Below are 60,948 nucleotides of genomic sequence, written 5' to 3' on the forward strand. Positions count from 1 at the left end.
AAGGAGATCAAGAAGATACAAATTGGGAAGGAAGAAGTGAAGTTATCACTATTTGCAGATGATATGATAGTATACCTGAGTGACCCCAAAAATTCTACCAGGGAACTCCTACAGCTGATAAACACCTTCAGCAAAGTGGCTGGATACAAAATTAACTCAAAAAAATCAGTAGCCCTCCTGTATACAAAAGAGAAAAGGGCTGAGAAAGAAATTAGGGAAACAACACCCTTCACAATAACCACAAATGACATAAAGTACCTTGGTGTAATCCTAACAAAGCAAGTCAAAGACTTGTATGAAAAAAATTACAAGTCTCTGAAGAAAGAATTCGAAGAAGATATGAGAAGATGGAAAGATCTCCCATGCTCATGTGTTGTAGGTGACTATTAATATTTACTATTGATTTATCTTCTGGTAGTGCTGCTGTTAATCCTCAGCAGCTGTATAACCAAATCACCACACAGAGACTGGGTTTTTAGTTAACTTAGAACACAATGCTGGGCAATATTTACTCCCTCCTAAACCTCCAAACCCTCAGTTTCCTAACATTTAGATTTCCCAGATTATACTTGCTTTTTGTGAAATCTTAGGTCTGGTTCATGCTCCACGTCCTCCAAGATCTCTCCTCCAGCTCTGCTCTCCTTGCTGTCCCCTCTCCCCTTCTCCTCCCACTCATCTCCTGCCTTCTGGCTCCTCCCCTCTTTCCTGTCCTCTGGCTCCTCCCTGCTCAACATCATGTCTAGTTGCTTTTATTTTGTTCCTGTTTACACAAGAGTTGAGACAGGATGCTTAGAATGAGTATCACAATGCAATATCCAGATTGAAACCAGAGAGTTGGGAGTGGGCTGGGGGAGAAATCAGTATTTGAATGAACAAGGGTAAGGTGTATACATTAAAAAAAAATTATACCAACACTCATGGCTTGGCAGGATTAACATAGTAAAAATGGCCATCTTACCAAAAGCAATCTACAGATTCAATGCATTCCCATCAAATTACCAACACAATTCTTTACAGACCTGGAAAGAAAAATTTCTCAATTTCATATGGAATAACAAGAAGCCCAGAATTGCTAAAACGATCCTCTACAATAAAAGATCTTCTGGAGGTATCTCCATCCCTGATCTCAAACTGTACTACAGAGCAACAGTAATAAAAACTACATGGTACAGGCATAGAAACAGAATGGTGGACCAATGGAACTGAACAGAAGACCCAGAAATAAATCCACACACTTATGGACACCTGATCTTTGACAAAGATGCCAAAACCATACAATGGAAAAAAGATAGCATCTTCAACAAATGGTGCTGGTCTAACTCGATATCTACATGTAGAAAATGCAAATAAATCCATGCTTATCACCCTGCACAAAATTAAAGTCCAAGTGGATCAAAGACCTCAACATAAAATCAGACACATTAAATCGGTTAGAAGAAAAAGAGGGGAAGACCCTAGAACTCATTGGTACAGGAGACAACTTCCTGAACAGAACACCAATAGCACAGACTCTAAGAGCAACAATCAATAAATGGGACTTATGAAACTGAAAAGCTTCTGTAAAGCAAAGGACACCATCCTCAAAACAAAATGACTGCCTACAGATTGGGAAAGAATCTTCACTAACCCTTTATCTGACAGAGGGCTAATATCCAGTATATATAAAGAACTAAAGAAGTTGAAAGGCAGCAAAGCAAGTAATCCAATTAAAAAATGGGGAACAGAGCTAAACAGAGAATTCTCGAGAGAGGAATATCAAGTGACAGAGAAACACTTAAAGAAATGCTCAACCTCATTAGCCATCAGGGAAATGAAAATCAAAATGACCCTGAGATTTCACCTCATACCCATCAGAATGGCCAAGATCAAAAACTCAAGTGACAACACATGCTGGAGAGGTTGTGGAGAAAGGGGAACCCTCCTCCACTGCTGGTGGGAATGTAAACTGGTACAACCACTCTGGAAATCAATCTGGCACTTTCTCAGACAAATAGGAATAGTGTTTCCTCAAGATCTAGCTCTACCACTCTTAGGCATTTATCCAAAAGAGGCTCAAGTACACAATAAGGACATTTGCTCAACCATGTTTGTAGCAGCTTTATTTGTAATAGCCAGAAGCTGGAAACAACCCAGATGCCCCTCAACTGAAGAATGGATACAGAAATTGTGGTACATCTACACAATGGAATATTACTCAGCAATGAAAACCAAGGAAATCATGAAATTTGCAAGTAAATGGTGGGAACTGGAAAGGATCATCCTGAGTGAGCTATCCCAGAAGCAGAAAGACACACACGCACTCATATAGACATATAATATAGGATAAACCTACTAAAATCTGTACATCTAAAGAAACTAATCAAGAGGAAGGGCCCTGACTAAAATGCTCAATCCCCATCCTGAAAGGAAAAGAGGATGGACACCAGAAGAAGAAAACAGGAAACAAGTTAGGAACCTGCCACAGAGGGCCTTTGAAAGGCTCTGCCCTGCAGACTATCAAAGCAGATGCTGACACTTATGGCCAACTGTTGGACAGAGTGCATGGAATCTAATGAAAGAAGAGGGAAATAGTAAAATCTGGAGAGGACAGGAGGTCCACAAGGAGAGCAACAGAACCAGAAAATTTGAACACAGGGGTCTTTCCAGAGACTCATACTCTAACCAAGTACCAGGCATGGAGATTACCTAGAACCCTTGCACAGATGTAGCCCAAGTGGGTTCCATAGTAATGGGAAGAGGGACTGCCTCTGACATAATCTTATTGGCCTGCTCTTTGAACACCTACCCCTTAGGGGGAAGCAGTCTTGCCAGGCCACAGAGGAAGACAATGCAGCCACTCCTGATGTGATCTGATAGACTAAGATCAGAAGGAATGAGAGGGGGACCTCCCCTATCAGTGGACTTGGGGAAGGGCATGCGTGAAGAAAGGGGAGAGAAGGTGAGATTATGAGGGGAGGAGGGAGGGATTTATGGGGGGATACAAAGTGAATAAAGTGTAATTAATAAAAAAAAACTAAAAAAAAAAAAAAAAAAAAAAAAAGAGTTGGTGGGTGGCAGCAACTTCTGTCCGGGTGGAAAATGTACAGCCATGACTGGTCGCTATGTGTTCAGCCAACTGTTTATTGCTGTTACAGAGAAAGCGGGAATGAGCCTGTACCTTACAGGAAAGCGGGCTGAGAAGGGGAGGAGACAGGGCAGGAATGAGACAGGGGTTGGACCCTAGGCAGATTGTTAAAATCTGTTAAAAGTTACTGTTGGTGTTAAATTCTGAGCTCCTGAGCCATTCTTATTTGGAGCACTCCTTTTGATGTTCATTTTGAACAAATAAACCAAGACCTTGGGAGATGAGACATTTTTATTTTCTAGCATCTTTTGCATGGCCCATTACTGACTTGGCTGTCCAGTAAGGGCGAAAACAAGCAGCCTACAAGGAAGACCAGAACGCTAGAGGGCACTATCTGACATGCCTGCCAGGCCTCTCCCCACCTCTAACTGCCGACCATCCAATAAGCCAAAGTTCCCAATTACCAGCCCTTGAAGACCTTCTCCTTGTCTAGCTGACTGATGGAAAAGGAACCCTGCCTACAGATAACAGAAAATGCTTGCTAGGTTCTCAGGCTCAAAGGAAGAGTTTTAGCAAAAGCTCTTTCAGATTTGCTTTTGGACCATAGCTATTACATCAAAATGCATTGATAAAAGTAAGTCTTCTATCAACTTAAAAAAAAAAAACAGGTTTATAAAAATGATAAGGTTTAAAACTATGTTTATATAAATATTAAAACTGCACCTCCATGTGTTTGTATATAGGAACTTCTCTTGCTGGCAGCCAACATCAAAATAACACACTTGATTTTAAAAGTACTGAATTGTTTGCATTGATAAAATTTGGTTTTGACTCTTATACTTTGTGACTTCATTCCTTATTTTGATATTGCAAAAACAGGCTTATTTTAAAGCTTATCAGGTATTTTAGACAAGGACCTTGGGCATTCTAACGGGGAACTTGGAACAGTTTCTCAATGCTTTGGGGGAGGACTTTGATATTCATTTTGTTATTTTTACCAAATGAAACCAAGCTATAGTATTTGAGCCAGTTATGAAAATTGCATATTAAAAATATATTATGTCAGTTTTGATAAAATAATGAAAAGGGTTCTGATGAAAACTTTTATATGATCTGAAAATCAAGAAAATATCTGGTTAAATTAAAAAACATGGGGCTGGGAAAAGCCTAACAACCTGAAGGTATACAAAATGTTATAAAGGGTATAAAATATGTTGCTCTTCATTCAAAAGGCTGTCTTTTCAATGCAAAATGTTTTCTTATGCTCTTTAGCCCAGGTTTATACAGGGTTATATTCAAGTCATTGTTAATTATTATGAAAATATATATGCCTGGTTGCCAGCTCCTGTGTAAATGATTTAATGCTGTTTATTTTTGGCTGATAGGTTTGAAATGGCCAGAACTGTCCATCTCTGCTAAGGTTGCCAGCTGTGTTTAGTTCTCTGTTTATGCTAATGAAACTTTTGTTCTTTTTGAATGCAGCTAGTTATAAAAATAGATTTTATCTGGTCTTTTGTTTATGTTTTTAAAGTTAAGCCTAGGATGGGTAATTATAAATTTGGCCTATATAGATCTACTTGAGATAAATATGGGTTTAAAACATTTATTTAAGGAATATGCCAGAATTAGAGATTATGACATTCTATTTCATAAAATGCAATTTAAAATAGATAATTAAAAGAGAGATGAAGAATAATTCAGATATGCCGGCCCTCAAGGGTGTCAGAGATATGATGAATATGGCATTTTAACATGTGTAAGTTTATTATGACAGAGAGTCCCAAAATCCTGGCAGTAGCTCCCCAAAGTTTCCAAGAAGATTTGGGCACAATGCGACTCTAGATTATGGTATGCTAACCACGAGGTAAGGCTGCCCCAACTGGCCCACTGCTAGGGTCCAGCCTAAATTGTGGACAAAACTGTGGACACCTAGAGAGTCATGTTGCTAAGGGTGAGGTGAAGACGTTCTGAAAGGGTTAGACTAACTTTGTAACCTGTATGTCTTCTAAAGACTATAGTTTTGAGTTTTAGGTTCAGGTTAAGCTAAAGCCTCTTAGTACCTTTCCAGAGAATGGAGAAATGTGACCCTATCTGTGAAGACAGATATAAAAAAAAAAAAAATGAGCAAACAATGACCTTCACTCAGCAAAAAGAAGGACCAGACCCTTGTCTTTGAGATAGTGTTTCTTAGCAACCAACCCAGACTTCTGAGTAGCTCCTGACCTCCAGCCAAAAGTCTGGAGCCCCTAATCTTCAAGGATGAGCTAACCACCCCCACCTTCAATTGCAGCTGCATCCACACTTGGCAGGACTGGCCAAGCTTGAGCACATAAGACTAACCAATTATCTTACTTTATAGCTTCCTCATCCAATCCTAAATTGCCAAAAACTGCAACTTCAAATTTCCCACAATTTTTCTTTTAAAATCCTAAAGGCCTTTGTCTTCTGGTGCCACTCCTTGCTGACCAGCAGGGGTGACCCCATTGTGCAATGGTTAACAAACCTCTTGCTTTTGCAATGAGTCGTGGTCTGGGGCAGTTTCTGGGAAGGGCACGAACTTGAACTCCTGAGCTGTGAGACCCCAGGTCTTACAGTTCTCTCATTTCTTTCTCCACAGAAACAGTCTCTCATCTTCTGTGCCTGGTCACTGGGCTGACCTCTTCATGATGCCATGAGACCACAGGAGCCAGGGACAGCTGCCTAGAGTGATGGACTGACTAGTTGCCAAGGTCATTTTGATTGGTACATGGATTGGTACATATTTATTTCTCAGGTCTCTGATTATATTGATGGCTAAGCTAACCTAATGGTAGCCTTGCAGCTAAAGAGCAGATAGTTAGATCCATTGTTAGTTTATTGGTTAATTTATTAGTTAGTTAAAATTACCAGGTCCTACGTCTTCTGTTTTAAAAAGGCAAGCAGGTTTGCCTTGCCTACAGGCTTCATGTTAATTATCTATGTCTTATGGTGAATGGCTGGATAAAAAGATAATGGAGTTTATAAGAGTCTGAGGATATATGAGTTTAGGTTTTAAGGATCTGGAGTATGTTATTTGGTCTGGGAAAATGTTTCAGGGTTGATAAATGCAAGAAAGATTGGAGGATATAAGTAGGTATTTTAAGGTATATGAATGTGAATTGTAATGATGCAGAAAAGTAATCTGAGGCATATTAAAAATGGGAGATATTTCAGATTTCTCTTCTCTTTCTGCTATTGTTGTGCTTATGTTGTTATAAGATTTCAGGAATCCAGAGTTTTGACATTGACCAATAGAGTTCTGATAAGTTGATGAAACACTGCTTATTACCCAGTCACAAGCTTGAGATTTTAATTGCCTTTTGGTTGTCTTCTAGAGATAGATTTAAAAATGCATTTCATCATGTTAAAAACATAAACAATGTGTATGTTTGACCCAAAAGCCAGAGTTTTTACTATGATATTTTTAATAGCTGCCATTTCTGAGGTGGACTTTGATACAGGATTTAAAAATATTTTTAAATCTATTTCTTCTAGTTGCTTTATTAAGGAATGTCCAAGCATCCAGAGTTTAATACTAAAGCCATTAATATATTTCTGCCTAACTTTCCAATGTGACATGGAGAGGGAAACTAAAGGTAAATGCTGAATTTACAAGAAATGGCATGATGGCTGATTACCAACAGATGTACCCACATTCAGACCATGGACACACCTAAATTGTTGCTCATTCCATTGGAGGCAGTTTTACCTGCTATTTACAAAATGTTTTTAATATATTATTTTTCTGAGTCTTTTTATGTATTTCCTTTTGAAAACTAAAAATTTATATGAGTTTCAGGAAACCCAAAAGTCATAAGACCTGGATCTGGCATAGCTCAAATGGACCCCAGATGTGGTTTTCCCTGGTCTTGGGATTCCTCACTTTTTCCATTTATTAGACAAATTTTATTTTCTGTTTCTAGTTTAAACTTGTCTCAGCAGATTTTCACCTGGTTGAGACTGCAAGCTAAGATCTGAACTTGCTGGAAGCTGACATGATCTCTTACTGCCTCCTCGGATGGATTACCTAACAAGATGCTTCTGAGGACTGCCCCACTGCCCAGCCTTTGGCTGGCATTTCAGCCTTCCTAGCCCCTGATGCCAAAGGTCCTATTGTCAAAACTGAAGCAGTTTCAGAAGATGAGACCATCGGCCCAACATCCCAAGTACAGGCTAAAATGCTAAGTCAAAGGGGGCTCCCTGACATTAGCTTTATCCTGAGCACCTGCTTGGCTGGAGCAGAAACTAGTATTGCAATGCTGGATGTACAAAGCCAGAATTATAACAGCTCAAAGACAGAATCTTTTGCTTTTGGTCAGTTTTGGATCATGCTTGCTTAACAAGTTGTTAAAATATTAGGCAAAGAGTAGGGACTATACAGTTAATGGTAGTAAGAACCCAATACTGTCAGCTTGGAGATGACCTTGAACTGTAAGAGCCTAAGACTGACCTCTTCACTTACATGGAAAAAGGGAAATGAAGAGTTTAAGTTAGCTTGAGTATAGTTAGTCTGAGAATAACTCCATTTTAAATAAAGAGCCATCTTAACTGGGAGCTGAATTCAGGTACTAGGAAATATCACAAAATGTGCACCTGGCAGAAAACAAAGTTAACTCTCCGGGCAACAGCCTTCAGGAAAGAATACAGAATAAATGCTTCATAGAAAATAGAGACAATTTCCTTGGAAATAATCAATGGGAATCGGTTATAAATCGGTTGGTAAAATTATCCCCAATCTTTCAGATATGGTTTAGAAAAATAGTCATTGTGATTCCATGCCTTAGCTATTGTGATTGTGTGCCTCAGAAGAGGTCACCCGCCCTGCTAAACTTCACCCAATTCAGTAACGTCAAGGCTTGTGCCCCCCTGCTTGCTGCCATGGAAACCCCCTGTTCACAGACTTTCCCTTTAAAAATCCTGTTCACTCAGAGCTCGGGGTCCCAGTTCTCTACTGCTGTGTCAGTGAGAATTGGTTCCAAGTTCCATCATTCTCGTAATAAAGCTCTCTTACAATCGCACCAAGTCATATCCTGTCGTCTCTGAGGGTCCTGTGAACCTAGCATTACATTAACAGTCTTGTGAAGCCCAGAGACAGGTGTGGACTTTGCCAGCTGCAGATAGTTTAATTCTGAGGACTCTGAGAGGGTATAAATGCCAGATAGCCCAGGGAGAGGAAGAGGATATTCAAGGAGAGAGAAGAGAAGGCTTGGAGGAGATGGAGAGAGAGAGAGAGAGAGAGAGAACACATTTTGAGGAGATAGTTGGGGGGGCTAGAGGGGATGGATGCTGAGTAGGAGGCAGCAATGGCAGAAGCTGGGAAACTCCAAGAAAGAAGAGGTCTAGGCCTCCTTTCCCCTTTAACATTTCTATGAAGGTATGAAGGAAAGGAAGGGAAGGGGGAAATGATAGTATATTATAATCTTAAAAAATTAAAAATTTAAACAATAAAAAATTAAATTTTGTACAAAATTACTGGAAACAGAAAAAACAGTGTGTCATTATGACTGTCTTGAAAGCCCTAAACCATCTAGAAAAAAATGCATCAAGAAATAGGTGAGACCTATAAGTATATAAAATATTTGTAGTGATGATATATCTTCATGGTGGAGAGAAGAAACAACTCCACATTCATGTACATCATAGTATGTAATTAAATGCAGTGTGTTGTTAAAATAAACACAGAAAACTGGGCGTGGTGAGCATTGTAATCCCTGCACTTGGGAGGCTGTGACAGGACTGAGACTTCAGGGCCAGCCTCACCTCCACAGAGAAGGGGACATGCTGGGCAAGCGCTCGGCCACCAAGCTCAACTCCCAAGTCGCCTTTTCCTTTTCTTAAGTACTTGGCTTCTGCCAATCTGCAAGGTGCTCAGTTCTCGTTATGTTAAATCGTTAGGCTAAACCAGGAGTACCACGGAATCGTGTTCCTGGTATCTTTTGTGCCTCTCACTTTTTTTTCTGGAAAATTAAATCTTTTATGTTTCCCCTCTGCTGTCTAGACAACTGAAGTTGATTTATAATTAAAGAATTTGTTCTGGGTGGGGGCAAGATGGTTCAACTGGTTAAGATCCTTGCCACCAAGCCTGATGACCTGCATTGGATCCCAGGAACCCAAGGAGAAAACAGACTTCCTTAAGTTGTTCTCTGACCTACACACACACACACACCATGGCACACATGTGCTCCTGTGGAAAAGGCAATAAAAAGAACATTTTTTAACAAAACAAAGAATTTATCTTAGCAAGGCTCCATGGTGCATTCCCAGTACTCAGGGAGGCAGAGGTAGAGGCAGACAGATCTCTGTGAATATGAGGCCAGCCTGGTCTACAGAGTGAGTTCCGGGACAGCAAAGGCTACACAGAGAACTCCTGTTACAAACAACGACAACAAAAAGAATTTATGTTTGTGTTCTCCTCTCTACTTTTCTCCAGAACACTATAGACTTCATTTGATAAATAATGTCTTTTTATTTCAAAAAAAAAAGTCCCTATTGTCCATTCATATGTCCCTGTAGGCTTTCTGTTATTTTGTAGTTGTTAACAGGTTTTGCTAAGTAGCCCAAGCTAGCGTTGGATTTAAGTTGCTGTGACCCTCTGTCTCTACCTCCTGAGTCCTGGGATAACAGGCATGTGCCTATGACCAGCTCCTCCACCCTTGCTACAGACTACTCTTAGATGACAGCTTCCTAATTCCACTGACAATACCACCAACAATGACAACAACAAAGGCCTCCAGTTCTCTCTCTCTCCCCATCTCTCACCACTTATTTGACTGTTAGCTTTGTCCTTTCCTTTTGGGTTGATGTCAATATTGTGATCATCTAATGACTCATGAATGATGTTCACTGCCATCTAGGGACAACACTAAGAATGAGCAGAACCTTCAAAAGAGAGAAGAAAAACTTGAGTTTTTAAATTTGGCATCAGTTTTGTCAAAACTTCCTCTCTCTCCTATTGTACTGAGGAAACAAATGACTAAATGACTTTTGTTGAGGACCTTGATATAGGACAGGAGGTTAATTCTGAGCACACAGGAAGAGAACAGTTCAGAAGACATTTGTTAAACATTTTGATTACTGTGGATAGACAAGAGAAAAGGTCAGCACTGAGCCACATGGTATATCAAAGTACAACTTAATGTGAAATAGAGACTCAGGAGGATCCTGAGTGTGAGGCCAGCCTCAGCTTCACAATGAGATGCTGCCCCCCAAACAAAAGGAAGGAAGGAGGGAGGAAGGGAGGGAAGGAGAGAAGGAAGGAGAGAGGGAGGGAGAGAGGGAGGGAGGGAGGGAGGGAGGAAGAGAGGAAAGAAAGGAAGGAAGGAGGGAAGGAAGGAAGGAGGGAGAGAGGGAGGGAGGGAAGGAAGGAAGGAGGAAGGGAAGGAAAGAGGGAGAGAAGGAGGGAAGGAAGGAAATGAGGTGGAGAGAGAAAGTGAGGATTCATCACCTATGGTCAGCTGTTTGCAGAGAAGCTGAGGAGCCACTGAGTGGAAGACCCAAGGGAGAGCTTCTCCCTGGCTGAACAGTCATCTTTGTTGACTTTTGCTTGGTTGGTATCCATGAACAAGGGTGAGACAACATAGAGGTTAAGAGCACTTGCTGCTTGTGCAGAAGACCTGCCTCAGTTCCCAGCACACACAAGCAGTCACAGCCACCTGTAACGTTAGTCCCAGGGTTCTGATGCTCTCTGCTGGTCTCTGTGGATACCAGAATGCATATGGTGCACATAAACTCACACACAAACACACTGATCATTTATATATGTATTTAAAACAATGTGTGAGGTCCTGAGCATGCCTTGGTGTGAGCATGCATGTGCACACACGCAAGAGTGTAATTTAAAAAAAGTGTTTCTTAAGGTCTAGAGAGCTAATTCAGGGGTACAGTGCTTGCCTATGGGCCTGGACTACACACACAAACACACACACACAAACACACACACTTGGAGAGAGAGATAGAGAACGTGCTATCTTACATTTTTTTTTATAAATATGCTCATAAAATTGCTTATTTTGGCACATTTCTGTAATCCTGGCACTCAGGAAGCAGAGGCTGGTGGATCTCCAAGAGTTTGAGGCTAACCTGGTCAGCAAAACAATTTCAGGACAGTCAGGGTTACACAGAGAAACCCTGTAGCAAAACCAAAAAAGAGGGGAAAAAATCACTCATTTGAGATCTAGAAATAGCCCAACAGTCAGAGATAGCCAATCCGGCTTAAGCATCAGCCAAAGGAATGAGCACCTTGCTCATGTTTTGTTTTCTTGTTCTGTTCTCTGTTTGGACAAATCCACAAAGGATATTTTGGAACATACACAATGATATTTAAACCTCATTCTGCTGTTGGGACTATTCCAGTCCCTGATGTGATTTGAAGTTACAAAACCAAAGTCACAAAGTTAAGAAAGTTTCTGTACACCTGGAACAATGTCCCCATGATCCAATTATTCTAAAATCCGTCCAGAAAGACTTTCCTTCTACCTGAGTTTTTGAGAAGCCCTGAAGAAGAAGGGTCATCCTGATCCTGTTGCAATATGCCTGTAGCTTAGGAGAGCTCTCAGAACTTACTGTATTCAGGAGAATATGAAACCCACACATTGCAAAAGGAAAATCCTGTAGCTTTGGATCCTTGGCTGTTTGCAAGTTCAAGAGCTCAGTACTGTACAAAGGCAAGAAACCCCAAAGGTTCCTGGACCCGAGCACAGAAACTGCAAGCTCCTGCCACAGTCCAGGCCTGAAAGAGTGTATGTAGATCTGAGTGTGGTTCTGACCCTTGCCACCAAGCCCGACAATCTGGATGACCTGAGATCCCTGGATGCACATGGCAGAAGGAGAGAACTGATTCCTGCAAGTTGTCCTCTGGCCTCCATATGTGGTGCACATGTATAGAGGTACAAACACACACACACACACACACACACACACATACACACACACACCAAACAAATAAATAAATTAAAGTTTAAGAAGAATTTTAACATGTATATTGTTTAGGAGGAAAAAAATCACATCACATATGCCTTTCTCAGGGTAAGAACTAAGATGTTCCAGTGCATTATGGGGCTCCATCTTGTTCTGCCTGCTCACTCCTGTGCTACAGAAAAGCCTAGTTTCCTTCCTGGAGTTGATTTCCTTCTATTTCTTTGAGAGTGATGACTACCGACTTTTGTAGAAGTCATTTCCTTCTGGGCAGATTTCTGCGATTCCCCCTCCTCCTGTGAGCAAACATTAGGCAGACATTGTTGTGAAGGGGCTTACCCCAGTGTGATTAAAGCCTGTGGTGGTTGACCTTAAGATTATCCAGTTGAGTCTGCTCTAATCAGGTGAGAAATCATATTTACTGAATGGAAAGGATTCCACATGCCGAAGAGCAGCCACAAGGAACAGAGACTGATCCTAGGAACTGTCATCAAAGAAACTGTGGCCACAGACTGCCAACAAGAGAACCTGAGTTCCACTAACAATCTGGATGACCTTAGAGGAGGACTCCTCCTCTCCTCTCCTCTCCTCCCCTCCCCTCCCCTCCCTCCTCCCCTCCCCTCCCCCTCCCCTCCCCTCCCCTCCCCTCCCCTCCCCTCCCCTCCCCTCCCCTCCCCTCCCCTCCCCTCTCCTCTACACTCCTCTCCTCTCCTCTACACTCCTCTCCCCTCTCCTCTCCTCTCCCCTCTTCCTTCCTCTCTCTATCTCTTTCTTTTTTTCTTTCTTTCGAGGAAAGCTAGCATCTTTTTCTCATTTCTTTTCCTCTTTCTCTCTTTCTCTCTTTCTTTCTCTTTCTTTCTTTCTTTCTTTCTTTCTTTCTTTCTTTCTTTCTTTCTTTCTTCTTCTCCTTCTTGCTCCCAAACACTTAGCGAGACATTTACAAAACTATGAGATAACTGGGGATGTTGTACACTCTTCATGTAGTTTGTTAGGCAGCCAAGGAAGATTAATAACCTGCTCTTGACTTCCTTCTCTATTACCCACAGAACCATCAGTGTAAATGAATTATTTCATTGAAAAATGAAGTAATAACTGAAAACCCAGTTTGCTAAGTAAAGAAAAAGCTTGCTACTGTGTGATGAAAACTCCTCTGAAAATATAAATTCAGGGTTTTACCAGCCCAGTTTTGGTAAGCCAGGCAAGGCTGCAGTGTGACCAGGGACCAGGCACCAGGCATCTGCTTGGGAAGAGCAGAACAGGTGTGGTGGCTCTTCCCGTTTCTGCGCCCCCTCCCCCCCAGCTCTCTCTTCCAGCTCTCTGCACTCCTGAGAGCAGAGCACTGTAGAAGTGCTGCGGGAACCTTCAGCAAGTCCATCAGAAAGGCAGGGCAGGGGGGAGCTAGGTTAGTGCATGCTTAAGGTAACACTAGTGCAAGAAGACTGGGCCTGGCCACCTGGAGCACCGTGTCTTCCAGCTGATCTCCCTGGACAGCAGAGTCTGCAGAGAAGAGCCCATGGGGACCTGGCTCGGGAATCCCAGGGCTGGTTTGCCTGCCATGTGTGGAAGACAGTTGTCTGTTTTCAGTGTCCTGTGGACTCCTCCCACTGTGTTGTAGGCTAGACTCCCATATTTTAGCAGTTTCTTCCCGTCCTTTGGTTTATTCTTTCTTTTTGGTGGAACACATTCTTGAATAACTTCTTGAGAAAAGTATATTGAAGACCTTATATGCCTGATGATATTTAATTCATTCTTTATAAATGACTAACATTTTGGTGTACGAAGGCTGACAGGCCCCTCCTTGCTATGAAGCAGGCTGGAGACACAAGAACAGGCTTTGGTGATGCTCACGAAGCCTATGTCCCAACACTAAGGAGGCATTCCCTCTTCCTCGTCACTTTCTGTTCTGCTGTGGCCTTCATCTGGTTGGATGATGCCCACTCAAATCAGGGAGACAACCCTGTTACTCCATATTCATACTCAGATGTGGGTAATCTCATCCAAAAACAGATAAATCCAGACCAGCACCCATACTCTCTCAGTCACATGTAACCACTGCAGTGAGAGATGGGGTTCTAGGAATTTCTAGAGAAAATATTCCTTCTGATTCAGAAGGTACTGCTGGAACAAAGTGAGCAGCCGCCCTAGTCCTTGGTCTGTGTGTATGTCGTTGGTTTCATCCTTCAGAAGCACGGGTTCCCATTCCTCATCTTTGCCTGCTGTTCTTCAGCCGAGTCCTGGTTTCCCTTTAAACAGACACAGGTTTTGTTGGGGTGTGTGCCTAGTGTCATGGAGGGGCACGGTCTCTCCTCCATTTGCTACCTAATCCTCCTCATTTTAACAGCACCATTTTACCCTCTGGCTAATGGCACTTGGTGTAGCAAATTCTCTGTGTCATTAGCTTCATTGTTGCCCAGCATTCCAGGTTCTGCCTGGGGATTTGACTCTACCAGATCTAGGATGATTGACACTGTGCATCCTTTCCATGTGTCACTGCTGACATTTTACTTCGCCTTAGCCTCATGGATTGTATTGAGAGTGAGGAAAAAAAGGGATGGAAGAAAGGAGGGAAGGAGGAAGGGTGGGAAAGAGGAAGGGAAGGAGGAAGAAAGGAAGATTTTCACATAGATAAGAGGAACATGTAGATGCTTCAATCCTGATTACATGAAATTCTAATGATCTATATGATTTTCTTCTCATTTGTTTTGTTTCTGTTTGTTGCATATTTCCTCTTGCCAGAACATCAGTTCCACAGAAGTAGGGGTCATCACAGTGCTGAGACTCTTGGGTCTGGTTCTCAGCTCAGGCATTGTAATTGTAATGGTTGATATTGATTACCAATCTGACAGGATCTAGGACCTCCTGGGACACCACTCTCTGGGTACACTGTGAGGACCAGATCTGGTTACCTGAGGTGGGAAGACCCTGCTTAACTCAGTGCAGCATTGTCCCATGGCAGAGGGCACAGACTGAATAAAGGAGAGAAAGCGAACAGTACTATCATTGCTCTCTTCCTGCCTCCTTACTGCTGCCGCCATGGCATTTCCTCTGCGATGGACTGTCCCCTCAAACTGTGAGCCAAAACGAACCCTTCATTCCTTAACCTGTTTTTGTCAAGCATTTTGTCAAAGCAATGAGACAACTAACTAAGACAATGATGAAGAACCTCCTCACAGTTTTGTCTTGTTACCTCAGTGAAGAAGCCTTTCACAGCATCCATTGCTTTTTTCTTGCTTTTAGAGATCACACTTATCATGGAAATGAACATGCCTGGTTGAAGAGCAATAACCATCACTCATTTTTTTTTGCCTACCTAGTCACTGGACACTTTTAGTTTTGTTTACAGGTCAGTCAGCCCATATGGGCTCTCACTTGGGAACATTAGCAATACACGTTGAAAGCTTAGGGGCTATGAGGACCAGAACTATGTGCCAGATTACCTGAAGCATTCAAGAGACATAGTTATATGAGATGAGTAATGCTGCTGTTATTGTAACTTGACATATTATTTCATGGCACACAGTTTATAGGTAGGAACATTCTTCTAAAATAAGAAACATTACAGCATAGACCAGCGACATACTCGGTCATCATCAGTGTCAGGTACTGGGTACTCTGTGTGGTTGTATGTGCTGTGCTGTCTTGCTGATTTCTGATTTTTTTTATAGCACTAAGCATTTATTAATCACAAATATGTACTTCCAGAGGCTCTACTTTTCTTAGAAACAAGGTAGAAATATATGTCTTAAACCTGGCCTCTAACCTGGTCATTAATAAGGTTCAAGGCTGAAGTGGATGTGCAGCAAAAGCAAAAGAGGTGAATCTGGGCATGCAGAGACAAAGTACTGTCTTTTTCTAATTAGCAGAGTGTAAGATTCCTTTACTGATAGAAACAGCTTGCTCAATGCTGCTTTAGGCCAAACCTTTTTGCTTTTGAAATTTATAGTATTTCTTATGCTTTCAGAAAATGATAAAAGACACACAAATTCCTGACTCAGGCACCAGATAACCATCCAGTGTCAATCTATGATATAGCTCCTCACAGACCAGATGATGAGGCTGGTCTAGTGTTAGCCACTAACCTCCATTGCACAATCACCAAAGCCTGGGCTGCTGTTTTCCCTCTGCGCATCCCTGAGAGTTCTCAGGTCAGAACTCTATGACTGCTTATCTGCTGGAGGAGCAGCAGCAGCAGCACAGCTGTGGAAATCATCCACCACAGAGTAACATCACAACTGCTGTGGCATCATTGAAAAACAGGAGCTCCTCAGCCCCATTACATTCTTAAGGAACAGTGGTAATTCATGCAGCACATTATCGTGTGGCTCATAAATATATATATATTTAGTTTGAATACAGCATATATGCATATATAATTACAATATAGAATATATGAAAATATCATTTACTTGTAATTGGTAAATATAAGTCATAATTTATAAATGTTATATATATATATATAATTTTATCTGTAATTATGTCATTCTTTTTTTTTTTTTTTTTTTTTTAATTATGTCATTCTTTCCCTAGCTTTTTTTCTACCATGAAAAGCTTTGGCAACTTAAATAGAAGCCTAGCATATAGATTGTAATTTCTAAATTACCCTTCCTCTCTAAAGGAAACAAAGAGTTTTTAGGGAAAATGGTGGTTTCCAGTTGTGACTGCTGAGCCAGGAACACCTGAATAGGCCTGAGAGCAGGAAAGACATTGAAGAAGATATCACAGACCTTCACAGTTTCAGGAGCCATGTGCCTGTAACTACACTTAAGTGAAGACCCTTCATTCCTAGATCTAGTCAACAATGTATAGAAAACAGAGACACAGACAGCACAGAACTGTCGCCAATAAAGTGCAGACATGAGAAAGTTTAGTGTCCTTTAGTAAGCAACTGTCTTTTCAAACACTTAATAGAGGCATGGGGGCAGGAGAGATCAGAAGAGAGAAAAACAGGAGTGTGTAGGGAAAGGGATGGGTGGAGAAAAAAAAGAAAAAAACAGGGAAGTATAGATTGTCAATAATCATTACATGAAGCTTACTCTGCTCCTAGTTCAATTGAACAGAGGAAATAAAGCATCCATAACAGTTTTGGAGTAGAGTGTGATGGCACATAACTGTGATTCTAGCACTTTGAAGGCTGAGGCAGGAGGATCAGGAGTCCAAAGCCATCCTCTGCTACACAGAGAGATTGAGGCCAGCCTGGGTTACATGAGACTCACAAAAAAGGAGCAAGCAGATTTCTGTTAGGTCCTGTCCTGTCTAGAGGGAGTTCAACGAGTTCCTAAGGAGGGGCAAAAAAAATGAAGTGGTGACAAGGAGACACAAAAAATGAGAGCAAGTCTATAGTCTGATCTCGCTCTTGTTATTTGAAAAATTTCACACTTTATAGGGAGAAGGCAGGAAGAGAAAATGTGTCAGCAATATAGTTTACAAAATATAACAGGGTGATTAATGATGATGCAGAACATTACAAGAATGTTTACTAAAAGAGATACTACAAGAATGACAGCTAAGATATCTCAAAATGTCTAGCCTGACACACAGACGTCTCATAGGTTCCAGAAACGCAAATCTCTCACCTACAGCTTTGTTGCAGCTGTCTGTAACTTTCCACTAGCTGGCCTGGGCTCCAGGCATCTCCCTTTCTCAAATAATTCATGAGGCTAGGAGGTAGGTTATGAACATGAGGTCGTTTAAAGACAGTGGACATTAACCAGAGGGGGTAAGTAGATACCTGATCCTCCCAGAGCATTTTGCAGTCTTTTTGGGTGTCTTTTCAGGGAAGAGAGGAAGATCCCATCAACACCTGAGGGAATCCCAGCAGGTTGTGGTTAGGGGTAATCAGACACCAACCTCTATGCAATCAGATTTGCATATCAGGAAACTCAGAAGTGGACGATTTGATCCTTTCCCTGTGGTACCTTGTCCTACACCCCTGTTGTGCCCATGCCACATCAGGCAAGCATTTATCTGAGTTTTATGTTGTTCTCATGGGAGCCAAGTGCAATCAAGACCCATGTAATGGACTGTTACCAGTGTTCCTCAGGCTCAGCTAAGCCTCTGTCAGGCAAATCAAGTCTGTGATAATGAACTTGTATGGGTTTAGATGCCAGGGAGTCAGTTTGCTTTTTTACAAAGCTAGTAAGTCTTTTGATGGCCCAAGGGCCAAAAGATATGAGAAGAAGGAAGCCCCCATAGGTTCCAAGATTGAAGGGAGGAGAGTGGTGAGCCAGGGAGAGGTTGAAAACCAATTATGAAACCAACTTTCCTCTTGTTCTCTCTGTCTTTTTCTCCTATCTAAACCCTCTTTAACTTTAGCCATGCTGTCTTTCACAACCCCAGAATAGTCCATGTAAAAACAACATTCTTCCTTGAGGACAGCACATAGCAGTCATCTTGACTAGAGGGGTCTTCATTTATATCATTATCATTGTCAGGAGAAAACTCCTCATCCACTTGTCACACCAGGTATTCCAGTAGACATCAAGCTGCATCATTTTTCTGCAAAAAAACACAGACAACTCCTCATCCCCATATGAGTACAGGGTTGGGTCCATGCCATTGATTTGTTAAAAGATTCCTCCATTTTACTTTAGCAAAAGTTTTTTTTTTTGTTTCTGTGTGCCAAAATCTATCTGCTGCAGATTTACAGTGCTTATACAAATTTTAAAAATTTAGAACTAATTTTTTTAAAATTTAGGTGTCCAGGGAAGTGGCTCTCCTTTCTTTGGTTTTTGCAAGTAAATCATAATTGTTTGGTGGGCACGCACTAGCATGCCTTGTCCTTGAGGATTGTAAGGTATTCCAGTTATATGAGAATCTTGAAACTGTTGACAAAATCTTTTAAAAGATTTGCTAGTATACCTTGCTCATTGTCAGTTTTCAAATTGCTTAGGAACTCTTAAAACATTGAAAGCCTGCAGACAATGAGCAATAACATTTTTTGCAGCTTCTCCTGGTTGAGGAGTGGCAAAAATAAATCCAGAATAGGTATCAACACAAACACGTACATATTTTAATTTTCCAAATTCAGGAATATGAGTAATATCCATTTGCCAAGTGTGATTTGGATCCAATCCTTTAGGATTGACTCCCAAATGAGGAGCAGGCTGAAACTGAGGAGAAGTACTGCAAGCCTTGACTATAGTACAGGCCTGTTTTTTAGTCAACGCGTATTTAAGTCTCAAGGTTTCACTGTTAAGATGATGCATGTTATGGGCATCCTGCGCTCTTTTTAACTGTGAACAATAAACTTTAGTGGCTTTATCTGCCAACGCATTTTCTTTAGACAGGGGTCTTGGCAAATTAGAATGAACCCTTAAATGTCTTATAAAAAGGAAAAGTTTCTGTCTTGTATCAAGTTTTGAATTTGTAAAAATAAAATTCCCGCAGGAGAAAATATCTGAATTTGACCTGTAGTCTCTAACCTAGGCAAAGCTTGAGCTACATATGCACTATCTGTACAAATGTTCAAAGACTGCTTATTGAAACTTTGAAGCACAGCCAATACTGCAGATAACTCTGCTATTTGTGTAGATGTGCTAGTCACTTGAGAAGACATTGTTTTTCTTTCATAAGCACAGGCAGCAACACCAGATAATGAATCATCAGTAAATACCATTAAAGTATCAACACTTGGAATAACTTTTGTTTTAAATGGAAAAACTATAGCTTGCATCTATAAAAACTCAATTAATTTGTTTTCTTGTGGCTCAACAGGCTGGACTCTGTCATAATAAATTTACATATGTTAAAATGCCACATTTTTTAGATCTCTGACAAGTCTGAGAGCCAGAATATTTGAGTTACTCTTTGTCTACCTTTATCATCTGCTCTAAACTTTATCCTATAAAACGAGTGTTTTAATCTTTAATTTTGACATATATTTTAAATGTAGGTTTTAGAACCAAATTTTCAGTAGATCTATATAGACAAACTTTATGATTACCCATTTTAATATTAACCTTAAAAAACAACCTAAACAAAGAGATTAGGTAAAACTTAATCTTGTACTCAACTATAATCTTTGGCATAACTTTAAATCTGCTCTTTTTAAACTAAAATCAAAGCAAAAATTTTAATTAAACATAATTTGTAAAGGGGCTAGCAAATCTTGTTAATCCCATCATATTATATTTAAACTTAACAGCAAAAAAATTAAAGGACAAAAGTTTTATTTAGCATTAGAGAACTAAACTTAGCCTGCAGCCTTCAGCAAAAGTAGACTAATCTGGCCATACCAAATCTATAGGCCAGAAAGAAACAGCATTAAATCATTTATTTTAGGTACTGGCAGCCAGGCATATATTTTATATAATGGTTATCAATGATCTGAATATAACCCTGCATAACCCTGGGCTAACATGGAAATAGTCCTTTTTGTCCTGTAAAAGAGCATAAGAAAACATTTTGCATTCAAGAATTTCCAGCCTTTTTAAATGAAGAACAACATATTTTATAGATTTTTTACATGATATATTATAACTGCAGTTTTTGTTAATTGCCTTAAAAAGCATGACTTGATTTTATCTTGTAAAATTAATAAAATAAACACCAAGGTCTTTTGACCTCCCCCAAAGGGTTGAGAAACTGTTTTTAAGTTTTTTGTTAGACTGTCCAAGGATTATTATTTTAAAATACATGATAAATTTTAAAATGTTTTATAGAGTTTAACTCTGATTGTCCAGGACCAAACTTAGAGGTGTTGATTTAAACTGTCTCATGTCCAAAAATATTAATATAATCAGTCATATTTTAAAATATCTTCAATTTAAGTCCACACATAAACACATACACACATAGATTCCAGAAGGAGCAGAGCCCCCATGGCCCTCTTTTACACAGAATAATGTCCCAGAGACCCTCTTGCCTTTATGGACCCTTGCCCAGGAACTGGGGCGACCCCCAGACTCCCTGACCAGATTGGAAACTCTCCAAGTTTCCCAGACCTCTAGAGCAAACCTAAACCAGAAACCGAAACAGACAGACAGCAGACAAAAACAAAACACAGAGACAAAGACAAAAAAACAACCATGGTACCTGCTTTTTAAACATTTAAGTATATATATTTTTAAAACCTGTTTTTGTAATATTAAAACAAACCATTCTTTTTAGGAGTGAGTTTATAGAGCATAACCATGATTTCAAAAGTCAGGACTAGACTTAAAACTCAGAATTTATCAGTATACACAATTTGATCTTTGAAACCAGAAGTGGCTCCATTCCTCTGGCCCCTGTCAGAGAGCTAACACTGACTAAAGCCTGTGGGAGGATGTATGAGCAGAGGAAGGGGGCAGGATGATGCTGGTCAGCTCAGCAGCCAATTCTGAGGGTGTGAGTGCTCCCATGGACCCTAGTTTTGCGAAAGCCATCCAAGCCCAGCCCGGGGTAGGGGAGGGGGAAGGGAACATGTAGTGTCCTCGTTCCTCCTGCTCACAGAGCTATGAGATATGGCCCCACTCTTTTAAAAATGTGAGTGCCCTTGTATTTGGGGCATAGATGTTCAGAATTGTGATGTCTTTCTTCTTAGTGGTTTTATCTTTTGATGAGAATGAAGTGTCCCTCTCCATCTCTTTTGATTGCTTTTGGTTGAAAATCTATTTTATTAAATATTCAAATGGCTACTCCTGCTTGCTTCTTGGGTCCATTTGTTTGGATAAATGTCTTCCACCTCTTTACTCTCAGGTAATGTCTGCTCAACCATGTTCCTAACAGTTTTATTCATAATAGCCAGAATCTGGAAACAACCCAGATGTCCCTCAACGGAGGAATGGACACAGAAAATGTGATACATCTACACAGTAGAATACTACTCAGCAATTAACGACAAGAAAATCATGAAATTTGCAAGGGAATGGTGGTAACTAGGAAAGATTGTCTTGAGTGAGGTATCCCAGAAGCAGAAAGACACATAAGGTATATACTCACTTATAAGTAGATATTAGACCTATAATATAGGATAAACATATGAAAATCTGTATACCTAGAGAAGCTAAGCAAGGAGGAGGAACCTAGGTAGGATGATCAATACTCATTCAGAAAGGCAAACAGGAGACATCAGAAGAGGGAGAAAACAGGGAATAGGACAGGAGCCTACCAGAGTGGATCTCTGAAAAGGTACCAAAGCAGATGCTGAGACTCATAGCCAAACTTTGGGCAGAGTACAGGGAATCTTATGAAAGAAGGGGGAGATAGAAAGACCTGGAGGGGCCAGGAGCTCCACAAGGAGACCAACAGAATCAAAAAATTCTGGGCCCAGGGGTCTTTTCTGAGACTGATATGTAATCAAGGACCATTGATGGACATAACTTAGAATGCCTGCACAGTTGTAGCCCATGGCAGCTCAGTGTCCAAGTGAGTTCCTTAGTAAGGTGAACAGGGGCTGACTCTGATATGAACTCAGTGGCTGGCTCTTCGAACACCCCCCTATGAAGCAGGGGGGGGGGCAGCCTTACGAGGCCACAGAGGAAGAAAATGCATCCAGTCCTGATGAGAGCTGATAGGCTAGGGTCATATGGAAGGGGAGGAAGACCTCCCCCATTAGTGGACTAAGGGAGGAGCATGAGAGAAGAGGGAGGGACGGTGGGATTGGGAGGGGATGGGGGAGGGAGCTACAGCTGGGATACAAAGTGAATAAAGTATAATAAAAAATTTTTGAAGTTTTAACAAGTGGGGTATTCTTAGAGATATGAACGCTAGAAAATGGGTGACAGAGAAATCATTGCTGAGTTCTAGATGTGATAAATGTATAAATACATACATATTACATACACACACATATATATCATTACATAGAAAACATTTAGTGTGTCTGTCTGTGTGCGTGTGTGCATGTGTGTGTGTGTGCATGTGTGTGTGTGTGTGTGAGGATTTCTATTGCTGTAATGAAAAACCATGACCGAAATGCAAATTGGGAAGGAAAGGGTTTGTTCTGCTTTCACTTCCCTATCATTGTTCATCACTGAAAGAAGTCATGCCAGGAGTTCAAACAGAGTAGGAACCTGGAGGCAGGAACTGATGCCGAAGCCATGAAGGGGTGCTGCTTACTGCTTCCTTCTCGTGACTTGCTCAGCGAGCTTTCTTATAGAACCCAGGACACCAGCGCAGGGGTGGCACCACCCTGGGCTGGGTCTTCTGCCATCAACCACTAATTAAGAAATGCTGTCTTCCAGTGTTGGGGCTGGACCCTGGAGCCTCTCCCCAGCTAGTCAGGCAAGTGCTGTACCGACAAGCTGCAGCACTGGCCTCCTTTATCACCATGGCTATTTTGCTATTTTCAACTTTGTGTTGAGACTAGGTTTCTTGCTAGTATCCCAGGTTGGCCTTTTGTTGCCATCTTCTTGCCTCAGTATCCCAAATAGCTGTAATTTCTGGAATGGAAGAAGGGTTTGGCTCAGGGCTTGAGAAGGTACAGTCCACCATGGCTGGGAAAGTGAGGTAGGGGGAGGCATCCCCCAGCTGGGGCAACAGGAATATGAGGAAGATGGTTAGAGCATGTTAAGAATCAGAAAGAGACTGCTCTGGCTGAGCTCAGGGCAAGTTATAACCCTCTGACCCCAGCCATCAGCGACTTACTTCCTCCTGTTGGACTTTTCCTCCTGAAGTTTCCACACCTTTCCCAAACAGTGCCTGCATCTGGGGATCAAGAGCCCAAACACATGAACCTGTCAGGGAACATTTCACATTCGCTCTACAGCGGTTTTCTAAACTTGCTTTATTATCCTCGTCAGCCCTGCGCTGCAAGCATCAGAAACTTGGGGAGACACCATGGTTAGTTTCCAGGTCCCATATTTACAATGGGCACAATGCTGACATTTGTTTGTGCATTGTGGATAAAGTCTCTGTCACCTGTCTTTCACCAGCACCTACCAACCTCCCTGCTTCAGTGCTTACAAAATGTTGGATCACAGGGGCTGGAGAGATTGTCTCACTGGTTAGAAGACCTTGCTGCTCTTTGCAGAGGACCCGGAACCCAAGGCTTGTGGCTCACTACTGCCTATGACTCCAGCTCCACGAGGTCTGGCACCTTTTGCTGGGCAAGGGCAGGCAGGTGTTTGCACACACACCCAAACACAAAGCACATGCATACATATAAAAACAAACAAAAATGCAGTCACATGCATACATATACAGAAATAGAAAATAAAATAATTTTAAAATACTATTAGCCTATAAATAGGTTGGCATTTAATCGGGGTTGTTGCCATGCCCTGTTCAGACTGCCATGAAGGGTATGCATGGGCTTTGTGCCTAAAGGGAAAAGCAAAATCACACAGCAGGGAATCGAGATCACACTGGTTTGGCCCACTTAAACAACAGCACACCCCTGAGCCCCTGAAGCTGTGGGCACAATTTCAGACATCACAAGATGTGTCTTTCTTTTCCTGAAATAGAGTAGGAATCTGCTTAGAACGGTTAATTCCAGCTTGTGCAGGAGAAAATGAGATATGCCCCCTCTTTAGCCCCACGCCATTTCCATTCTTCAGGGCACACAACCTGCATTTGTTATGTTTCATTGTTTTAAGTGTGTTCCATTCTCCATTACATGTGAAATACCATTTTCAGATAGTCAGTTTTCATATTCAGAAACATGTCATTTATGAAATTCATGGATGAGTACAGCTAAGGAGCACAGAGCTATGGGAATATGTCTGTCCTCCAACCACACTAGGTGAAGCATTTCTTGAGTAACACCACCAGGTTCCTCAGAGAAGCCTTTACATCCTTGTTCCTCAGGCTGTAGATGATGGGGTTCAACATGGGGGTCACCACCCCATAGAAGAGGGAGATGAGCTTGTCTGCAAGGTCCTGCTTGTCCGCCCCCAGTGGGTCCTTGGACTTGGGCTTCCCATACATGAAGAGGATGGTGCCATAGAAGATGACCGCCACAGTGAGGTGGGCAGAGCATGTGGAGAAGGACTTCTTCCTGCCCTCAGCTGAGGGGATCCTCAAGATGGTCACAAGAATGAAGATGTAGGAGACAAAGATGAAGAGGACTGGGACTCCCAGATAGAATATATTTGTCACTGCCATGATGATGACATTGATGGAGATGTCAGCACAGGCCAGTTTCAGAACAGCAAGGATCTCACAGGCAAAGTGATTAATGACATTATCCCCACAGAAGGGAAGCTTCATTACAAGGGATATTTGAACCATAGAGACAGCAATTCCAGCTGCCCAGGAGCTGGCAGCCATGGGCACATAGGCAGCCTTGCTCATGACCACAGGGTATCTAAGGGGGTTGCAGATGGCCACATAACGATCAAACGCCATCATGCCCAGGAGCACACACTCTGTGGATCCCATGCTGTAGGAGAAGAACATCTGCACAGCACAGCCTGAGAAGGAGATGGTCTTCCTGGGAGTCAGGAGGCTGTCCAGAGTGAGGGGGATGGAGGAGGTTGTGTAGCAGATGTCCAGGAAGGAGAGGTTGCCCAGGAAGAAGTACATGGGTGTGTGCAGGTGGGGGTCGAGGATGGTCACCAGGATGAGGACCCCATTGCCCAGCAGGATCACCAGGTACATCAGCAGGATGAGCACAAAGAAGGTTTTCTCCAGCTTTGGGTGGGCAGAGAGGCCCAGGAGAATGAAGCCTGTCACGGGAGAGGTCTGGTTGTCACTTTCCATGCTGCATCTCCTCTCTCAGCTGAAGGAAGTCCTTAGCTCTAAGGCCAACATTCTGTGCTTTGCATAGGGCCAAGCATTAGGCCTGCAGCGCCACTTTGGTGGAGTGATTAAAAGGCCATTCTGAAAGCACACAGCAAGAAAAAGAGCAACATAAGGAATATCAAAACTGTGAGCTAAAGACAGCAAACTTGGGAATCCTTGCCTTAAAACTTTCATTCCTTCCTTCCTTCCTCCCTCACTTCCTTTCTTTCTTCATTCTTTCCTTCATTGCTTTCTTCCTCCCTTCCTTCCTTTCTCCCTCCCTCTTCTCCTTCCTTCCTTCCTCCCTCCCTGTCTCCTTCTCTTCCTTCCTTCCTCCCAAATTTCTTTCCTTCCTTATTTCTTTCCTTCCTTATTTCCTTCCTTTTTTATTTTCTTCCTTCCTTCCTTCCTTCCTTCCTTCCTTCCTTCCTTCCTTCCTTCCTTCCTTCCTTCCTTCCTGTCTTTGTGGTTTTTGGTTGTCTGTTTTGCTTTCCTTGGTAGTTCTCAGTATCACTCTGGCTTAAACTCATGGCACTCCTCCTACCTCATCCTCTTGAGGGCTGAGGTTACAGGTGTGAGCCATCACACTTGCTAAAGCCATTGTTTAGGTACAGAGCCTTCTCAGAGAGAAGACCCTCTGTTACTATGCACATGGTTCTCACAGCACCAGGCCCAGGGCCGTCTGCCATCCATTCACCTGCCCATCCATTCACCCTCCATTAATTTATCCAGTATGTCTCAATATCCAACCCCAAACATACTTGATCAGACTGTATGTAACAGTTTCTAAGGGGATCATAAGTGCACATGGCCTGGGCTTAGGGGGGCTCTCTGCCAGCAGAGAGCGAAAGCTGAGTGATTCAGCAGGGGCATTAATGGGAACAGGGCTCAGAGAAACAGTCCAGGAAGTACAAAGTTCTGCTGAGCCCTTAAGGAAGAGGAAAAGTTAGATTTAGGGAGATAAAATAAAGGGGGGTATTTTCCTACGTGACTTTATACTCTTGGAATTCTGACATTTCCCTAATAGTTTGAAAATCTTGTATTTCTTGAAGATAAACCAAAAGGTGACCCTGGAAATCCATAATGGCCCACAATTTCTTGGAATCTAGATACACACACACACACACACACACACACACACACACACATTTTAGACTGGTGTGTGTGTGTGTGTGTGTGTGTGTGTGTGTGTGTGTGTGTGTGTGTGATTCTGTTAGGTTTCCTTTCTTCTGGGTGGGCATCCGCACAGGCCTCCGTGGACACTCAGTGTGTCCCCCAGACTTCTACTGCAACACTGACTCTGCCTCCCAGGCATCTAGTCAGCCTTCTCTCCCATGGTAGATCTTCCCCGGACAAGCCCTGGCACACTGCCTTCCAGTTCTTTCTCAACTTCTTTTGGCTGTGGAAGAGCTCACTACGTTCTCAAACAGCCTGCTCTGTGTTTGCAGAGCTCTGGGACATCAGGAGATTCTCCATACGGCAGGAGCAGCATCCTTCCAGGGTTCTCTCACCCTTATGCCAGTGTCTATCTCCTCCTTAAACTGCCTGCGCTTGTGGAAGGTCGTGAATTTGGACCATCTCAGCTACAGGCCATTCTCTCAAGCTGGGTGAGCCCAGGAACTCAGACTAACAGACCTGATAAGTCTCTTGACATCCAAACTTCTCAGACCCAAGAGGGGTCCAGCCTTCCCCCACCCCCTGTTTTGGTGATGCATTTATTCCCTTCTCAAGCCTACCTCTGTGGACACTCAGGTCAGACCCTAGGAATGCCCATAGCTAATGAAAGGTTGGGATTGGCTTTTACAGGAATCCTTACTTACCTTAATCAGAAACCTACTGAGAAGAGGTACCTGCCCTAAGGAAGTTCCAGGCCAGAAATAGTAGCAGCAGCTTAAGGGGTCCAGGCTGAGCTGCCACCTCTGGTTTGAAGAAAAGCCTCAAAGTTCTCAAAGTTCATTCTTCCCACTTGGTCTCCGTTCTACTTCAGCGCTATCTCCGAATGAGCACCAGTACACAGGGACGTAGATTTGAAACCATCAGCATACCTGGGGCTCCTGCTGTCCCTCGTGTGATTAAAAGTTTAGAAGGGAAACAGTCGGGAAACTTCTTATTCCCTTGGGACAATGTCCCCAACATCCAATTACACTGATGCGCTCCAGGCACTGTCTCTCCCTCCCCCCACTGCTCCTGCTGGAAACTCCCACTCTTGTTGAGGGACTCAAGGTTGTCATGTCCATACCTTGCTTGAATTTCTGCGAACTGCAGTATGGCTAATGCCTTTGAGAAGAAGTTAGGAGCCAGTCTCCAGGCCAGTCCTGGCCTGGAGAGGAGTTAGGTTTCACTGTCTTGGTTAAGTGTAACCTTGAGAGGCAGCACACCAGAAGCAGTGTGCCAGTCTCAGATCCTAAGGAGAGGGCACTGGACCTTATGGCCCAACAGGAAGAGAGAAGCCATCTGGAGGCCTGTGTGCCTTTCTAATGGAGAGCAAGAGACACAGAGTAAGGGGCCCATGGGCCAGAGCCTCATTCATTGGAGTCTGGATCATTTCCAAGCAAGAGTCCCCTGAGAGGTTCTAATGGGTGGGTCTAGACCTAGCAGGGCACATATTCTATGCAGTCACATCCCTGTGTCATGTCTGCAAAGTCCATGCAGGATGTGGAGCCCAGGAGGTGAATCAAGCAGGCTGTCTGTCTGTGGGCCACAGTGAGGCTGTCCCTAGAAGACTGTGTTAAGGGAGATATCAAGAAGGCGGCAGAGGAGTAGAAATTACTTGAAGGTGGTCTAAGCTGTGCTTCTGGTAAGGAGGTCAGACCTATGCTGAGAACAGACACAGAGGAAGCACAAAATGATGTGTTTAGGTTCCTAGTTATTGCTAAGCAGTGTTGCACTGCATGACAAGGCAGGTTCTTCTGCCCTCCTCCTTGCTGACATCATTTTGAGTCACTGTGAATGAAGCCATTGGTGACTCTCACACACAAGTGTTTCGCATCCACTTCTTTCTTGGCCAAACATCTGAGGACCCGTGTGCTGGATCGCACCACAGAGATACACTTGGTTTTCCTAAGAAACCGGCAGATCCTTTACAAAGGTGACACACCCCTGAGGGTTCCCATTGCACCACAGTCTTGCCAACAGTTAGTGTGGTCAGTCTTTCACTTTTAGCTACCCCGGCAGGTGTAGTGGTAACTTGCCGAGGCTTTAATTTGCGTTTCTGGTCACTCATGTTCTTCCTTTGGAGAGTACCCACTCAGACCTTTATGTCCATCGTTCTCAGTTACATTGCTTAAAAAACATGTTGAGTTCTTTACGTGTTTTGCAACCTGACCTTCTTCAGATATGTGAGCTGTACACATCCTGTCAGCTCGTGGCTTACACATTTGTTTTGACCTCTGGGATTGCTGTGTCTGGGCTGGTCTGGAAGCCTTGATGCTCCTGCCTCAGCATCCCATCATGCCTGATGGGTACATTCATTTTCGTCATCGTGTCTTCTGCTGAACAGATGTTTTATATTTTGGTCAACTCTGTTGCTGTTTTTAGTCATTTCTTTTCATATATTCTCTTAGAAAAGTTTGCTCGTCCCTCTTCATGACGATATTTTCCTGTTTGAAAAGAACTTTGTAGCTTTAGCTATGGCTTAGATTTGTGATCCACAGTGAATTAACTTTCTGTATGATGTGAGTTAGGAAACTATGATTATTTCTCCATATGCAGGTCTAGGCATTTCGGCAACATTTATTTTTTTTCTTAGCATTTAAAGATGTTTTAAAATTAGTGTACAGGCCAGGTGTGATGGCTCCCATCCTTAATCCCAGCACTCGCGAGGCAGTGATAGAAGAATCTCTGCCAGCCTAGTCTACACAGTGAGACTCAAGCCAGCCAAGGTTACACAGTGAAGCCCTGTCTACCAACTACCATTAGATAATTACATATTATTAGATACCAATTATTAGACATGGTTATGCCATTCACAAACAAAATGTTATTGTAGATTCTGCTCCCCTTATCTTTTTCACTGCTCTGCTACCTCTGTCCCTGTAACCTTTTTGCCCCGTCGTCTCTAGTCCTCTCGCATGTCCCATGTGTCCTTTTGCTCAGCTTCAACCTTCCTCATCAGCTATTTTCACCGACTTTTTACTCTAGCAGTTTCAGAGTTCCAAGTCTTCTGTTACAGTCTTTGCTCTGTCCCAGGTTCATATTTGTACTGTGTAAGGAATAAGGGTTCAGTTCATTGTTCTGCCTGCAGATATCCACTTTTCTTAGCATCACTTGTTGAAGATGTTGTCTTTTGTTCCCAATGTGTATTTTTGAACCTTTGTAAAAAACAAACAAACAAACAAAGAAACAAGCAAGCAGGTGGCTATGTATGGCTGTGGCTGTGTGGGCTTACATATAAATTTTTGATTCCATTCCATTGATCTGTGTCTGTTTAGTACCAGTACTATGCTGCTTTTATTGTCATGGGTCTGTATCATTAGGTTTGATACTGTCTCCAGCAGTATTCTCTTTGCTCCGGATTGCTTTGGTGGGAGGGAGGGGTGTCCTTTTGTGCTTTCATATGAGTTTGTACTGGCTGGTTTTATGCCAACCTGACACAAGCTAGAGTCATCAGAGGGAAGGAAGCCTTAATAGAGAACATGCCTCTATAATATCAGGCTGTAGGCAAGCTTGCAGGGCATTTTCTTCATTAGAGATTCATGGGGAAAGGCCCAGCCTATTGTGGGTGGTGCCATCCCTGGGCTGGTGGTTCTGGGTTCTATTAGAAAGTAAGCTGATAAGGCTCCCCCCTCTCTCAGGGGGAGGTGATCAATAAGAGACAGTCCATGTTCCCCTTACTAGGGAACCCACTAGGAGACTTGACCTGCCATGGGCTACATCTGTGCAGGGGTTCTAGGTTACCTCCATGCATGGTCCTTGTTTGGCATATCAGTCTCAGAAAAGATCCCTGGGCCCAGACTTTTTGGCTCTGTTGTTCTCCTTGTGGAGCTCCTGTCCTGATGAGAACTGATAGGCTAGAGCAGATGGAAGGGGAGTAGGACCTCCCCTATCAGCATGGGAGGACATGAGGGAGGGAAGGTAGGATTGGGAGGGAATGACGGAGGGGGATTCAGCTGGGATACAAAGTGAATAAACTGTAATTAATATAAAAATAAAAAGAATGTAAGTTAAAAAACTTTGTTTTTCAGGGTAGAATTTTGCCTTTTGTTTTATGAGATTAAAATAAAATTGCACCTATCCCCATTCATTTTCTTCCAACCCTTTCTGCAATTTACTTGATACTCTGTTGAAACCAACGGTAAAACACAACAGTAAGATAATCTGAAAAAAAAGAAAAAGGAAAAAAGAAAGAAAGAGAGCAGCCCGAGCAAGCCACAGAGAGCAAGCCAGTCAGCAGCATCCTCCATGGCCTCTGCATTAGCTCCTGCCTCCAGGTTCCTGCCCTGCTTGAATTTCTACTCTTAGGGCTTTTGATAATAAACTGTTAACTGTGACTGAAAACAAAACAAAACAAACAAAAGAAAAACCTTTCTTTTCCTCTGCAAGTTGCTCTCATCATGGTGTTTCATCACAGCAATAGTAAATCACACTAAGACAGTTTCAAGAAAGATTTTTCTATTTCTAAAGTTATGTTAGATTTTTTATCTTTGTAAGCTTTATTATTTAAAAACTTGTAAGTCAAACATCACACAGCAAATTCATCAGACCCAAGATACATCCCAATGAACTCCTTATATAGTTAGAATAGCCATTCTGAAGCTGTGAGAGTAATGTCGGGTTTTACACTTTTGTTTGGAATTTGGACAGGGATTGCACTGGATCTGTCGACTGTGTTTGTTAATATGGTCATTTTAGCAAGGTGAATACTTCCAATCCACAGACATGGGCAGTCTTTGTGTCTTTTGGTGTCATCTTTCTAAGTGTCTCCTTCTGTCGTGTTTTACAGTTTTCATTGTTAACTTTTATTTGTTCACTTCCTTGGTTAGGTTTCTTTTATGGTATATTTTTTAGGTGATTGGAAATGGACTTGTTTCCCTGATTTCTTTCTCGGTCTGTTTCTCATTGGCATGTAGGCTAGTTTTGTATCTTGCCACTTTGCTGAATGTTTTATGACAGCTCTAAGGGTTTTCTAGGGCAGTGTTAAGGGTCTCTGTTTAGTTATTTTAAAATTATACATATTTACTTTAGGTATACATGAATGAGCACTCATGTGCCACTCAGGCACATAGAGGTCAGAGGAAAACTTGAAAGAGCTAGTTTTTTCCTCCACCATGTGGGCCCCAGGGGCCGAATTCAAGTCATCAAGCTTGGAAGCAGGCAGCTTTACTCATGGAGCAATCTTGATGGCCCACAAAAGGGTCTCTTATGTATATAATTACATCCTCCGCAGATGAAGATGTTTTGATCCTGCCTTTCTTGTTTGTATCACTTTAGTTTCTTTCTCCTATTTTGTTGCTGTAAGGGCGACTTCATGCCCTACACGGAAGTGTAGTGGAGAGGGTGGACATGCTTACATTGTTTCTGATCCTAGCAGAAATGCTTGAGCTCTTTTTTTTTCCATTTAGCACGATGTTGACTGTAGGTTTGTCATCTCTGTCTTTCCTTATGTTTCCTCCACTCACAGTCTCTGCAAGGATTTCCTCATGAATAGATGCTGGGTTTTGTTAAAGGCCCTTTCTCTACCTACTGAAATGACTATATAATTTCTCTCATCAAGTCAGTTTATGTGATGTATGATGGGTATTTCTTTGTGCATGTTGAACTACCCTTGCACCTTTGGAGTGAAGTCCATGTTGAATGACATTCTTCATGTGTCCCTGAATTCAGCTTGGAAGAATTTCTGTATCTATGTTCACCAGACAGATTGATAGTCAATGTCATTTTTCCCCCTCTGTGTCTTTGTCCATTTTTTGATAACAGAGTAGTGCTGGCTTCATAGACTGAGTCAGAAAGTGCTCTCTTTTTTATTTTAAGGAATAATCTGAGAAGCATTGATTGTAGTTCTTTAATTGTCATGAGGACCAGGTGTGTGGTGCACACCTTTAATCTTAGCATTCAGGAGGCAAAGGCAAGGGGTTACAGGCCAGCCAAAACTATATAGTGAGACCCTATCTCCAATAACAATAATAATAGAGAGAACAACAAGATGGCGGCTGCAGGAGAACACTGTGTCTGAGGAACAGGAAAGCACTGGTTTGCACAGCGATCAGGAGACTGTACTTAGGGACCTAAACACCAGCATTTTGTGATTGCCAAGTCAGAGGAAAAGCTACGGTGTGGAAAATAATTGTGACCGACCTCAGGTTACCCAGGCAGTATCTGGTAAAGGTCCTGGGGACCTGCACCCAAGATCAGGCCACACTGCCTCCTGCAGCACCTTCAGCCACCATCCAGGACTGGGACACACATCCTCTGGCCCAGAAGGCCAGCCCAGATCAGAGTGCAACTCCTCCGGACCACAACAGTGCCCACGGCCGCCATCCCAGATCAGGGTTCACAGCCTGCAGACCAGAGCGGCACCCTCAGCCGCCATCTCAAACTTGGGCACACAGTCTCCCAGCTCAGAGCAGAGCAATCAGGCTCTGGCCCAGAGACTTGCTGGGCACTCCTCTCACCTTCCCAGACAGAACTGTATGCCCGAGGGTACTGGACTGAGTTTCCCTGTTGGGAGAAAACCCCACAGCTAGTGAATCAGCAATTTCTTCAAGAAGAGTGTACCTGGAAAACAGTATAACAACAGCAGCAGCTCACTAAATTCAGAACAAGAAACTCAGCAGCAGGGCAGCTGTCTTGAGGACTTCTACATGTGAGAGGACAGCCCCCATGACTAACAAAGACCACAGCTACTACTCAGGTCTATACGCCTGAGGTGAGCAGTGGCAATTCCTGAGAAACATTGGCCATATAGTGACCATACCCAAAAAGCAGAGATTTTTCTCCTTCAAGAAAAATCATCTTCCTGCCAAGGGGATTCACCCTACCTCAGGATTCCAGGAAGCACCAGAAACTAACAGCCAACACCTAAAAGAACCCAATGGGTAGAGGTCAGCATAAAAGCTCAACCAACAAAAGACAGAGCAATATGGCATCTCCAGAACCCAGCCATCCAGGGGCAAGCAGCCCTGGACACCCCAGCATAACTGAAATTCAAGAAGATGACCTTACATCTATGCTGCTGAAGAGGATAAGAAGGGAAACAAATAAAATACATGAAAAATTAAAGGAAGATAAAATCAAACAGATCATGACTATCCATAAAGAAATGGAGAAAGTTAAAGAGAAGCAGATTATGGCCATCTGTGAAGAAATACAGGAAGATGCAGCCAAACAGTTTGTGGCCTTCAGAGAAGAAATAATTAAATCACTGAAAGAAAGAAAAGAAACAGAGTTGAAGGAACTAAAAGAAAAACAGGAGAGTACAATCAGACAGGTGAAGGAAATAAACAAAACAACTCAAGATCGGATGATAGAATTGGAAAAATTAAAGAAAACACAAATGGTGTAAATCATGGAGAGGAAGAATTTAGGGAAGAAAACAGGAACTACAGAGGTAAGCATAACCAACAGACTACAAGAGATGGAAGAAAGAATATCAGGTGTAGAAGATACAATGGAAGAAATCCATGTATCCATCAAAGAAAATGTTAAATCCAAAAAATTCCTGACACAGATCATCCAAGAAATCCAAGACAATATGAAAAGACAAAACCTAAGAATAATAGGAATAGAGGAAAAAGGAGATTCCCTCCTCCAAGGCCCAGAAAATATCTTCAAGAAAATCATAGAAGAAAATTTCCCCAACTTAAAGGAGAGGCCTATAAGATTAGAGGAGGCTTACAGAACACCTAATAAATTAGACCAGAAAAGAAAATCCTCCTACCACATAATAATCAAAACAGTAAGTATACAGAACAAAGAAGAAATACTGAAAGCTGTAAGGGGAAAAGGCCAAGTAACATATAATTGCAAACCCATCAGAATCACATCTGACTTCTCAACAGAGACTATGAAAACAAGAAGGGCCTGGACTGATATAATGCAGACCCTAAGAGAACACAGATGTCAGCCCAGGCTATTATATCCAGCAAAACTCTCAGTCATCATAGATGGAGAAAACAAGATATTCAATGACAAAAACAAATTCAAACAAAACCTACCCACAAATCCAGCATTACAGAAGAGACTAGAAGGAAAAATAGAACCCAGGAAAACTACCGACACTCAGGAAAACACAGGAAACAAATCACCTCACTATAGCAAAACCAAAAGTAGCCAAACACGCAAACACACTACCATAGCCAACAGCAAAATCAAAGCATCTAACGGTCACTGGTCATTAATCTCCCTTAACATCAATGGACTCAACTCTCCAATAAAAAGACACAGACTAACAGAATGGATACGTAAACAAGACCCAACAATCTGTTGCATACAAGAAACACACCTATGTCACAAAGATAGACATTACCTGAGAGTAAAGGGCTGGAAGACGGTTTTCCAATGGACCCAAGAAGCAAGCAGGAGTAGCCATTCTAATATCTGATAAAATAGACTTTCAACCAAAATTAATCAAAAGAGATGGGGAAGGTCATTTCATACTCATCAAAGGAAAACTCCACCAAGAAGACACCACACTTCTGAACATATATGCCCCAAACACAAGAGCACTCACATTTGTAAAAGAAACATTAATAAAACTGAAACCACACATAAATCCTCACACATTAATAGTGGGAGACTTCAACACCCCACTCTCAACAAAGGACAGGTCAACAAACCAGAAGTTAAACAAAGAAACAATGACTCTAACAAAGGTCATGAATCAAACGGACCTAACAGATGTCTACAGAACCTTTCACCCAAACACAAAAAAAATTTACCTTCTTCTCAGCACCTCATAGAACATTCTCCAAAATAGTTGGTCACAAAACGAGTCTCAACCGATACAAAAAGATTGAAATAATCTCACGTATCCTATCTGATCACCATGGGATAAAGCTGGATCTCAACGACAACAGAAATAACAAAAAGCCTACACACACATGGAAATTAAACAACTTGCTACTCAATGACAGTTGGCTCAGGGAAGAAATAAAGAAAGAAATTAAAGTATTCCTAGAATACAATGAAAATGAAGGCACAACATGCCCAAACTTGTGGGACACAATGAAAGCAGTGCTAAGAAGAAAGTTCATAGCACTAAGTGTCTTCAAGAAGAAATTCGAAACCTCTCATTCCAGCGACTTAATGGCTCACCTAAAAGCCTTAGAAAAAAAAGAAGCAGACACACCAAAGAGGAGTAGACGACTGGAAATAATCAAACTCAGGGCTGAAATCAATAAATTGGAAACAAATAAAACAATTCAAAGAATCAATGAAACCAAGAGCTGGTTCTTTGAGAAAATCAACAAGATAGACAAACCCTTAGCCAAACTAACTGAACAGCAAAGAGACACTATCCAAATCAACAAAATCAGAAATGAAAAAATGAACAGTGATGCAAAAATACTCAACAAAATACTTGCAAATCGAATACAAGAACACATAACAACAGACACTGAGGAAACCGAAACAATTGTTAGGACTTACTTCAAAGGTCTATATGCCACAAAATTTGAAAATCTAAATGAAATGGACAATTTTCTTGATCGATTCCACTTACCAAAGCTGAATCAAGAACAGGTAAATCAACTAAATAGTCCTATATTCATTAAGAAAATAGAAGTGGTCATCAAAAGTCTCCCATCCAACAAAAGCTCAGGAACAGATGTTATCAGCGCAGAATTCTACCAGACCTTCAAAGAAGAGCTAACTCCAATTCTCTTCAAACTATTTCACAAAATAGAAACAAAAGGAACACTACCAAACTCTTTCTATGAAGCCACAGTCACCTTGGTACCTAAACCTCACAAAGATGCAACAAAGAGAATTTCAGGCCAATCTCCCTTATGAACAGTGATGCAAAAATACTCAACAAAATACTTGCAAATCGAATACAAGAACACATCAAAGATATCATCCACTAAGACCAAGTAGGCTTCATCCAAGGTATGCAGGGGTGGTTCAATATACGGAACTCCATCAATGTGATCCACCATATTAACAAACTGAAAGAAAAAAAAACACATAATAAACTCCTTAGATGCTGAAAAAGCATTTGACAAAATCCAACATCTATTCATGTTTAAAGTATTGGAGAGATCAGGGAAACAAAGCACATATGTAAATGCTACTCCCACTCCAGCATCGTCAGTGTAGCATATCAATAGGTTGTACTACTAGACAGGAGATACATTTTCTTCAGGAATACGCTCCCTGGAGGTCATTAGCAATGTGTCCCTCCGGCCACCTAAGCCAAAAAGATGTATTCTGAGATTTCTACGCTTTCTCGGTTGCGGTTGTGGGGTTAGATTTATGAGCCTTTTGATCTTTCTCTACGATTCTTGAAACAGCACAATTAACTATTCAAGAAAACATATCTTTGATACACTACTAAAAGCTTAAACAAGAATAGAATAAAAGAAAAATAATCTTAAGAGAAGTAATGAATCAGATTCAGTGTCAGGAAGCATTACAAGAATAGAAAAAGAAATAGTGGACTCCTCTTTAGGGAAAGAGAGCATGGGAAAGTACAGCTGGCTCGAGCCTGTTCCCCTTGGCGTCTATCTCTAAGGAGGATCATCAATTTTTAGCAAGACATATGGGAGGATGGTTAACAAAGGTGTATTTGGATTTTGACACAAAGAAAGATTTTGGCAGATATCTGACTTAGCTCCTGACTTTCCTCTTCATTGGTTAGCAATAATGAAACTGCAGTTTGAGGTTTCTTTTCCTTTCTCTGCTTTGATCAAAAGTTTTCAGGCCAAGATCTCTTGTGGGCACTGCCCTATGCTAAAATGTAAACTTTGTATTCTTGGTAAAAGTCTGAGTGTTCTGGAAAGTATGCCAACTTTAAGGTGTTCCCCTATGTAATTACTATAAAATTATTAGCCTGACTTCAGTAAAATTGCAGCAGAGCGGGATACAGCTGGGATACAGAATTAACAAAATGTAACTAATAAGAAAATTAAAATTAAAAAATAAAAATAAATTTCAGCAGAGTCAAAAGTATTATGGTGTCGTCTCTGACTATCATTCCCTGAAACCGTGCCTTCCTGATATCCAAAAACCCTGATTCTCCTGCAGTTGTGGGACCCGGCTGGGTCAGTCCGTGGCATCTAAACATAGTACAGGCAATATACAGCAAGCCTATAGCCAACATCAAACTAAATGAAGAGAAACTGAAAGCAATCCCCCTGATTTCAGGGACAAGGCAGGGCTGCCCACTCTCTCCATATCTCTTCAAGTTCTGGAAGTCCTTGCTACAGCAATAAGACAATTGAAGGAAATAAAGGGGATACAAATTGAAAAGGAAGAAGTCAAAGTATCACTATTTGCAGATGATATGATAGTATACATGAGTGACCCCAAAAATTCTACCAGGGAACTTCTACAGCTGATAAACAACTTCAGCAAAGCGGCAGGTTACAAAATTAACTAAAAAAAAAAAAATCAGTAGCCCTCCTGTATACAAAAGAGAAAAGGGCTGAGAAAGAAATTGAGGAAACAACACCCTTCAGAATAGCCACAAAAGACATAAAGTACATTGGTGTAACCCTAACTAAGCAAGTCACGGACTTCTATGAAAAAAATTTCAAGTCTCTGAAGAAAGAATTAGAAGAAGATATCAGAAGATGGAAAGATCACCCATGCTCATGGCTTGGCAGGATTAACATAGTAAAAGTGGCCATCTTACCAAAAGCAATCTACAGATTTAATGCAATGCCCAACAAATCACCAACACAATTCTTTACAGACCTGGAAAGAAAAATTTTCAACTTCATATAGAATAACAAGAAACCCAGAATTGCTAAAACAATCCTCTACAATAAAAGATCTTCTGGAGGTATCTCCATCCCTGATATCAAGCTGTACGACAGAGCAACAGTTTTAAAAACTGCATGGTACTTGGCTAGAAACAGGATGGTGGAACAATGGAACTGAACAGAAGACCCAGAAATAAATCCACACACTTATGGACACCTGATCTTTGACAAAGATGCCAAAACCATACAATGGAAAAAAATAGCATCTTCAACAAATGGTGCTGGTCTAACTCGATATCTACATGTAGAAAAATGCAAATAGATCCATGCTTATCACCCTGCACAAAACTAAAGTCCAAGTGGATCAAAGACCTCAACATAAAATCAGACACATTAAATCGGTTAGAAGAAAAAGAGGGGAAGACCCTAGAACTCATTGGTACAGGAGACAAGTTCCTGAACAGAACACCAACAGCACAGGCTCTAAGATCAACAATCAATAGATAGGACCTCATGAAACTGAAAAGCTTCTGTAAAGGGAAAGACACCATCCTCAAAACAAAACGACTACCTACAGATTGGGAAAGAATCTTCACTAACCATTTATCTGACAGAGGGCTAATATCCAGTATATATAAAGAACTAAAGAAGTTGAAAAGCAGCAAAGCAAGTAATCCAATTAAAAAATGGGGAACAGAGCTAAACAGAGAATTCTCAAGAAAGGAATATCAAATGGCAGAAAAACACTTAAAGAAATGCTCAACCTCATTAGCCATCAGGGAAATGAAAATCAAAACAACCCTGAGATTTCACCTTACATCCATCAGAATGGCCAAGTGACAACACATCAAAACGTCTAGTGACAACACATGCTGGAGAGGTTGTGGAGAAAGGGGAACCCTCCTCCACTGCTGGTGGGAATGTAAACTGGTACCACCACTCTGGAAATCAATCTGGCACTTTCTCAGACATCAAGGAATACTGCTTCCTCAAGATTCAGCTCCTAGGCATACCACTCCTAGGCATATATCCAAAAGAGGCTCAGGTACACATGAGGACATTTGCTCAACCATGTTTGTAGCAGCTTTATTTGTAATAGCCAGAAGCTGGAAACAACCCAGATGCCCCTCAACTGAAGAATGGATACAGAAATTGTGGTACATCTACACAATGGAATATTACTCAGAATGAAAAACAAGGAAATCATGAAATTTGCAGGTAAATGGTGGGATCTGGGAAGGATCATCCTGAGTGAGCTATCCCAGAAGCAGAAAGACACACACGGTATATACTCACTCATATAGACATATAACATAGGATAAACCTACTAAAATCTGTATATCTAAAGAAACTAATCAAGAGGGAGGACTCTGGCTAAAATGCTCAATCCCCACTCTGAAAGGCAAAGAGGATGGACACCAGAAGAAGAAGAAAACAGGAAACAAGTTAGGAGCCTCCCACAGAGGGCCTTTGAAAGGCTCTGCCCTGCAGACTATCAAAGCAGATGTTGATATTATGGCCAAACTTTGGGCAGAATTCAGGGAGTCTTATTAAAGAAGTGGGAAATAATAGTAAGATATGGAGAGGACAGGAGCTCCACAAGGAGAGCAACAGAACCGAAAAATTTGAACACACGGGTCTTTTCTGAGACTCATACTCCAACCAAGTGCCATGCATGGAGATAACCTAGAACACCTGCACAGATGTAGCACATGGCAGTTCAGTGTCCAATTGGGTTCCATAGTAATGGGAAGAGGGACAGCCTCTTACATAAACTGATTGGCCTGCTCTTTGATCACCACCCCCTGAGGGGGAGTAGCCTTACCAGTCCACAGAGGAAGACGATGCAGCCACTCCTGATGAGACCTAACAGACTAGGATCAGAAGGAAGAAAAAGAAACCTTCCCCTACCAGTGGACTTGGGGAGGGACATGTGTGGAGAAGGAGGAGGAAGGGAGGGATTGGGAGGGGAAGAGGGAGGGAACTAGAGGGGGGATACAAAGTAAATAAAGTAAATTAAAAAAATAATAATAATGAAAAGAAAGAAAGGAGGAAGGAAACAAAACAAATCAAATGAAGGTCTGCAAACATCTGTTTGTGAATTCATTTGAGGTTTTTCATTTGAGATTTAAAATTTCTATTTCTTTTTTTTTTTTCAATGCAGTTTATTCAGGAACCTTGAACAATCATCAGACGCTGGGGAAAGCCAGCCCACAGCTTAAATAGCCTCTGGGTAGCCAACCCCAGCGTGCCATGTGGGCAATGCAGATAGGTCCACATACATGGAAGCAAGCCAGATCCTCAGCCTTAGCCAAATGTGGAGTTGTTTGTGACAGAGAGCACTCACCATCGGGAAGGTGGAAGGCGGAAACCAGCTCCATCTTTAAGGCGCGGCATTACACAGCTCTCTACAGTTCCCCCTTTTTGTTTTAGACGCATCAGGCAAGAGTAGAGGTCTGATCTCTGATATTAGAAATAAATTGGGACTTTGTACTGATGTTCATTTAGGTGTCATCCACCCAAAGAGCATCAGACCCGTCCGATACCTTTTTCTCAGAGGCGGGACCTGGGGCATCAACCCGCATGCAATCAGACTTGCTCTTCTCTGGGTCGAAAGCAGCTGACCCTGAGTGCAGTGCTTAGCCTCGCATCCTGAGCGTAACATTTTAGCTTTTTATGGTAGCCAACCATGCTTGGGGAGACTGTCCTGCTTCAATGGCTGTAAAGGCCTGAATGGTCATGGCTGCATTACGCTGTTGTGAGACTCTAATCTTGCATATACACCACAGGCAAACCAAGGAGACCAACACCAGAAGGCCTGCTAACGCTCCCATGCCCGCCCATTCCTTCAGATGATTCATGGCTGCAGCAATCCATGGTGATAATCCTGTGGCTAGTCCTGCGTCCACTCTGGTAGAATTTACTGTGATAATGGCCACTCTCAGCTGCTCCATCGTAGTATCGAATTCTCCAGTCCAATTACCTAAAATATAGCTAGACAATTGTTTAGACAGATTTGCAGCACAGGAAAAATTCTCATGTTGTATGCTAGTGACACAAAGTCCAGCATACTTTCATTGACAGCCCAGTTGAGCCATTTGCCATAGGGTATCAATTTGCTCCTGCATGAGGTCAATCCTCTGATTGAACACCATCAAGCCTCCTTTTAGTTGAGCATTAATTCCTTTTTGTACATCTAAGGCATGAGCTACATTGGCTAAAAGATTATTCAGGGTCTGAGCAGTCTGCACAGTATGACTCATGGCTAATGCCACGGTGGTAGCTCCAATAGCCGCCAATGAGATCGCAGTAACAGTGGCGGCTATAGTTCCAAGATCCCTTTTCTGTCTGAAGAGAGTCATAGTGTGAGGGGCATCAATGGGCACAGGCACCCAGCGAGGCATGCGAGTAACCAGGGCATACCTAAATTCACTAGCATTCCAGCATTGGGCAAAAAAGCAAGCAAGTATCATCACCACAATTACTTGGCTCTATCTGGCTAATAATGAATAAAAATGGGGGATATAAACAAACAGGTGTGGGCTTATAGGAAATATTATGAGAAGCCTTAACCCCCTCGTTGAAACATCTTGCATCAGTTCTAGAACTAGCAGTGGTGGAGTCCGAGGTCTGAGTAGGTTCAGGAGACCATTGCCCCCAGGGGCGAGACATGCTCCATGTAAATTGACTAACTCCATGTTTTGCTCCACTTTTGAAAGTCATTTAAGGTTCTTAAATTATTTCCCCCCCTTTTTTTTAAATTTTTCCTCAATTACACTTTATTCATTTTGCATCCCCCTATATAAAATTTCTATTTCCTTCTCATTTTTTTTTTGTTAAAAATATATTTAACTTAGTTATCTCATTATGATTTAATGTTGTTAGGTCATACGCATCCAGAAATTTATCCATTTCTTTTAGACTTCTCAGGTTTTAAGGTATGTCCTTAGGCTCTTCTGAACCTTGGTCGTACCTGTTGTAATGAGTCCCCTTTCATCTCCAGCTTTATGAATTTGATCTTCTCTCTCTTTTGGTTAATTTGTCTAAAGAACACGCTTTTTCACTGACTATTTCTATTTTGTTACTTTCTAGCCTGACAAAACATTGGGGTTGATCTGGAGCTCTATGTATTAATGTTAATTACTTGTCCCCAAGATCCTTACGGGCAAATTCTCACATATCCAATATGACATGGTGTAAACTTTGCCTTCCAAATTGTCCCTGAGTGGCAAATAAAGTTGCCTAGTACCTTTTTTACCAGGAGAGAGGTAGGCAGATCCAAGGTCACGGGCTCTTGAGGGAGAGAGACCACAAAGAGGAGAGAGAAAGGAGAAAGAAGAGAACTGGAGCAGTTTGCTCTGAGGACAGGCCTGACGAGGCAGGGACAGCCCAAGTGGAACACGTGCAGGTCTTGGGGGTTTGGGATGGGAAGCAGACAGGATGGCTTAGAGGGCAAACATTTGCCCAGGCACAGTGCATTAGGGCTCATTAAAAATCTAGCAAGTTTCTGTGTCTTTTATGTATAAAATATCAGTTAAGGAATAACTGCCACTGTATTAATAACCAGCTTATTATTAATAGAATATTAATTCCAAAACAGTATTATTTGTTTACAGCCTGATGCTGCTGTGTTTGATTTATTTTCGTCTTGCAAAGTCCCTGTAGCGCAGTATTTAGTTATTAACCTGAGACCTCTATGATATGCCCTTCTGCTATGAACATTTCTCAGCATCTCTTTCATTGTATCTCATAGGCTTTGAGATGCTGTGTCTTCCCTGTCATTCCAATCTAGGATTCATAAATGTTTTCCTTCTTGATTTTTTTCAGTAATCTCTTCATTATTCACAGAGTATTCTTTAATCTGTGAGCTTGTGGAATTTTTTCTGTTGAGCTCTAGCTTTAACCCATAATAGTCACGTAGAATATTAGAAGTTCAGTTTTCCTGTACCTATTAAGACTTCCTTTGTGACCATATAGACTTCCAAATGGACCATAAAATATGATCTGTTTTAGAGAAAGTTTCTCGGAGTTTGAGAAGAATGTGTCCTCTGAAGTGTTTGGATAGAATCTTGTCTCAAAACCCAAAAACAAACCAAATAGAAAAAGAAAAATGGTACATGCATGTGTTTCTGTGTGTGCACACACATGTGTGTGCGTACATAGATCTTTTAAAAGTCTAACTGAACTTAATATATTTATTTCTAAGTTTTTGTAACAGTTCAGGTCTGGTCCAGCCTCTTCTGTTCTTATCTTCATCTTCTGTCTTGAGTTTGGATTATTTCTTCCTGAAGTGATTGGTACAAGTCACCCTGTCTGGCACATTTCTATAGTCTCAGCTCTTGGAAGTCTGAGGTCATCCTGGGCTCCAGCGCAGGCTCCTGCCAGTAATGACAATGATGGTACTAGCACACTAGAAAGACAACCTAAGCCTGCAGCTTACTTTGTGGCTTTGTTTTAATAATAAATTCAACTAGTTTAATAGGCATAGAGTTGTTTAAATTTCCTATATCCTCTTTTAATGGTTTTGTAAACTATTTTTCAGAGAACTTGTGCATGTCATTTAAATCGTCAAATTCTTTTCTGTAATGTATAACATTCTTTTATTTTTATCATTTTGATATCTGTAAGCCAGTGACCCTTCTTTCACTCTTGATTTGGATAGTTCACATACTTTCTATCAGTCATCTGTCTTTCTGTCCATCTACCCTCTTTCTATCGCAATTTGAGTCCTGCTGAGGATTTATCAACTTTGTTGTCATCTATACTATCTCTTTGAGCTTGTTAATGTTTTCATTGCTGTTTTTCCATTTCATTATATTTGTTCATGTTATAATTTTCTTTTTCCTACATTATATTTATTTATTTTTCTAACAATGTAAGGTGAAAATTTAGGTCATAAATTCTGGCATATATTTAAAACTTTAACATTCCATTTGAACTCTGTTTTAGAAGTATCAAAGATTTTTAATATTTGAGAATTTCATTAAAAACCGAGTATACTGTATTTGCATCATATCTCCCTCTCCACCCTCCAACTCCTCCTTTCCTCCCCTCTTGCATTCATGACCCCCTTTTCTTGATATATGTTACCACTGGATAAACATCTGAAGCATAAAAGAGGAAAAGAAAAAGCTCAGACATAAAAATAAATACATATTCTATTGTCTGAAATTTCTAGAGAAGAGAAAACTTTCTAGAAATTACTTAGGAGTTCCATGGGTTGGAGGTGGGCCCTGACTGTAGAAGGGTTTGGAGGTGATGGACACATTCTAAACCTGGAGGGGACTGTGCATTCCAGACCAGCTGGGTCCACATAGCAAGACTGTGTAAATCAAAATAAAATAAAAAGTGAGTTTTTCTTATAAGTGTCTTCCCAATAGGACAGTGAACAACAACAACAAAAACCAAAACTAGTACACATATCCCAACTAGTCTTTACTGATAAAGAGAGAAGTAGATTTTCCACAAAGTTTTTATTGATTATTATGTCGGCACACAAAGAAGGTTTAATTTTCATAGTCACCTTTTCTTGGTTCTAGGCCATTTTGTACAGCCAGACTTTACTCTAAAGAGTTGATGGTCCAGCCTCAGTCACTCAAAAAGAACTCAGTCCAAGCTGATCTTTAGGACCCTTGAGCAAATCTATGCTTGCTAAGTGGTCATTCCCAGTAGAGCCCAGATGTGCACAGAACTAGGAAATAACCCACTTCCTCACTATCACTGAATGAAGCATTTCTGACCCAGCAGATTCTTCACAGCCATCTTCACATCCTTGTTCCTCAGGCTGTAGATGATGGGGTTCAACATGGGGGTCAACACTCCATAAAATAAGGAGATGAGCTTGTCCTCAAGGTACTGCTTGTCTGCCCCCAGTGGGTCCTTGGACTTGGGCTTCCCATACATGAAGAGGATGGTGCCATAGAAGATGACCACCACAGTGAGGTGGGCAGAGCAGGTGGAGAAGGCCTTCTTCCTGCCCTCAGCTGAGGGGATCCTCAGGATGGTGGTGAGAATGAAGGTGTAGGAGACAAAGATGAAGAGAACTGGCACACCAAGGAAGATCACATTGGCCACCCCCATGCTGATGACATTGATGGAGATGTCAGCACAGGCCAGCTTTAAGACTGCCAGGATCTCACAGGTGAAGTGATTAATGACATTGTCCCCACAGAAGGGCAGCTGTATAGCCAGGGAGATCTGCACCAAGGAATTGGCACCTCCAGCCACTCAGGAGCCGGCAGCCATGGGCACATAGGCAGCCTTGCTCATGACCACGGGGTACCTAAGGGGGTTGCAGATGGCCACATAACGATCAAACGCCATCATGCCCAGGAGCACACACTTCGTGGCTCCCATGGCGAAAGAGAGAAACATCTGCACACAAAGAAGATTTAATTTTCATAGTCACCTTTTCTTGGTTCTAGGCCAAGAGAAGGAGATGGTCTTCCTGGGAGTGAGAAAACCATCCAGGACCAGGGGGATGGAGGACGTGGTGTAGCAGATGTCCAGGAAGGAGAGGTTCCCCAGGAAGAAGTACATGGGCGTGTGCAGGTGAGGGTCGAGGATGGTCACCAGGATGAGGACCCCATTGCCCAGCAGGATCACCAGGTACATCAGCAAGATGAGCACAAAGAAGGTTTTCTCCAGCTTTGGGTGATCTGACAACCCCAGCAAGACAAACTCAGCTACGGTGGACTGGTTGGCCACTTCCATTTCTCCCGCTCTCTTCCCCTCTCAAGAAAACAAGAGGGCAAGCACTTGTTAGTAGGATCAGCATGTGATATGCCATATCGTGTATTAACGTAATATTAAATTTGCCCTTTCACATGTAAAATCAGTGTTGAAGGGTTGAAATTCACCATTAGGTTCCCTGTGAGGTCAGGATCCACTTGTTCAAGCAGAAACAGCCCCTGAGAGAAGCCTAGCCAACTGTGATATACGGAGGAGCACGGTATGCCCGGCCAGTGGAGCCGACACGCCCACAGGAAGGGTCGTGTATCTTTATGCATACAGGACTACTTGAAAACCACAAAAGAGGAACGTTGAGGGGAGGGACACGGACTCCTCTGGTCACCCCTGCTTGTCCCAGAACCATTCCTGCTCTCTGTCACTTAGTCCTGTCAGTATTGGCCTCATCTCTCTCACTGTTCTAGCTCCAGTTCTGGGCCCTTACAATAATATAATGATGATAACTTAGCTCCACAGAGAGACAATATGGTGGGCAGAGGCCAGGCGCATTAGAGTCTAGCCAGAATTTCTAATTGTTGCCAGCTGCCTGGCTTGTCTTTGATTATCGTGATTTTGATGGGTGCTGGCCCTGGTTGCGTTCAATAGTCTGTGGGCTCCTGGGCATGGTGAGGACTAGGCATGGTGAGGACTGGGAATGGGTGGACTGAGCATGGTGGCCCTGACAGAAGCACAGCCATGTCTGCTCCACACCCATGAAGGACAAGTGTCTCTTATGCCTTCCTGTGTACTCCTTGTGCCTGATCCCTGTGCTTTGGGGCTGCTTTCTTCGGAGCTGTTTGCAGCTTCTAACTCAGACCCTTGTGGTAAAGCCACTACAGGGTTGTAACACGTTCTCCAAAGCAAGAAGACAATTCCACCCAGGCGTACAGAGGCCTCTCGAGAGAAGGAACCACATGCAGAACATGCAGGGACAGCAGAACCTCAGACCTGTGCACTAGGGGAGCCTAAAGCCTTGACCGCTCAAGGTAAAGATTAGGAAACAGGCCAGAGAGATGGCTCCGTAGCCAAGCCGGACAATCCAAGGTCAATTTCTGGGACCCAAAAGATGGAATGAGAGCATCAGCTCCTTTAAGTGGTTCCCTGACCTCTACAGGGGCACTATGGTGTGTGTGTGTGTGTGTGTGTGTGTGTGTGTGTGTGTGTGTGTAAAAATAAATAAATGTTTTATAGTAACAGGGAGACTGAAGCTGTGAGAGGACCGCAGGCGAGGACAGGGCCACGTGGCTCTCCACTCTCCCCCGTGCTCTTTCTCTCATCACGTGTTTGTGTCTACAATTTGTGCCAGAATTTGTCTACTGAGGACAGGAAGGTCCAGGTACAAAGCTTTGGTCGTTCTCACTGTCCTAGGACATTCCCAAGCAGTAAATGTCTCACACCTTCCTCCAGGAAATTGTCCTTGTGGCTGAGTGGGGTGAGTGGGGCCTTGCTCCACACGCTGTGTCTTTGGCTTTTCCTCTGTCACTAGGGAAGATGGGTAAGAGAAACCAAATGCATTTTGGAGCTACCTCATGCAATTATTAGAGGAGATGAACTGTTAGGCATCAGAAATATCTGAAGAAAGGATGTTTTCAGAGACGTTAGAGCTGTGTGTAAGGTGTGAGCTGTGGCAGGAGCAGCACTGTGACAGGTGAGGTGGGCTGTGGCAGGTGAGGTGAGCTGTGGCAGGGACATCACTGTGGCAGGTGAGGTGGGCTGTGGCAGGAACAGCCCTGTGGCAGGTGAGGTGGGCTGTGGCAGGGTTGCCCTAACTACCTGTTCTTCCTCCACTGTGTCAGTCTTTCAGAAAAACCATTTCCCCATTGTTTTCAGCACCGACATCCCTCACATCTCTCATTCTTTCGTCAGGCAGCCTTGATGACAGAGAGTTTGCCTTGTACTGGGCAGAAAGCTTCTTCTGTTGCTGCTCCTCTGCAATGCCCCTCGTCATGCCCTATCTCTGCGCCAGCTGAGAGCCCTGAAGATGCTCCTTTTCATTTCTGAAGAACCCGGAGACATGGAAGCCACAGCCACATTCTAACATGGATTCCACCTCTCCTCGGATTCCCACCTGTGTTCCTCCTCTCACCTACCTGAAGAAGGTCTGGCCACAGGGAGAACCCTGCCTGTGTGCACTGGGCAGGCACCTCCATGGTGGGGAAGGGAGCTCACCCAGCAGAAGGTCTCCAGGCAAGGAGGATGCTGGAAGATCTCTGGCTTGGAAAAGGATAGTTTCAACTGCTTATATTGGTCTTGCCTGAGCCAGCCTTGTCTGTTGGCCTGAAAGACACAGGGAGTCTGTCTGTCTGTCTTGGGAGATAGCTGTCCAGTCAGAAGGCACAGCAAAAGAAAGGAATGTATCATCGGCTGGAGCTGGAGGGGCTCGCACTGTTCTCCAGATGCCCCTTCCCACTCGCAGTGAAGGGCCTCTTGCCAACTCCTACTGGAGCTCTGCCCAGCCTGTGTGCTCTATGCTTTCTGCCCTCTGCCCTTTACCCAGTGCTCCAGAGGGCCTACCACAAATCCTAGAAAAGTTTAGAGTTCTAGTTGTTTGGGAGCTATTCTTAATCCCAGAGGCAATTTAAAGTTTGCCGAAAGCCCCCTCAGGAATCGGCCTGTGCTCCATAAATCCAATTAGTCAATGGCAGACTGCTCTAGGTGAATGGGGACTCTTACTGTAAAGGGATGTTCCTTCAAAAGCACGTTCCTGCCCTGTGTCCCCTGCCTGCTGGCCTTCCTGGGAGTAGTGGCTGGACAATGGCCTAACGTGCTTTGACCACGAGAGGATGGTGGCTGGTCAGAGCTGAGACAGGCACACTGTTCAGCCGACGCTCCCACGCAGCTGGCTAAGTCTTGGGGTTACATTACCCCCTATCCCTGTGTCCCCACCTATCCTCCTGCGTGCTGTAGGCCCTGGGGTGGCTACCAAGGATTTGGAGATGAAAAGAAGCCCTTCCCACTTCAAGGAATGTGTGGACAAGCGGGCAGGAAGGGTTTGATTTACAGACAGACTCCTGTCAGCAGGGCCGTCACCTTTGGGGAATGCTGGAAGAGTTTGTAACAGAGCCCCCCCACCCCGCCATGTCCCGCTTAACTAACTCGCCCATCTCCTCTGCAGCGAGGTGGCCGGCCACCCCTGCCAGGCTGCAGGCTGTGACATGCACCTGCTCCTCCTAGCTGCAGGCAGCACAGAGAGGCCTCTTCAAGCTGACTGAGAAGCCTCAAGTCGCCTTAATCCAACTTCAACCATGCAGAGCCGAGCTGGGGAGAGGGTTTGGTCTGTAATAAACTTGCTTTGCAAGGCACACGACCTAGTTTGATCCTCAGAACCAATGTAGAACAGCCCGGCACGGTTGCTCACACTTGAGAGCTCAGTCCTCGGGAGGCGTAGACAGGAGGTCCATGGGCTGGCAGCCCTGAGCCTAGCCCACTTAGCACACTCACGTCAGTAAGGGAGCCTGTCTCAATGCTGAGGTGGACAGCATCCCCCAGGAGTGACCCAGAGTTTGTCCTCCAGCCGCCGTGTGTATGTGCACCACACACCTGTGTACACACTCAGCAAAGTATGCACACACATCCATACATATACACATGTGCACACATACATACACACATACATACACACACACATACACACAAACACATACATACATACAAACATACATACATACATACATACACACACAAACACATACATACATACAAACATACATACATACATACACACACAAACACATACATACACACATACATACATACATACATACACACATACATACATACACACATACATACATATACACATACAAACTCATATACATACATACATACACACATATACATACATATACACATACAAACTCATATACATACATACACCCATACATACAAAATTTTACTTAATAAATAAATTACACAGCCTGAGCTTAAAAGAGGGCAGAAAAGGTTAGTTTCATTTAAAAAAAAGAAAGAGAACCTTGAGTGGTTTGAACGGCTCCATTAAGGCCACGATGTCTAGAAATGCCTAAATGAGATTGCCAAGTAGCAGAAAGTAACCGAAATAGGAAAAGCTCAAAACTAGAAGAAAAACCACGTTCCCAAAGGGAGAGCCAGAGCGAAGGGTGCCAGCATGGGCAGTGGCCTCCTGCCCTCCTGGCAATGGGGCGGCCGTCAGTGCCACAGCAGGATGGGAACGGCCACGGCAACTGTGTCTGCTGGCTCGCTGCTGTCGGCGGCGGAGGGGAGGCACGGGTCCTCTCACTGTAGTCTCATCCTAAATACTGCGAGGCTCGCCTCCCTCACCCACATCGCCTTCAATAAAGTAAGGGTTACACTGGACTAAGTGTTATTAGTGTCCAACTCCAGGTTTTTTAAAGTGCGTGGTGATCGAGGTATGTGGCATTACTAGCCAGCGCATCATTCCCCGGGGACTGAAAAGAAGCTCCCCACTGTGGGAGTCCACGTACGTGCGTCCTGGAAAAGGGAAATTTATAGCAATGGGATTCAAATCGACAGCTCTCCAGAGCGGGGAGCAGGACTTTGTGATGGGTAAGCTTCTTAACTTGGCAGGATTATAATCACCATGCAAACAAGTACCTGCGCTCATCTGTGAAAAAATTTCCAAATTAGGTTAGTTCAAGTGGAAAGACCTCCAGTGGGGGTGGAGGCTGCCTGTGGGCTGAGGATCTGGACTGAAGGAAAGAAGGGGGAGAGCATTCTTCTCCCTCTGCATGCTGACCACACATGCCGGAAACCAGCTGCCTGCTCTCACTCCCCCACCCGCCATGATGGGCTGTTCCCACAAACTGAGCCACATGCATACACTTTGGAGCCCGAGGCGATAGGATTGTTAAGTTCCAGGCCAGCCTGGGCTATGTGGTGACACTCCAGCTCAAAAGAGACAGCAAAAAGCAATTCAGTAGTTTTTAGTATATTTGCCAGGTCGTGCAACCCTCCCCACGATGAACCTCCAGAACAGTTTGCACAGCTCAGAGGAATTCTGTACCTATTTGCCCAGCCTGCTGCTCCCTCCAGTCTCTGGCAATAGCCAACCCACTTTCTGTTTCCAGGCTTCCCTTTCTGTCGACATTTCTCATGCAGGGAAGCTCTCCAGTACCTGGATTCTCCTGACAGTGCTGCCTTCTGCTGTTCCTCGTGTTCTTCCATGTTTTTTCCTGGACCAGCACTTCATTTCTTCCTCTGAACAGAATTGCCTGAGGCCATGTCGGCATTCATTAGTTGGTTCACATACCGTTTTTATTGTTTTCGCCCTTCTTTAAAATTTTTCGTTTTATTTTATGAATTTATTTTATTGTTTACTTATTTTAAGGATTTATTTTGTTTGAGGCAATTGTTGAAATAAATTTTTGCCATCAAATGTTAGCTATACATTCTGGATGCCTGTCTAAAATTAGATGCTTCTTCACTCTGATGCTTTTGTGAAGGTCTTTGTGCTCCTACTCTTTAACAATCGTGTATGGATGTTTGTCTGCTGGTGTGGCTGTGTACCACATACATGCCTGCTGCCCTTGGAGGCTGGAAGAGGGCATCAGGTTCCCTGGAACTAGAGTTAAAAATGGCTGTGAGCCGTCATGCAGTGCTGAGACTAGAACCTGGGTCCTCTGGGTGCTCTTGACTGGTGACATATTTCCTCAGGGCTGGTGACAGGTGTGCAGCCCCTCCCTCCTCAGGGCTGGTGACAGGTGTGCAGCCCCTCCCTCCTCGGTGCGGGTGTGACAGGTGTGCAAGGCCCTGTCCCGGGTTACTGGTATATCTTTTCTGGAAAACATTCAGTCAAATCACTTGTCCATTTTAATGGATCCACAGAGATCCTAAGACTAAATTCCTTTTATCAGTCTGTAAACAATTTTGTTTATCTATAATTTCTTGCAGGAATATGATCTGTCTGGACGGTACCTCACTCTGGGGTTTCCCACACATGTTCTTTCTGGATCCCCTGGACCACACAGCCTCCCAATTTAATTCCTTCCTCCTCCCTTTCCTTCTTACTCTTCTGGAACTGTCTGAATCTCACCCGTGCACCCATACACTGTGGGTGATGGAGCCTAGGAAAGGTACCACAGCTGAAGAAACTGGTGCTCATTCAGCGGCCAGCAAGTGTCCATCGGTCCTCATACTAGAATAGGTTTGATTTGGGTTGTGAGCTCTCGACCTCAATGGCTTATATATTATTTTGCATCAGTCCTCCCAGGCCTCTGACAGTTTTCTCTCGGCCTCTCTCCCGGTGCTCCCTGGGCCTTGATGGTGAGGGTGGATGGAGAAGAATTTTGTTATGGTGACCCAAATGGCTCAAGGCTGAGATCTCATAGCCGTTTAGTCTCAGCACTTTGACCAGTCATAAGTCACCACCTGATCCATAAAGAAATTGAGTCAGATTTTATTTAAATATTTTTACTAAAGTTATCGTTGAATCTCACAAATCTACGTAAATCTGAACAATTGGTGACATTTAGCATATTAACAATGTGGTGCAAATCTCAACATACCCAGCTCTGAGGCATTTCCATCTGCTCCAAACACACTTCACAGTCCCTGCCTTATCCCTGGTCCCTGACAGAACCCATTTGTGTTCTGATTTTGCCACATTCACCGAGTTCCCACTGGACTGAACCAAACCTCTCAACGGCAATACAGAGCTACTCAACGGACCTGTGTGCATGAGAAAGATCTGAGTCATTGCCACCCATGATCATATGTGTAGAATGAGATGTGTTTTCTCTCAGGGGCATGCCAGCACTCTCAAACATGTACTGCTTTTATCGAAGGCGACTTCCTCTTAAGTGACATTGTACAAAGGTGTGGTGACTGCCTGAACAGGCACCATTCCTCCAAAGTCCCCTCCTGGGCTTTCATTTGCTATGAATGGGCAACCAAGCCAATCACAGATCTCCTCGGGATTTGTTAATTTGGAACTCTGAATCCCTGGATTATAGTTATAAAAAAGGCTGAAGCTATACTGAGTGCCTTCTGACAGCCTTATGGAAGATGACTATTTGAAGCAATGAAGCAGAGGTGGAAGGCCCAGGATGAAATGTTGGATTTACAGCAGGGTGGACCTTGAGGCCACGAGTAAACTCCTCGGGTACAGAGAGGCAAAGGCTACTCGGTCACTTGTCCATGTGTTGCCGGTAGATGTCAGGTTCATGCGAGTGGTGCCTTCGTGCCTGCTGCTGCGGCAGATACCTGGCAGAAGCATCCCAAGGGAGGAGACGTGTATTTTGGCTCATAGCTCACAGGGTCCGTCACGGCAGGAGGGGCTGCGTCCGGAGCAGCCAGGTTCACGGCAGGAGGCACGGGCAGCGTTTCTTGCATCTTACCAGATCAGAACCAGAAGCTGCCCTCACCCTCAGGTCCCATTCCCAGGACCCACTCTTACGGGACAGTCCCAAAGGTTCAACCTACCAAACAGGGCCACCAGCTGGGGAACAACTGTTTAGGGGCAGAGCCCGTAACAGAGTAGTGTGGTGGCCAGAGGCGGTGGCTGAGGGAATGCTGATCAGTTAGAAGAGACAGCACATCGTGCTGACCACGGCTAATGACAAGATACTGTGTGCCCAAAAGCTGCTTAGACAGCTCAATGTGGCCATTCTATGATGCACAGAAATACGCTGAACAACATGAGTATACAAGAACTGGTCGATTACTTTTCATAGGGGATCACCCCTTGTGATGTCTCCTGTGGAGAATTTGGACAAGTCATTTCTCCTAGAAGGAGGAGAAGGCAGGGAATGCTTGGACAGCATTCAATTTGTCTCCCTGTCTCTTTAGGCCACTGTTTGGTCACATAGGTCAATAAGATTACAGTTATATTTGGGCATCGTGGTGAGTACCTACAGCCCAGCACTCAGGATGTGGAGGCAGGAGGATGACAGTTCAGACCAGTCTGGGCTACATAACAAGAATAAAATAAAACAATGAGTTGGGACTAGCATGATGGCCCAGCGGGTAAACGTACCTGCTGCTAAGCCTGACAGCCTGAGTTCCACCTACCTGGGTCCCATGTAGCAGGGAGGATCAACTCCTACAGGCTGAATATCTGACCTCCACACATGCACCATGGCAGCTATCACACACACACACAATGGATATGTAAAATGTAAATAATGAATAAATAATACAGTCCTTTGTCCAAACTGGTTCAACTTTGGGTTCCTATAATTTATAACTAGACATTATTAACTAATTCAGTTTATCCAACAGAAGCAGGCTTGGTGCCATGATGGCCAGAGAGAACATAATAGGATATCCATTCTTTCAGTCAATAGGGAATCTGTCTGCAGCTTAGATCCCAATAAGGAAGTGGCTCTCTCTGCTATAGATGTGGGATTCATCCTCCCTGCTGCTGGCTTTATAGTCCAGCAGAAAATGGGAGGCGGAAGAAGGCGCTGGGCTGGTGAGTGAGCAACAAGATCTGGCCTCAGACAGAAGGAGCTTTGAGATAGAAGTCCAGAAGAGAAACTAGACTTTTGATATGATCTGCCAGGTCAAAGACCTTCAGCTGAGAATTTCCTCATCTGGGGCCAGAGAGCTGAGCATCAGTTAATATGGAATAAGCATGTGCCTTTGCATGGGGCCACACTGGTAGTGTTTCTCAGAATGAATGAAAACGGAGACGGGGAGGCAGGGAGGCAGCATCATGAGCTCTGGACTAGAGCTTTGGCTGTCAAAACAGCCGACAAACACTGGTCTTAAAGGAAAGCAGCGTGCGTTGCTAATAAAGACCCCAGCACTCTGCAGTCTCAATGATGGAAGCAGGAGCTACACGGGGAGTTTGAGGCCAGCCTGGGATACATGACACCCTTTTTCTAAAGAAGAACGGTTGGAGAGACGGCTCAGTGTCTAAGAACAAGTCCTGAGTTAGGGTCCCAGAACCCAGGCAGGTGGTTCTCAACGCTCAGCGGTCTGTAACGCCAGCTACAAGGAACAGAGTGCTTTCTCCTGGCTTCCTCTGCTTCCCCCACACACTCACGTGCTCTCGTGCACGCACACACACCATTTAAAAAATAAATTAAGTCTTAAAGAGACCCTGGTCCTAATAATTCCTTGAAGAGAAGAAGGGAGTTGGCATCAGAGTTTTCCACGCACCAGGGGCCACACTGCCACAGGAGAGATACACAGAGCTCTCCCAACAGTGCATGAATTCAGCTTGACCAAGGCTTTAGCATTTCTCTAAAGCCCGGGGATATGAGGCCCTGAAGCCCTCACACCGCTCAGGCCTCAAGCTGGAGGCAGCTTTCCTCTCTTGGAGGCGAGCATTTCCTCCACCTGGACTCTCAGAAGCCCGATTCTAAGGATGTGCACCACCTATAACACCTGTCTTCCAGCAAGGGGAGACAGGAAAGTTAAAGACAGCACTGAGCAAAGTCCCTGGGTATCTGAACGTGCTCCCTGTGCTGGTGTGGTGTCAGACTCCAGCTCGACCCTCGGGACAGAGGCAGGTGGACCTCTGTGTATGACAGGCCAGCTAGGGCTGTGCCCCAGACCCCTCCTTTAAAAAAAATAAAGGATTTAATTCAGCAAGGGCTTTTTAGTGACCAAGCGTTTTCTTCAAGCAAAGGGAAGCCATACATTTCTCTCTTTGGAAGCCAGCACAGGCGATGGCTGCGAAGGACACACACAGGTGACACACTGTGCACACACCTGTGCTGACACGGTTGTTTTGTGTCAAAGGCTGGCTTCCCCTGAAGCTGACTCTCAAGGAGAGATATTTGTGCAGGGTGCTTCCTGTGGGCGCTGTTGAAGGGAGCAGGGCTGAGCCGAGGGAGAACAGGAATGGCCACAGGGCGTGCTTGTGGCATGGCTTTTAGAGATACCCAGGAGGACTAAGCTTCATATTACCGTTGAGGGGCTCAAGGACATGGGCCCCCCTGAGAGTGTGATGCGGAGTGTGGCAGCTCTCCTTAGTAAGGGGCATTGCTGACACACCCAGTGGTGGGGCAATGCGGATTTCCTCTCTGCGCAGGAGTGGGAACCTGGACAGCGTCCATCCCACACTCTTAACCAACGCTTCTCCAGGTCCAGCATGTCTGTAGGTCCCTGGGAGAATCTTAAATGAAGATTCCCGGTGGCTTGGCTGTGGGCCTGGAGACTCATAAGCCCAACACCCCCCCCCCCAGGTGATGTTGACATCTCCATTCTTTGGACCACATTCTGATTAGCTCTAAGGCAACTTGTCCCTCACCTGGCATTGGCTTGCATTAAGAGCCATCAAAACATATGGGTAATGGGCTATATCCCTCCATCACTGAGCGAAGCATCTGTGGCTTGCCAGGTCCCTCACAGCCATCTTCACATCCTTGTTCCTCAGGCTGTAGATGATGGGGTTCAACATGGGGGTCAGAAGTCCATAGAAGAGGGAGATGAGCTTGTCTGCAAGGTCCTGCTTGTCTGCCCCTAGAGGGTCCTTGGACTTGGGCTTCCCATACATGAAGAGGATGGTGCCATAGAAGATGACCACCACAGTGAGGTGGGCAGAGCAGGTGGAGAAGGCCTTCTTCCTGCCCTCAGCTGAGGGGATCCTCAGGATGGTGGTGAGGATGAAGATGTAGGAGACAAAGATGAAGAGAACTGGCACACCAAGGAAGATCACATTGGCCACCCCCATGCTGATGACATTGATGGAGATGTCAGCACAGGCCAGCTTTAAGACTGCCAGGATCTCACAAATGAAGTGATTAATGACATTGTCCCCACAGAAGGGCAGCTGTACAGCCAGGGAGATCTGCACCAAGGAATTGGCACCTCCAGCCACCCAGGAGCCGGCAGCCATGGGCACATAGGCAGCCTTGCTCATGACCACGGGGTACCTAAGGGGGTTGCAGATGGCCACATAACGATCAAACGCCATCATGCCCAGGAGCACACACTCCGTGGCCCCCATGGCGAAAGAGAGAAACATCTGCACAGCACAGCCTGAGAAAGAGATTGTTTTCCTGGGAGTGAGAAAACCATCCAGGACCAGGGGGACGGAGGAGGTGGTGTAGCAGATGTCCAGGAAGGAGAGATTCCCCAGGAAGAAGTACATGGGCGTGTGCAGGTGAGGGTCGAGGATGGTCACCAGGATGAGGACCCCATTGCCCAGCAGGATCACCAGGTACATTGACAAGATGAGCACAAAAAATGTTTTCTCCAGTGTGGGATGGGCAGACAGACCCAACAGGACAAATTCTGTCACAGTAGATTGGTTGGATATTTCCATTTCAAACTCTGCCTTTTATCCCTAGGAATACTGAAGGTAGAAAATGCATGTATGCTCATTATTTGACTTGCTGGAGTCAGCACACAGTGGCTTTAAAATCATCCAAAAATGAGCCTCTGAGGCACGTACGACAGTTTAGACCTTTGAGCCCAGCACTCAGAGGCTGAGACAGGACAGCAAGTCTGAAGCCAGCATGGGCTACACAGTCAGGCCTTGTCCCAAAGCAAAGCAAAAACTTACCCTCTAAGATTCAACTGTAAAACCAAGCTATCTAAACGCCAACCTGTGTGGCAGACCTAGAAAAATGAATTAAAGTTAATGATGTAAAGGTTATCTATCTATCCACTAATATTACTACAGCTAAAGCAATGTCATGTGTTGATACATGCTGTCTCCTGAACTTTATAGGAAAGCAGACCCTGCGAGGAATGCTATGTGTCACGGAGTTGGAAACCTTGGCTGTTATAGCTCAGTGACCCTGGCAATTACGCAGCTTGTTGCCTATTCTTCTAAACTTGGTTCTTTCTCACCCACCAAGTTTAATTATAATTTTATTTCCTACATAGAGAATGTACTTGTTTGAAAACATAAAGTTTCCTACCTTCTTAGTGGACATATATACACATATACACAAACACATATACACAAACACATACACACACCATGTGCCACAGAGGCCAGAAGAGAGCATTGGATCCTTGTGAACTGGAGTGACAGGCAGTTGTGATCTGCCCAAGGTGGATGCTAAGAACCACACCTGGGTCCTCTGGAAAAGCAATTTGTACACTTCACCACTGAGCCCCTCTCCAGCCCCTGGCCTTACCTCTTAGTATCTGGCTAATACTCGTGTGTGTGTGTGTGTGTGTGTGTGTGTGTGTGTGTGTGTGTGTGTGTGTGGTTTGACTATCTTTCCTGCTTTTGGGAATTTCCAGAAGCCCCATCAGGGAGCCACACCCTCGTCTCCAGAAACGTCGTCTGGAGAGGAGCCCCATATTTTCCCCATGGCCATGCGCATCTACTTCGTAGCTGCTCTGAACATGGCTAGAGACAGAGAATTTCCTGAGGGTTGGAGCTTCCTCGTTTCCAGCTTCAGAAGGGTGGGGCCTCGAGTCACACCCACATCCAAACTGGAGAGAAAAAATTCAAGAAGTGAGGCCTTAGACTGTTCTTTCTCAGACACATGCACATGCAAACCTGTCTGCCTCAAGAAGCCAGCAGCTGCACCACAGATGGTCACAACTCTGCCTCCAAAGAGTCCCTGCACAGGACAGCCTCAGTGATGTGTGAGCCGGCTGCCTGGGGCTGCCTGGGGCTGCCTGGGGCTGCCTGGGGCTGCCTGGGGCTGCTCATACACTGACTTTAAGCACGGCACACGCCAGTGAACAGCACTTGGCAGGGAGAGGCAAGAAAATGTTCAAAGCCACCCAGAGACAGAGAGGGTTCCAGGCCAGGCAAGGCTAGGAAGACCCTGTCTCAAAAAGACTAGCTACGTAAATAAATAAATAAATAAATAAATAAATAAATAAATAAATAAATTTCTAAAAAACTAATTTTATTCTTCCATAAAGAAATATAAAAATTTCTGGAAAATTGATGAGTAGAAAAACATTAGTTTAAGCTCGGTACCATAAGTTTTTTTCCTATTTAAATACTAGCCTCTGATCGTTAAATATGCATGTCTGGCTGAGAGTAAGCACGAAGAAAGGCCAGGAAACCAAAAGGGGGCTCCTGAGACTGGGAAGGCCTGCCTTAAGGGAGGAGGCCTGGGGATAATGATAGATCAAAGTGGAGGAGGGGAAGGTGCAAGGCTGCAGCCCAGGAAGGGAGGGCAGAGTGGAAAGTGGTGAAGAAAATAACCAAAATGAAGAATGAACTTAAGAACCCACACAGAAATCTATCAGCTAATTTTAAAACCAAATAAGAAATTAGAATAAAACTGAAACGATTTTTTTAAAAAAACCCACCCAATTGCAGGAGGGTGTAGTGGTACTGGCCTATAGTCCTAGTACTCAGGGGACTAAGAAGGCCTGGTCTGAAAAAGCAAAATCCGACCCTGAGTGAGGTATCCCAGAAGCAGAAAGACACACATGCTATCTACCCACTTATGAGTGGATATTAGACAGATAATCCAGGGTAAACATACTAAAATCTGTACATCTAAAGAAGCTAAGCAAGGAGGAAGACCCTGGGTAAGATGCTCAATCTTCATTCAGAAAGGCAAAGGGGACAGACATCGGAAGAGGGAGAAAACAGGGAACAGGACAAGAGCCTACCATAGAGGGCCTCTGAAAGACACTACCCAGCAGGGTATCAAAGCAGATGCTTAGACTCACAGCCAATCTTTGGGCAGAGTGCAGGGAATCTTAGGAAAGAAGGGGGAGACAGAAAGAACTGGAGGGGACAGGAACTCCACAAGGGAGCTACAGAACCAAAAATCTGAGCCCAGGGGTCTTCTCTGAGACTGAGATTCCAAACAAGGACCATTCATGGAGATAACCTAGAACCCCTGCTCAGATGTAGCCCATGGCAGCTCAGTGTCCAAGAGAGTTCCTAGTAATGGGAACAGGGACTGTCTCCGATATGAACTCAGGGGCTGGCTCTTTGATCACCTCCCCCCAAAGAGGGGAGCAGTCTTACCAGGCCACAGAGAAGACAATGCAGCCAGTCCTGATGAGCCCTGATAGGCTAGGGTCAGATGGAAAGGGAGGAGGACCTCCCTATCAGTGGACTTGGGGAGGAGAACTGGGAGGAGATGAGGGAGAGAAGGTGGGATTGGGAGGGGATGAGGTAGAGGGCTACAGCTGTGATTCAAAGTGAATAAACTGAAATGAATTAATTAATTTAAAATTTAATTAATTTAAAAATAAAAGCAATATCTGCCAGGCAGTAAAGGCACAAACCTATAATGCTAGCACTTGGGAGGCAGTATCTGTTAGTTTGAGGCCAGCCTGGTGTACATAGTTAGCTCTAAGACAGCAGCTATGTAGAAAAACAGCCTCAAAAAACAAAAAACAAACAAACAAAAAAACCCCAAAACCACTAGCATCACCAAACAAACAAAACCCACAAGAGAAAAAACAAACAAGCAAAGCCCACCCAAATCAAACAAGAACGAGACTTCTGGTTTACTACTTCCTCTACAGATGGCTTTTGGCTTCTGTTGTGTTTTATTCTTTAAAACAGAAGTTCCAGCCACGCGTGGTGGTGCATGCCTGTAGTCTCACCCCACAGGAGGCTGAGGTTGGGCTGAATTTTAAGGTAGGCCTCGCTGCGTACACCGTGAGACCACGTCTTTAGAAAGCACATACGCAACCAGGTGCCTTAGTCCAGCGCTCGGGAGGCAGAGGCAGACAGATCTCTGAGTTTGAGGCCAGCCTGGCCTACAGAGCAAGTTCCAGGGCTACAGAGAGAAACCCTGTCTCAAACAACAAAATCAAACAAACAAACAAGAATAAACAAAAAGGCCACACTGGTAGACACCAGCCTTAGGAATGTCACCAACCTGT

The 60,948-nt window shown here is 43.6% G+C and overlaps 2 protein-coding genes and 1 pseudogene across 2 annotated transcripts; all 3 read right to left on the reverse strand.

The window, feature by feature from the left end:
* Positions 1-15,904: 15,904 nt before the first annotated feature.
* Positions 15,905-25,618, reverse strand: LOC132650667 (olfactory receptor 13C7-like). Its single transcript, XM_060376013.1, has 2 exons — positions 24,683-25,618; positions 15,905-15,949 (listed from the first exon to the last, which is right to left on the reverse strand). Exons 1-2 carry the CDS (start codon positions 25,616-25,618, stop codon positions 15,905-15,907), a joined length of 981 nt encoding a protein of 326 aa, XP_060231996.1.
* A 19,598-nt stretch (positions 25,619-45,216) lies between these two features.
* On the reverse strand, positions 45,217-46,212 carry LOC132655251 (olfactory receptor 13C7-like; annotated as a pseudogene).
* Positions 46,213-56,485: 10,273 nt separating this feature from the next.
* Positions 56,486-57,442, reverse strand: LOC110540160 (olfactory receptor 13C7-like). Its single transcript, XM_060387772.1, has one exon. It carries the CDS (start codon positions 57,440-57,442, stop codon positions 56,486-56,488), a length of 957 nt encoding a protein of 318 aa, XP_060243755.1.
* Between the last annotated feature and the right edge of the window lie 3,506 nt (positions 57,443-60,948).

The sequence above is a fragment of the Meriones unguiculatus genome, chromosome 1 (assembly GCF_030254825.1).
Source record: "Meriones unguiculatus strain TT.TT164.6M chromosome 1, Bangor_MerUng_6.1, whole genome shotgun sequence".
Taxonomy (NCBI): Eukaryota; Metazoa; Chordata; class Mammalia; order Rodentia; family Muridae; genus Meriones; species Meriones unguiculatus.

Coding starts and splice junctions, on each gene's coding strand:
- LOC132650667 (XM_060376013.1), bottom strand. CDS start 25,618: ATGGAAAGTGACAACCAGACCTCTCCCGTGACAGGCTTCATTCTCCTG. Junction 15,950..24,682: donor CTTCTCTGAGGAACCTGGTG/GTGTTACTCAAG, acceptor ATTTTCTGAAAG/CATAAGAAATACTATAAATT.
- LOC110540160 (XM_060387772.1), bottom strand. CDS start 57,442: ATGGAAATATCCAACCAATCTACTGTGACAGAATTTGTCCTGTTGGGT.